At 46.4% G+C, this 53,261-nt stretch overlaps 1 protein-coding gene across 1 annotated transcript; it reads right to left on the reverse strand.

The window, feature by feature from the left end:
* Positions 1–39,376: 39,376 nt before the first annotated feature.
* On the reverse strand, positions 39,377–41,008 carry LOC112902087 (cilia- and flagella-associated protein 91-like). The gene has a single exon (XM_025971002.1). It carries the CDS (start codon positions 40,797–40,799, stop codon positions 39,525–39,527), a length of 1,275 nt encoding a protein of 424 aa, XP_025826787.1. The 5' UTR covers positions 40,800–41,008; the 3' UTR covers positions 39,377–39,524.
* Positions 41,009–53,261: the final 12,253 nt, after the last annotated feature.

Consider the following 53,261-nt stretch of genomic DNA (forward strand, 5'->3'; position numbering starts at 1 on the left):
GGATTCAAATTCAAATAGATTTGAGTTGGTTGGAAAAAGAAAAGGGAAGGAAACAGGAAAGTAGGTCAGTCATTCCTTCTATTCTCAGTCATTCCTTCTATTCTCAATTATTCCTTCTATTCTCAGTCATTCCCTCTATTCTCAGTCATTCCCTCAGCCTGACCCCACCTATCGGTGACCATCTCCTTCCTTTCCTTCTTCTTCTCCGCGCCGGTTCTCTCTGTTCCGCCTCCGCCGTCCCGGCCGCTCCCTCGCTGCCCGTGGCCCCGCTCCGCCCCTAGTGCGCACGCTCGAGGCCCACTGACCAGCCTCGCTAGCGCCCTCACCTTCTAGAAGCCGAGCCCCCAAAGCCGGGATTGCGCAAATCCGTTGCGCGATCCGCTTTCACCGCAGAGTCCGCGACACGCACGACTAGGGCATCCCTGCCGCCTCTTAAGCACCAGGCCGCCTCTCCTGTGACTTCCCTATACCGCGACCGCAACCCTAGCCACGCCCAGCTCGCTCTCACCGTCGAATTTCGCCATGACCGCCATTGCCCGTGAGCTCGGTCTCTACCAAAATTGATCGCCGTCGGTGATCCCCGGACCTCCCTAACCCCCGTAGGATCTTCGCAGGATCTCCGCGAGTCGATCCACGGTGACCCGAAGCACGGAGGCCCCTGCATCGTCTTCCTCCGCAAGCGCCGCCCGTCTTCGAGGCTCGGCTCTCGCCGCCGACCACCCTGCGCTGTTTCACCGGCCAGTCTGAGCCCTCGGTGAGCATCAACACGTTCCCCTCTCCCTCTTACGCTAGCAATCATGGACCGTAGGCCGCACCCGAAGTCGGAACGCCGTCGCCGGCATGCGCCGCCGTGCCGACCCGCCGTCCCCGCGAGCCCAACCAGATCGGACCGTCCGGACCCCCGCCGTGCAGATCGGACCGTCCGAACTAGATCGGGTCCGAACCGTCCGATTTAGATCCAACTGCCCAGATTAGAAGATACCCCTTCAGCTGTGGCAGTTTCGTTAAAAAGCCCCTGAACTTCCTTGGAATCAACCCGCAGTCCGCCTCCATTCAAAGATAATTCCACTTAAGCCCTGTTTTTGCACCGAAGCCCCTGAGCTTTCCAGAAATAGGGTCCGCCATCCCTGGAGCGCAGTTCTACATGTTAGACCCTGTGTCTATAGTCTAATTACGTCTAGGTCCCTAGTTTTTGCCCAGAAACCCCCTGGAAGTTCTGTTTTCTCGCAGAAAAGCCCCTGGACCTTGTTTTAGCTCTAGATTCCGCGTCTTAGCTCCGTTTTAGGTGGTTTTTGCGCTCACGCGATCGATGTAACGTGTAGAACCGTTTCTTCTCTTTTGTTTTTGTTTGCATGAATGTGTATGTGCTGGACCATGTTTGGCGTTGCGATCGTGAGTAGACGCTGAGCCTTTGGACGAGTACCAGGAGCCCCTTTCTGCAGAGTAGTTTGAGCAGCAGCAGGAGAACTTCAAGGAAGGCAAGTATAATATGAATATCCTATCACTTTTAAATACAATTTCATACTGCATTTTAGTTCTATATGCCTATAAGGACTTCCTAGCCACCTTATCCTTTATATATATACCTTGGGTTGCATTTTGGTTAGTTTTGCTAGGTGCTGCGCTCTCACATATTATGGTCTTTTTAATTAAATTTGATTAATGGTATATGCAACTTGATCCTGAGAGTGGCCCTCTGTGCTGTGTGCTTGAGCGGCTCACGTCTCTTAAAATATGTTTTTGTTAGAAACATGGTTTAGGGGGCTAGCACGGTGCTTAATGCTTGGTTGGCTACTCTCCATAAGGACCGGTTCATAGAGCGACAACCTGGGACAACTGCGCAACCACAAGATTGGAATGGGACGGTCTTGACTTACTAATTAGGTCATTTTGGTTCGGGAGTAACTTACCTGCGGGGCAAGAGGGGTGGTAAGCTTCAATGGTCCCTGCTCCTCCGGCTTGGTCTGTGCTGTGTGTCTTGTACCCCCAGAGGTGGGCCCCATTGTCGCTGATCCAGAAAACTTAGCGGTTACGCCTTACCAATGTGATCCTTTGTAACGGTCTCGTAGTGTGCTTGCTAGCCATCTCACCTAAGGAAGTGTGATGAACAACTAGCGCAGCTCACGACTTGTGGGTAAAGATGTGCAACCTCTCGAGAGTGTAAAACTGATATATCATCTGTGCTCACAGTCATGAGCGGCCCAGATCCTCCGTCTGTGTGACAGTTCGTGTACTTGTAATGCTAGGCAAATATTTTGTTAGCGTGAAATATATGTTTGTTTGTAAAGCTTATGTGTGTTTATGTGAAGCTTTTGAAAATTTAAAGTGTAAGTAAAAAGGGTATTTTTGTAATTACATAAAAACCTAGGGTTGTTTTTGCAAAATGTATTTGGATAAGGGGTAATTTCAAAATAAGTGAAGGGTAGTTTTGCAAACATGTTTTTCTTATTTTGTTCCTTGTAAAAAAATATATATTTATCCAAAAGTTTCATTTGAAATGCGTGTGTTGAAGTGTGTAAAAATTTTGGGTAAAATGGTGAAAATAAGGATATTTATGTAATTTTATAAAAGTACAAGTCCTTTTATGCAAATGTTTGATTTACAAAAGTAACTTTCAAATTTACTCAGGACTAAAGTGTAAAAGTGCAAGTCATCATGACATGTCTATCCAATCATTATGACGAGTCTATCCCGTCATTATGACATGTCATAAATGCTTGCATTTAAGTCCTGAATTTTATAAAGTTTCATTCTTTAGGAAAAAAGCAATTCAAATCCGACTTTTGTTCAAAGATTCACGTGTAAAAATATAAGTTTTGAGTTTTTGAACTTGAGTCCTAAAGCAATGTTGTAGAGTTTGAAAAACTCTCCAACTTTCATTTTGGGCATTTCTTCATTCGGGTTTTAAATCAATGGGAAATTTTGTTTTACAGACAGGCCCTTGTAGTTTTCTGTATTTACGCAAAGGTCCTTGGGGAAATATGTTCGTCCTTCTCCTCTAGTTCTTTTCTCCCCTGGCGTCTCTGTCTTATCCGTTCCCACCGGCAGCAGCACTATCAAAGTTCCTTTTTTCCTCCTTTTCTCTCTGTTCATCTCCTATTTGGCCTCCTCCTTCATTTACTGGTGACTGCATCTGTTCTTTCTCTCTCTTCCGTCTACCCTCTCCTCCAATCAGTCAGTACAGGCAGCAGCTTGCTGGTGGCGCTGGCTCGGCCGGGCGGCGTGCGGGTGCCGCAATAGGCGCGCGGAATGGGGCCGGCTCAGGCGCGGTGGCTCCAGGCAGTGGCGCAAGCGGGGGGCCCGAGAGACTGGCGGCACTGGCACGCACAGGCGCGGGCGAACGGCTCTGCGCGGGAGTGGGCGGCGCGTTGGGCGCAAGCGCAGGCGGCGCGCGGCTCGGTCAGCGGGCGGCGGCTGCAGGCGACGCGGAGCGGCGTCAGCGTGAGGCGGGAGACGTGGAGGCACGCGGCAGGGAGCGGCGCTGGGCGCTAGCGCGTGAGCCGGGCGGAGCACAGGAGCGGCAGAGGCACCAGGCGACGGTGCAGGGACCAGCAGGTGCGGTTGGTGGCGGCACAGGAGTGGCCCGAGGCGGCAGCACAGGGCGGGGAAGTGAGCAGCGTGGGCAAGAACAGGCGTTGGAGCGAGCAGTGGCGGCGCTAACGCAAAGGCTAAAGCAGAACGCGCACTGGAAAAAGGAGCAGACGCAGGGCAAGCAGAAGTGGCTGCACAGCGTGGTTCGGCAGCGCGACGACGTGCGCAGGAGTTAGCAGCGCAGGGTGATGGCGTGTGCGATGCAGGCGGTATAAGCGTGCGCAGCGCTGGAACGGGAGCGCGCTGGCTCGGATGCAGAGGCAGGCCTGGCGTGCGGGACGCGCGCGAGGACGGCACAGGTGCTAGAACGGGCCGGCAACGCGGGAGCTACGGCGTGCAAGTTGGGTGAGCCCGGGGCACAACTGTCGGCGGTGTCCGAAGCTCAGGGCCAGCGATGACCAGATCCACCTTTCCCCGAGCAAGCGGCAGTAGAGCAGAGCAGCGCGCAGCTAAGGCACGGCAAGGCCGAAGCGAGCGCGTGACCAACAACGGAAGAAAGAGGAAGAGCTATGCAGGGCAACGATGTGCAGAGCAGCGGCGTGCAGCGCATGACGATGTTTCCGCTGGGCGAGCTCAGGCCGCGACCGAGTTGATGTACAGGAGGGTCACGCGTGATGGACATTAGAGGCCGTCGAGGAAAACGCAGCGGAAGACACGGCCCTAATACAGGTAGACCACAGTCCTCGCGAAGGCGAAGGAGTGAGTATGGCGTGGCGAATCGGAAAGAGAAGCCGCGGAGCGAAGGCAGTGGTCGGGCGTGACGAGCTCGGAGGAAATGTGGTGCAGCCAGGCACGACGAGCTCCCTTCATCCATACGGAAGTCGAGGCGGGAGCAACGCGACACGGGTTTGACGTGCAACGCAAGACCGGCGGCGGCGGTAGGTCAAACCGGAGGGCATCGCAACAAGTGGAGGGGACGGCGAAGTTGCAAGACCCGGAGGTCCGAGCGGAATTGAACTGGCGCGTTCGCGAGTGCAAGCGGAAGTGTTTGCCAGTGGCCGGCACGACTCGATTCAGCAAGCGCGTGCGTGTACAAGACAACAGGCCATCTTCCACCCACGGTAACTCTCCCCGACGAACTTCTTCGTCAACCACGGAATCTTGTCATCGTTGAGCTCATCTTATCGCCGATCCTGTTCATCGCGGGAATTCACTTTCCGCGTGTTCTCCTTCATAACCAAGGTTTGCCCTAATCCACTGAATCTTTCTAATACCGGCGATTTCCTTGCCGGAATATCGTCATTATCTTCCCGTTCTTTGTTTTCCCCGACCAGGGACTTAATTGTTTTGTTTTAGAAAGTTCTAGGGTGTTCTTTGTAAAATTTCCAAAGCTTTTTGTATTTCAAATCGATGAACTTCTACATTTCATAGATTTTCGTAGGAAGTTCATAAAAATGTAAAATCAGTTTTGTTTGAAACCCTAGATCGAAATCTACAAGTTTATGTTGTGATCTTGAATTGGAAATCTTGATTTGTGGTCCAGGTTAAATATTAAGGAATGAATGCTTTGTTTGTACCTTATATTGTATACATGTGTTATAGCTGAAAGATAAATTATAGGGTGTATGTTTTAAGTGGAGAAGTGTGACAGTTAGTTAATCCTATCACCCTAGTGCTCATATCCCTACCATCCAGACATTATCCTCATCTTGATTGCTATTTCTTTAAGTTCCTTGTCGTATAAAGATTCTTGTTAGTTCAGGTGTATTTCCTGCTTAGCTAATACATCTCTGTAGCTATGCTTCAGCAACGGCTATCAGTTCAGCTGCTAAGCATCCGTTTTCCTTGAGTCTATGATGTTTCTGCGTAACAGCTGTCAGTCGATACTTCTACCATCGGCTGATTAGCTGATACGGTTGTTACCTTTCTAGTATCGGCTACTGCCGATACAATCCTTTTGTTCTGTCCTACATCGACTGCACAGAGTCGATGTATCGGAGAAAAACACACGATCTTAGGGTTTTTGCCATCGGCCGACCCAAGCCGATTTTGGTTGCTTTTCCATACCGGTCAAACACGGCCGATCGATCCTTAGTTTCCCCATCCTTATCCACATACTTCTATCAGTCGATTTATCGGCTGAGCAATCGACTATCTACCTATCGGTCACACACCCTTAACCACACTCCAATCGGCTATACGTCACTCAATTGTTGTGTTGACGTAATCGAGCCGATACAACCACACCTAATTACCTAGAATAACACTTAAGCACATCTCAGTTAAGACAACTGCTTTAGGAATCACCCCTCTGCTGAGGTAATCAATGCTTTCATCCATCGTCTAGAAACCAGATGCACTCTTCAATCGGCTAAACCCTCGTTGTGCATCCGTTTTCCTTGAGTCTATGATGTTTCTGCGTAACAGCTGTCAGTCGATACTTCTACCATCGGCTGATTAGCTGATACGGTTGTTACCTTTCTAGTATCGGCTACTGCCGATACAATCCTTTTGTTCTATCCTACATCGACTGCACAGAGTCGATGTATCATTTGAAGCACGTTGGAGCCCTCGGGAGTGGACTCGCATACTTGAGCCGGTATAATTCAGGTTGGTTCTGCCACAGTCTGATTAGTGGGGTTTACCTTTGGTGGTTTGGCTTGGTCTTCAGTAGTCTTATGCTTAATCTTGATTAATTATTATGTAACTTGGGTATGGTAATTCATCCACTTGTAGTAATTAGCTTTAATAAAATTTGCCAAGATTAAAAGCTAATGCAGTTGAGTCAGCTAACCCTAGAGCCTCATAATTCGGGTTATACTTGTTGAGTACAAGTTGTGTACTCACACTTGCCTTCTCTACTCTTCTGTTCTCTCTGGGATATCTTCGACTGCTGCTCAGTACCAGGCGACGTGGAGGACTACATCAACGGACTTGACGATTTCTAGGCGTTGTCTCCCAGTTGACGTCCCTGTGGCGCCCCATTCTTCATGTATTTATTTTGCGCTTCCGCATTCCTTGAACTGATTCTTGATTCAGTTGTAATAAAGACAATCATTTATAATTTATACGCATTTATTTCGAGATACGTGTTGTGATATCTTGATGATTCTGTTGTATATATGCGTGACTTGATCCTAGCGCATATATGATTGCTCGATTTATGTTCTTATAAATCGGGTGTGACATTCTTGCAGCTACAAATGCTATTTGCAGGGTCGGGTAACACGCCCGTGTGGTAGAACCAACCTGAATTATACCGGCTCAAGTACGCGAGTCCACTCCAGAGGGCTCCAACGTGCTTCAAACGGTATAATCCCTTGGCCTGTCGGGTAGCGCCCGGTAAACCACCGATACAGGATCAAATAAGGTTACCTCACACGAAGGTGAGTCCAGAGATACAGTCACCATCATATTTTACATCACAGGAAATTACATTACAAGAGTTTCTAAAAGCAGTACGAAGTTCTAAATTTAGAAAAGACATTACAAACTGTTAAAGCTATGGTTTTTAGCAGCGGAAAATATACGCGATGATTTATAGCACGTCATCAAGGCGGATGTCATGCTAAGCCCTGGCATGACATCACTTGATATCACCAATGTTGGTCGGGGACGGATCCCATTCCACGGACCAACCTTCTGGAAGAGCACAGGGCCAAGGCAAGGGAAGAGTAGGGTCTTCAAGACATTATCTGCAAAACATATAACTAGCAAGGCTGAGTATACTAATACTCATCAAGGCTTACCCGGTCATGGTATACATAGCCATGTAACTAGACTTATGAAGGCTTTTAGCTTTGGGTAGAATTTTTAGCTGAAAAGCAATAAAGAGTAGATCCTTAATGTCATCTTTTAGCTTTTGAGTTCTATGTGATTATTCATTCTAGATGAGCACCTATAGCTATTCAAGCATGGTAGAATCTTTGGTCAAACATCATCTTTGATAACCATATAATTGCTCTTGTTACTCAATGTGGTAAAGAGATCAAGTAGTCTCAACCATCGTGAGAAGCGGACGATTCTGAATCGAATTCAACCTTGCAAGGATAAACCTAACTCACACGCTTGAAACACCAAAGGGTCATTCCGAAGCAACTGTTTACAAACAATAAGCAATCAACTTTAAAGCACATGCTCAGAATCTGAGCAGCCGCACAGAGACACTTGTTGTAACCATAACTCATGTTATAAGTATCCAACAAGGGTAACATGACTTACTCAGGAACAAAAATTAGCTACTGAAATTAACAGGTAGGAAAGCACCTCTTAGTAACACTCAAAAAAGAAAACTATATCTAGGAACCAAATAAATGCAGCAATTTGACATGCAGCAAGGATCTGGTAGCACAGATTAACTTGCATGATAAAACACTGATAAGGAGTGTAAAAACAATTTACCAGCATTTATTGCCAACCTAAAGTATTTATTTTAGCCTCAACAAAACAAACTGAACAAAAATAGATTTACAAACATGCACATAGTTTCTGGGCACAAAATTTTTACAGTGAACTAAACATGCAAAGAGTAAGCTACTGCATAAATTTCATAAATTTTTGACTTCCAGAACTGCAGATATTAAATAAGCAAGCTAAAACAAGCATTACTCATGATTAAATCAAAACCTCATAAAATCATTAAACAAACAGCATATTAAATATTTTTCCTAAGTTCTTCATGCCAAAATAAAACTAAACCAGCTGGTTTTACATTTTTACAATTTTTCTACTATTTACTATGCATTTTCAAAGCTTGCAACCACTTAAAATAACATTTAAACTAGAGCAAAAACTATTTAGAAATTGAAGATCAACCTTTAAGGAAAGTTGTAGATATTAGAACAAAGGATAAAAAAAATTTAGTTTGTATTTTTATGATTTTTTTATGATTTACTACGATTTTTCAAAGTTTCAGCCAAAGATTTCAAAAAGGTCCAGCGCCATACTATTCATCTGAGTCATGGTCTATGCAGATAGGCCCCTGGAATTATTCCTATTGTTGTATGGGGTCCCTGGTCGCGATTTTTGGAACAGAGAAAGCTTAGGGAGCTCGATTCCGGCGATGGGGTGCTTCCCGGAGGCGAGGGAGAGGTGGGGAAGCATGAGGGACACGAGGGCTACCTTGGATGGGCTCGGTTGACGCCGGGGTGGCTGGAGGAGGGCCGACGACGGTGACAGTAACTCGCCAATGGTGGCAGTGGTGCTCCGGCGAGCGGGGTCGATGGGGAACAGGTGGAGGAGCTTCAAAGGGCTGGGGGCAAGCGATTTTGGGGGTCAGCTCGAGGGAAGAGAGGCCGGAGGGGCGAGCTCGGCGTGGGATGGTTGAGCAGCAACAATGGAGGGCGACGGTGGTTTCTGGTAGTGCGACCGTGAGCTAGAACTGGCCTTTTATAGGCCGTAGAGACAGAGGAGAGTGGAAAGGGCGCAATGCCGCGGCCCTAGGTGGCTGCATTGACGCGGTGGGTGGCGAGCAGAAGTGCCGGCGAGACCGGGCAGCGCTGGCAGTGCCACAGGCATCGTGCCACTCGGCGAGGGGGCCAGCAAGAAGAGCTAGGGTGGTAGCTGGGCTAAGGAGCGACGCGTGGAGGAGCTAGGCCGCAGGAAGTGATAAGGTGGTGGCCGGATTCAATGGCGGCAGTGCAGCAGAGGCAGAACAGAGGAACAGGAGAGAGGGGAGAGGTACATGTGGAAGAAGAACAGGGGAGGGGGTTCAGGGGCTTATTTGCAAATCTCAAAAATTCCAAGGACTTCTCGGTAAACTAGAATTTCCCACTGATGTAGAGGTCTACTGAGGAAATGCCCATCATGAAAGTTGGAGAGTTTTTTAAATCCTAAAACTTTGATTTAAGGTTCAAGTTCAAAAACTCAAAGCTTATAGTTTTACATGTTAAGTTTTGAACAAAAGTAGAATTTGAATTACTTTTGTCCTTACCAAGATGGATTTGATGTAATTTTGGGTATGTTTACAAGTTTTCATGTGTTGTCATGATGACTTGCATTCTTACATTTTGGCCCTAAGTAAATTTAAAAGTTAATTTTATATTTCAACTATTTTGCATAAAAGGACCCATGATTTTTGTTTTAATCACATCTAGGTCCCTATTTTCACACAAAGATCTATTTTTCTTAGGATTTAGCATATCTATTGCACTTTCTTCCCTATGGTGATGTAAATTTGACACCTAGTGTTATATTTTTCCTAGGTTTTGATGCTAGCTCCCATTCTTACCCAATTAACAATAAAGGGCCTACACTTTTAAAAAAATTACATAAACACCCTTTTTACCTTTGCACCTCAATTTGAACACACATAACCCAAATCAAGCATGCACACTTAACACTAATATCTAGGGTTTAAAGTTCTAAATACCTGGATGTTACACAATAGGCCCACATGATAAGGAAAAGCACTTCGTAAGTTGTCAAAATAGCCGATGTGAGACCATCGACTATAGAGTTTTTTAAGTAATCAACATAATAGGATCACCGAACAGCCGATGTGTGACCATCAACTTTAGAGTTAAAATATACACGCACAAAGTTTATCTGTTAAAGAAACAGGTTTTCTGAAGGAACTCATCAATGGCAGCAATGGCGTCGAGACGAACACGATCAACTTCAGCGATCACTGCTTCGTCCTCTTCGTCCGCCCCCGGCGTTACCTGTTTGCTCAGAGCACTCAGCTCGGCCAGATCCACCTTCAGTTTAGCAGTCAGGGCTTCTGCCTCCCGTTTAGAGCTTGAAATAATATCTTTTTCCTCTTGGATGTGCTGCTTGGTGGCCCGGACTTTGGCCTCGAGATCCTCTAGATCCTTCTCCAGAAGAAGGAGTCGTTGGGTGGAAACAGATGTGTCAGCCTTGGCATCTAGGGCAGCTTTCTTCTTGTTGACCAACTGACACCGCTCGGCAATATTGGTTCTCAAGGGGGATTGAGAGCGACGGGTCTCAATCCTATGGCGAGCCTCTGCTACTTTTACCCGAAAGGAAGGGAGGTGCTCGGCCAACAAGAGCTTGACTTGGAGACCCACGGGAAGCCGGGAGTTGACCTCATCGAGGATCTGCCGTATTGCGCTGGAATCCTGGACTAGGGCATCAATCGAGCCTGACAAAAGATCCTTCATGCGGAGAAGCTGACTGCCGATGCTAGTTGAGTCAGGTTGAGGATCATCGGCTTCTAGTATGGCCGACCCGATAGATGCAGGATCAAACGCAAGCAACTCTGAGAGGTTCAGGCTCTGAAAGGAGGCATGTGAGTAGAGCAGTACAGAAAGGAACAAAAACAACCTAAGAAATAAAACGTACCTGTCCTGGGAATGAAGTAGCGACAGCCGATGAAGAAGTAATCAGCTCGTGAAGGCGCATCCTTTCTGGAGCAGGAGCATTGACAACAGGAGGAACGAAGGTCGGCTCTTGAGGGATCACCCTGTCGGAAAGAGGAGCAGCAGTCGGCGAAGCGCAGTCGGCTCTAGTAGGCGCGTCTCTTTCGAAGGAGGATTAGTGGTTGCCGAGGCGACAGCTGGCCTCTCCAGAGAGGAACCAATGATCGATGCGGCCACAACCGGCTCCTGCAGATCTTGTGGGGTAACCGGAGCATCAATCAGTGTCGAGGGGCCTTCCAGAGCTGTTGGGTCAGGATCACGGAGGGTAATCAGAGCTCTGATAGGCACTTCCACATCCTCTGGAACCTCTGAAGCTGGGTCCTTCTGGCATGGGGGTTCTTCCTCACTGGAGACGTCCACGACAACGGGCTGCAAGAAAAGAAAGTGTAATTAAGAAGAATGAACAGGAACAGAGGATCGATTATGAAAGAAGGTGATCCAAAGCTGGCTAACAACTGGAGCTTCTTGGCTAGAGGAAGACGGCACAACTTCTTTCCGGATCTTCCTGACAAGGACCTTCCTTATCTTAGCACGAGCCCGGAGGCAACAACCTCAGAAGATCATCTCCGCTTAGGGGTAAGCTTTGCGGTGCTGGGCTGGATCTGCATGATACCTTTCAAAGGAGGAGGCGCATTTTTGCCAAAGAGAACCACAGGGGCAAGTGGCGAGAATCAGAAGACAGATCCATTGTCATTCTTGGGCTCTGGGCCATCTTCCTGCTGCAGAAAGAGAAAATGGGATCAGAAAGATTCAGAGGTCAAAGGGAGAAAACAGTGGGCGAACAGTAATACCTCTCCTTCAGGGATTTCATACTCAGTGTGAATTTGTTGCAGCATTGGCCCCAAAGCTCTCCAGAAAATATGAGTCTTGCACATCAACCACCAGCCCTCGAAGTCAACAGCCGAAGAAATAAAGGCAAGGTCGACAGGAATCAAGATGGAAAGGTCTGAAAACAAATTGTAGCATCTTTGGGTGGTGACAGCGTTAGGAAGGTCCACCCTATTTGATGTTAGAGGATGAAGGAGGAAATGTGGAGGCACTTGCCCAAGACCAAACTGCCGGGCTGCTACGACCGGCTGGTAAAATTCATATACTGGTTTAATAATCCGGTTGGAAGTGCTCATGCCAACTGGAAGGAGGCAGGGACGAATCATGATGGAGTACTGGCGCCTGGTATCGATATCATGGGCAAAATCAGCTAGTCAGAATGTGGCTGGGTTCTCATAGAATTCAGAATCAGTATACGGGAGGAAGATTGGGTTGTCAAGGCCTCTGTAAAAAATCCTGAACCATCGAGAGGCGTCTGAAGGATTCAACTTCCCACTAGGAAGACTATATAAGGCCTGTCCGAAGCCGGTGCATCGGATTTGTCTCCCGCTCTGGTCCGGAAAAGAGTTGTTGGCCAGAGAGGGGAAATTTGGGATGGAATCTTGGAAATAAAGGTGAGCCCATAACTGGATGAACCACCAGGGACCACCAGTCCTAAATTTTTTCTGAGAAAGAAGACTCAAGGACATCAGATGAAGGTATCTGTAGATTTCTCCAAGGAATAATTTGCCAAGGCCAATAGTATGACCTCTGGCCAGTTCATACGCCAGAGGAAGATAGTTCTTGGTTGGAGCAAGTGAAGGGCGATAGAAGAGAAAGTGCTCTGGCCATAAATTCAGGAAGGATGTGTGTTCTTTTTTTGTCAAAGGACCCTTTGTTTTCAGAGGTTGGTTCAAATATGCACTCCAGTTTGTGCACTCTGCTTTGGAAGATAGTTTGAAGGGGACTACAGAAAGCTTATAAGCAGAGGGACAAGATGATGAGATGTCTAAGCCGGTAATCATCATAACATCTAGAAGAGTTGGAGTTATCAGACCATGTCCAAAGAGGAAACAGTTCAAGACATCAGACCAGAAATAGCCGATGGACTTCAGAAGGTTCTCATCCTTTTCAAGAGCGAAAAGAGATAGAGACAGAGCGTCGGCTATCCCGATGGATTCCCATAAAGGCTGGTAGGTGTCCACCACTCTGTTATACCAAACTACCCAGCCCTCTGGAGGATTTGGCCAAACGCGAAGAATATCGGACCAAGATTCTAGATCTATGTCTTGGCTCACGAAGGGGATTCGATTAGCTTCGCAAGAAACTAGATCTATGGGCTTCTCGTAAGAACAAAGCCCAAGATAGAAAGAATTGGGGAAAGAAGGATGCGGTAAGAGGATATTGGAAGCCTGAAAAATACCCAAGAAAGACAAAGTAGTCGAAGAAGCAGTCATTTAATAGCGCAATGAACCTTCTGATTACTGCATTAAATTAACAGAGGTTGGAGTTTAACCTTCAGACCGAAGATATTCGCGGCAGTATTCGAAGACTCCGCTGTGACACCCTAGGTGTCAAAATCGTAAAATATTAGGAAAGGATGTGAAATGTATATATTGAAATGTGTGAATTTGAGTGCATATGTGAAAATAAGGACCTAGGTGTAATTATTTTAAAAATATGAGTCCTTTTGTGTAAAATGGTTGAATTACAAAAGTAACTCTTGAATTTTCACTAGGGATCAAAGTGTAAGAGTGTCAGTCATCATTACATTACCTACACTTGCATTTCAGTCCAAGGTTGCATGAAATTTACCTAACTTAGGACAAAACTTTATTAAGTTTGATTTTGGTTCAAAGTTTTAAAATAAAGCTTTGTACTTTGAGTTTGTGAACTTGAACCCTAAAGCAATGTTGTAGGTTTTGAAAAGTTCTACAACTTTACTTTTGACTATTTTTTCATTTCAACTTTTGTTTAGTGGGAAATTTTAGTTTACAATGAGGTCCCTGGACTGTTCTGTTTTGCAAGCAAGTCCCTCGGACACCCCCCCCCCTCTTCTTCTTCCTCTGGCGCCCCTACTGCTCCTCTGCTTCCCCCTCTGCTCTGCTTCGCGTCTGATGCAGCCGCCTTCCCCGGCCATGTGCGGAGCACCGACCGTCTGCGGCGCTACCTCCAGCTCCTGGCCACTCCACGCGTCGCCCTCCCCCTTCCCCGGTCCTGCTCCCCTCCCCTGCTGTCCTCTTCCGCGAATGCCACGGCCACCCGAGCTCCTGCCGGCCGCCACCCCGCCGCCGCCGTGTCGCGCGCCCGTGCCTGCTCTCCCCCCCCCCTCTTCTGCCCAGCAGCACCAGCAGATAGCACTCGACCCATTTCCTCGCCTTTTGCACTCCACGCACAACCCGAGCTCCCGGAACGCCGCCGCCGCCTTGCCTTCATGCCGGTGAGCCACTGGCCATCGTGGGCAGCTCACCTCAGCCCTCCCCGCACCCCTACAACCCCCTGGGGAGCTTCCCCTCACCCCACTGACACTCCCATACCACTCCTCGCGGCCGGACCCCACCGGAACCACCTCACCGTCGCTACCTCCTAGCCGGTGAGCTTCTGTTCCCGTCGAACCCATCCCTTCACCCCTTCTCCGTCTAATCCAACTACCCCAGCAGCTTTCTCTCCTCCTGCTATAGCTACTGGACCAGAACTTGGCCGCCTTCCTCGCCGGGAGGTCCTCGCCGATGAGCCCCTCCTCGCCGCCGCCTCAGCCGCAGTGGGCATTCTACCTCCGGTCACCCCCTCTTCCTCCCAAGCCCATCCCTGGACGCGCCTTGAGCTCCTGATGCTCGTGGGCCAGTTCCTCTCTACCCCCGACACCACCCCTCACCAGAATTTGGCCGGCGATGTCCCTGCCCTTCTTCCCCGACGAGCCAAGGGCCTATTTGAATCGATTTGAAAAGTTCCAAGGGCATTCCTGCAAGATTCCAGTCCCTCCCCCAAATTCAAATTAGTGAACTTCAAAATGTGTAGAAAATTGTAGAAAATTCAGAAAAATGCCAAACTAGTTTTGTTTGAATCCTTGTGTTAAATACTACAACTTTTGCATTATGATCATGAGATGAATATGGGTATTTTGTGCTATGATTTAATTAGTAGATAAGGGGTACTTTAATTAGATCTTTTGATCCATAGCAGTGCTGAGGCTCAAATTTAAAACATGAAATGTGTATGCCATAAGTAGAGCTGTGTAAAGTTTGAAGGCTCAGCATAGCCCTCTAGCTATGATGTTTAGATAACTTTGCTTTATGTTGATAAAAGTTTCATGATTTAATTCCAGATGCATCTTTTCATGTTTATAGCTGAAAATTTTACCTTAGCTTTATTTCAACATTTATAATCCAAGATAAAAATTTGAGAGTCAGAACCCTAGTGAAGCTTAAATAATGAATTTAAGCTTAGATTGAAAGGAAATCCATGAACAATAGTTTTAGTTCATGAAAAATTATGAAAATAAATTATAGTGATGCCTTTGAGTAGTGTGGCCTATCCACAAAATTTCAACTTATAATCATGTGTTAAACAGCCAGGATAAATAGAACTTGATATAGTAGTGTTATATTTGATTATTTTTTGTAGAACTGTTCCTGTAGAAATAAAAATTAGATAAATTTACAGTAAATGTAATTAGGCTAAAGTAATGCTCAGCTAATTTGGTAGCTTCAATTTTGAAGTACATTGCTCTATAAAATTCACTCAATTTAAACATGTTGTTTAGTGTAGTTAACTAAATTAGTTTACACTCGATAAATGACTGCCCAGTAGAAGAGTGAATGATATGTTTGGTCAGTGAAATGTGTTTCTGTTGGATTGCAACTTTATCATCAAATAAAACTCTTAACTTGAGAACCATCTAAATCAAATCATTGCATATCATGTAGAGTCAACGACACTCGACGACGGAGACTACGAGCTAGTCTCGGAGCAAGAACAAGGGTTTTCTGAAGACCCAGTAAACATCTTCGAGACTCTAACTGAAGCTTTGAACCAAAGTTCCGAAGACCTTGACATCCCTGCCCCCAGCCCCGCTCAAGAAGGCAAGCCCCGGTGCATAACCCAGTATTTCAAATTACTACATTTCTACAGTTCTATATTTATATTATGTATCTTGCATTACGTCTAGGAGTTGAATTAGAACCCTAGACACATGAATCCTAGGAACCAATGTCTTGTACCTGAGTTCTTATCGCATAGATGCTCTGCTAATAGGACCGGCAGAAGTCGGGTGATTTCCTATCATTCGCGCGATATAGGAGTTGAATGTTTACTATTCTGCAATCACTATAAGGATGATGGACGGGGTCATGTGCAGTATCATGACTTGGAGGTTTACCTCATCTGTGTTGATAAAAGTTGATAAGGTCGCAGTGTGTGGTAGTGGTGGCTAAGCGTTTGAAAGTACTAGCCACATGCCGCAAAATATGGTAAAGCAGTAAGCCTAGTAACCAATCGGCCCGAGGAGTGGACATACCTCCCACCACTCGTAATTTGGTTTTTCTCATGCACCAACGTGCGGGAGTATGTTCCACGCAGCGGACAGCAGTACGATCATTAGTCGCGCTACAGACATATGTCCTGCACAATTGGTGTGCGTATGGTCCTACAGTCGCTTGTGGTGGCCCTGTTCCACGAGTCGGAATGAAAGGCAAACGGTTGCTTCGGAACTACCGTTGGATGTTCCAAGCGTGTGAGTTAGGTTTGCCTTGCAAGGTTTGGAAATTCGATTCAGAATCGTCCGTTTCTCGTGGAGATTGAGACTGCTTATTCCTTCTGCCACATAGAGTAAGAACAGTAATTATTGTTGGAATAATCTTGATGAATGCTAATCTCTACCTTGCTTGTCTAGTATAGGTGCTTACCTAGAATGGCTAATGAAGTTAGAATTGGAAAGCTAAAATCTGAAAGTAGATCATACTCTTTGTTGCTTTTCAGCAAAAAGAAAACCAGAGCCTCACAATCCTCATGGTCTAGTTATAGGCTAAGCATACCCGTTTCTGGATAAGTCTTGCTGAGTATTAGTATACTCAGTCTTGCTAGTCTATTTTACAGATATAACCATTGGGAACCCCACGGATAGTCCAGCATGGCCAACCTCTATTCCGTTTGGCTGGTACGTGGAATGAGATCCGTCCCTGGCTGGCAGTGACCCTCCTGAGTGACGCCATGTTTTGGGCTGAGCATGGTGTCAACCTTCGCGACGTGCGTAGTCGCGTGTTAATTTTTCTTCCGCTGTGAACTTGACAAGCATATTTAGCTTGTCATTTGAAACACTGTCTGTATAACATACTTTAAGCTTGAAACAGCTTTGTAATAATGTTTAACTATCCTGTGGATTAAAAGTTTGTGAGCTGTTGTATGTTTGTAAACTCGCCTTCGTGCGAGGTAAACCTGCTTCGATCCTGTTGAACCGTGGTTGTATCGGGTCGACAGACCCATGAGTTGTTCTGTTTGAAGTGCGTTGAGTTAATATCTGCTGTATAGTGATGACTAGCGCACTTGAGCCGGAATAATTCAGACGGTTCTACCACATCCGCCATCAGGAACCCTGATGAAGTCAAGAACTTGGGGAATAGATCTAGGATTGGCGGTGCAAGATTGAACGCGCGTTCTGAGGCTCAGAGGAGGATTCCGTGGCTAGGGTTTATGAGCAAAGGGGTTTTTGGAAGTTAACCCAGATTTTGGGAATCTTCAGAGATCTGCTTTGGAGAAGGATTCTAGTTCAGGCGGAGAATGAAATGAATTGGAAAAACAGTTCGAATCCGGATCAGCATATTCTAAGGCTGATGCGTTGCCATCGGCTCTTAAGCATATCGTTGTGTTCAAAGAACTCACAGACGCAAAAGGGGATTTTATTCACAACAAGGAAGTAAGTACAAAAGGGGAGTCGATTGCTCCTAGAGCCGATCTATCAGCTTAGTGCTATAGCCTACCACCAATACATGCCGGAGGTCTTGCGGCGCTTGGTCGGTGGAGCCGTGCTGATATCACTGTCGTCGCCGCTGCTGTTGCTGCTGTCGTCGCCCCCGCTGCTGTTGCTGGTGAAGCCACCATCATCTTCGGTTTCTTCGTTGCCATCTGTAGCTTCATTTGATGACCCGCTAAAGAGGAAGTTACCTACTACTGAGTCCTCTTTGGTTGAGGAGGAATCGGTTTTTTCTTCCAAGGAGGAGAGCTCTTCTTCCCAGGATACATCATCTTCGTCGTCCTCCTCCAGCTCGGCTCCAAGAAGAAGTGTGAGATCTTCGCCATCAGTTAGGGATTCGTCATCCTCTGACTGGGATTGGAAGTCCCACTCTTCTGCATCCCAATGCAGGGGGGCGAGGATCTCGTAAGCAGCTATTGGATCATATTCTGGAGTGGGCTCTCGGGAGGATTCGGATTCAAAAGAAATAGCAGAAGAGGCAGAGGAAGAAGAAGAAGCCATCGCAAGAAGAAGAGAGGATGGTTTTGATGTGGTTGCCAGTGGCTGTAGAAAGAAGGCAATTAAGGAAGATGCCGGGGGTAAGTTTATAAAGGCAAAAGGGAAGGTGAAGTGAATCGGCACCATAACAGTTCCCAAGGAGTCTGATGCAGAGCGGTCATGTCCCCTGGAAGTTGAAGAGGCACGACTGTACGGATTTCGGAAGTCGAAGAGTCGAGGTGATTAAAAGGGATGTGATTTCGGAATTATCATTGCCAAAACTAGGGGGGCATGTGTTATCGCCATAATTTGGACAGGCCGGAAGTGGGCCGTGGAGCAAGATGGGTTTGGAGGATAACTATAATAGGTTTGCGAATCGGACCCTGTGCAGATGTCTTGGGCCCAGGGAGGCCGTGTATCTAGATAGATATGCTTAAATAGTTTAGATATAGATAGTAAAGATTTGCGTCATGTTTGGTTAGGGTTAGTTAAGAAAGACAAGTCTACGGACTATAAATATGTATCATGGGTAAACAATAAAGACAGAATTATTCATCAACAACTCTCAGCGCATCGCCCCCCCTGTTCTAGGGGTTTCTCGGGTAAGTGCCGTCTGCGTGATCGGGGTAGCATCGCTCTTGCTCGTTTACTTAAAGTGTTTATCGTTCTAAAGCATTGTTGATGACGAGTAGCACTATTTATCTTAACACGCATAGAGTAATGTTAATTTCTTCATGTTTTGATCATGCTTTGCTTGTTACTCATGAGTGTTTGGTAGTCATCGTGTCCGATCCCGGGTGCGATGGTTGCGTCTTGCTTCATTCTTATTAGTAGATCCAATCTGTTATGATTAGTTTCTAATCATCAGAGATTTAGCTTAATATCTGCATGATTAGGCCTTGCAAACGAGTTGAAAGTTCCGGTAGTATGATTAGTATCGGGTAGCAGCTTAAAAGAGATTGTTCCGGGAATCAGCTTTTCAGTTGTTTTTTAGGCCTCTGTTTAGGTTGTTGTTCCGTTACCTCTTGGTATTTGTTAGGCTCAATCACGTGTAGGATGTTCCAATCATGCAGTGAGGGTTTTAGTCGTTGTAGATTGGATTAGCTTAATATTTATGAAGCAGGGTTTATGTTGTTATCGGGTACATATATGCTTTATTCGTAGATCCGATCCGGTGTTGATGCAATCGGCTCTTTACAGCCGATACCGGGAAACATCCGATGAGCCGATCACGGCACGGACTAATGTTTACACGTGTCTGTGCATGCAGGAATCTAATACATCACACCTTCCTGATCAGGTGCAGGGATGCCACTAGCGACTCCAAGTCAGGGTGTGTGCCGGATAAATGGGCCGTTGACCGAGGGACCCGGGCCCACCAGCAGTCCCGGAAGCCTCCCGGCTCCTCATGTTGCCTGTCACTGCTCCCCGGCGGGTTTTGATCGACAACACAATGATAATCATGTAATTAAGTTATTTAGATATAATAATATTTACAAATATACAAATATCACGATTACAAGCTCTAAGCCCTCACGATGTCGATGCAGATGCTACTCTGTTAATAGGACCGTCGTGGTAGAACTTGCCTTTATGATCCAAGATCTCCCTTCATAATGAATCCTATCAGCTGCTTCGACACGGCATCAATCATATCCACATGTAGAACTTCATTCTTTATTTGCATCATCTATCATTTTCAAAAAAATAAAGCTCGATATATTAGTTCATCACGTCAGAATAATTGTAAATGTATTTATGAACGGTTTGTGCGTACTCTTAGGTTCTCCGTCGTACACTTCCCGAAATCGGTTAGGGTGTGCATGAAATCACATACATAGTACCCACACCAATTATTTCCTGCTTCTTGTCTTGAAAACTAGAGGAGGAATAAATTAGGTATACAATATTTGTGTATGCATATACATAACACCAGATGAGATGCAAAATGGTAATGACCCGACATACAGGAAAGTCCATTCTAACAGTCAATTCATCCTTCCATTCACCTTGGCCTCTATACTTTTTCACAAATTTTCTCCACGCCCTGCGCATAAAAATATGTTCAATGTTTAATTGATCTAAAAATAAAAAGGATTTTATTATGCAAATTAAACTTACCTGTTCAATAGGTCTATGATGTGTTGGATGTCCATATGTGGTCTCCTCTTCGAGTCGAACACTATAAGTTTGCTACTCTCCATAGAAATTACGATCAAAATCCAATGAAAGCTACACATCTAGAAAATGGCACATGTAATTTCATGGAACACATTACCAAGAAAAATGTGTGTGTGTGTTATATGTGTGAGTGAGTGTGCGCGCATGTCTTAGAGTGTGCGTGTGTGTGTGCGCGCGCGCAATAATTAAATAGTCTAGAAAATGACACACGTAATTTCCGTAAACAATATTATATATGTACATCTTTCAAATTACACATCTTTATAATACATACACACGAAATTTCATAATTAAAGAACTAAAGAAATACTAAATTTGAATGTAAGCTAAACAAAACTAAATATGAACCTAAACTAAACCTAATTTCATAATTAAAGAACATGTACCTAATCAATGTAATCTATAATCATCATAAACCTAAACAAAACATATAAAAAATATAAATAAACCCTAATAAAAAACAAAAACATAACTAAACCCTAATATAATAATAGAAAAGCCTAATGCGCTATGCCCTTACGTTAGGGTGGCGGGCCGCTGAGCATTTCGTATGTCGTCGGAGGGGTGGACGGGCGGACTGCGGCGGATCGGAGGCTGTGGAGGGGGCAGTGCAGTGCGGAGGCCGAGGCGCGGGCACGGAGATGGCGTGGATGAGGCCGGATCGGAGGAGGCGCCTGGGCAAAGGTAGAGATGGGGGGCGTGCCGGCCTGAGGCGGCACTGGCGGCGGGCGCTGCGCCGGTGAGGACGCGGAGGTGCACACAGGCACGGGAGGAGGAGGCCGCTGCACGGCAGAGGATGAAGGAGACCTGCGGTGGAGGACGAGCGAGGGTAAGGAGCATGGCGGCCGGCATCATCGATCGAGCTGGGCGAAGAAGGAAGGAGGAGGAAGAGAGGGGAGGAAGGGCCGGGGACATTTATACCCCAACCCTTAGGTACCGGGTGAAAATGAGAACCAGTACCTATAGAAGCCTTAGGTACCGGGTGGAAAGTTCACCCAGTACCCCCTAGGCTGAGCCTTAGGTACCGGCTGACCTTTCTACCCGGTACCTAAGGGGGCGCCAACGGGCGGGAACGAATTCCCCTCTTTAGGTACCGGTTCTCATTTTTACAGGGAATTCGTTTCCCGCCGTTTCATTTTTCTTTCTTTTTTGGTTTTGTTTAGATTTTGATTTTCTGTAGAAAGTCTTTTATTTTCCTAAAAATCATATATGAGCGCAAAAGTTCACCAAAAAATTTGTAAATATTGTATTTTATATATCTAATTGCATAAAATTCACCCTAAAAAGAGAGAGTGTGTGTTCGTGAGTGAGTGTGTGAGTGTGTGAGTGTGAGAGAGGGTGTGAGTGTGTATGTGTTGTGTGTGAGAGAGAGAGAGAGATTGTTTGTATGTGTGTGAGTGTGTGTTAGTCAAAATATTACATGATGACTAAAAATTATTCAAAGGCTAAAAATATTACATGATGACTAAAAATATTACATGATGGCCAAAAATTATTCAAGAGACAATTAATCATCAAATAGAATATTAACGATAGTTTTCTTTACAATCATCCCTTCATTATGATCATGGCATATGTACGGAGCGTCCTCCTGGGCTAAAAGGATACTTGTGTCAACATCCACTGCGAACGGAGTCATATCCTCAGCCTTTTTGTATTCTTCTTCATCCGTGACATCGTCGACTCACATAATTTTTCTTTTGCCTGCCAGAACTATACAGCGCTTTGGCTCATCATCTTCTAACTTGTCTTTCGTTGATTTGCTAGACTTGTCCTTCTTCGTTTGTTGGACGTGTCCTTCATGTAGAAAACTTGAGTAACATCTTTGGCTAGGATGTACTGTTTGTCTCGATAGCCAAGCTCTTTGAGGTCTACGGTTGTCATTCTGTATGCGTCAATATCGACGCCTTTTCCAGTGAGCTTCATCCATTGGCAACGAAATAGAGGAATCTCCAAAGGCCCATAGTCGAGTTCCCAGATCTCCTCATTGCAACCAAAATATGAATTTCTTTGGCCATTAGTATCTATGGCTTCTATACGGACACCACTATTTGATTGGTGCTCGTTTTGTCCTAGGATCTTGTGTAAAGTGTGTATCCATTAATTTCATATCCTTGGTATGTCAAGATTGTATTGGATGGTGAAAGGATCTTGGTGATGCTGGGGGGGTGAATAGGCGTACCTGAAAAACCTGAAAAATTCTTCGCAGCAATTAAATGTGTCGGAACTTCCGACACTGAACCGGAACTTCCGACAAAACTAAAGTTCTTATATGAAATTCAAAATTAAACTTGAAACTGCAGAACTTGGCTGAATCAAAAGTTGCACAATGATACTAGGAGACTTCTAAAGATGATCTTTGCAAGCACAACAACTCGAGTACGTAGATCGGCACAAAACAAACTCTAGGTCAATAAGAACTAAATAAATGGAATAAGCACAAGACACAAGAGATTTGTTCCCGAAGTTCACTTCCACTAAGGAAGCTACGTCTCCGTTGAGGAGCTCACAAAGAGCTAGGTCTTCCACTAACCCTTTACCTCACTCAATCAACCACAAAGGAGGATTGAGTCACTTAATATGAAATCTCTAAAGTATAGGGTAATACAAACTTCCGAGGACGCGCACACATGAGAGGATGCTCCACGGGTGACACCAAACTGTCTAGAAGCAAGCTTCAAGAGTAACAAATGTGAATCGAAGGATGAAGATACTTCAAGTGCTCTTGAGATGAATTTGGCTGCTCTTTCACTTAAAAGGTTGAGTCTCACATCTCAATCTTGCTCTCACCCAAGCCCTAGCTGAAATCAACTAAAGGGATTAGCTTAAGGAGAGATTAAGGAGGAGTAGTAAATGCTCTTGGAGGTGTTTTTCTCAGGTTAGGTCAGCAACAAGTGAAGGGGGGTGAGGGGGTATAAATACCCAAGCCCTAAAAAATAGCCGTTAGTGCACTGGTTAGGTGATTGTCAGAACTTCCGTCACAGGGTCGGAACTTCCGACCATTTAAAAACAGCTGACCGAGGACCCCTTGTCAGAAGAATCCAGTTTCTTCCGACAAGTGTTGGAACTTCCGACACAGGGTCAGAACTTCCGACACAAACTGAAACAGTCAGAAAACTAGGTGCACAAGTGTGTGATTTTGTGTGTCTCCTTGATGGTTAGCATCTCAAATAAGCACTTTGACACCTTCATGCTATCCATTCGCATCCAGTACGGTGTTTCCTAAACTCAAATTCAAAATATAAAATAAGTAAAGATCTTCTTTTAAGTTCAACACCATCCTTTAAGCAAATTTGGCGTCTTTTCTTGCTCTTTTTCATTTCATTGAATTTCAACCTATCCATAACTCGATAAATTCATTAGCTCCTTAATTTTGTATGTCATCAACACCAAAACCCACTTAGGAGGCCAAATGCACTTTGAGATGGACCCCTGGCCGACCAAGCAAGTTGTTCATGAATGTCCTCGTTAGCCATAAGTTCTGTGCTTCTATATGGACACCACTATTTTGATTGGTGCTCGTTTTGTCCTAGGATCTTGTGTAAAATGTGTATCCATTAATTTCATATTCTTGGTACGTCAAGATTGTATTGGATGGACCCCTGGCCAACCAGGCAAGTTGTTCATGAATGTCCTTGTTAGCCATAAGTTCCTTGCGCAACCAGGTGGCAAAAAAGGTTCGATGTGATTCTCTGTAATACAGGTTTGAGACTTCCAAGGGTACTTGGTTCGTACAATCTGCTTGTGCTCCTCGATGTACGGAGCCACCAAGGCTGACTGTTGTAGAACCGTGAAATGTGCTTTGCTCAATGAAGCATGATCATTGGCATTTATTGATTTCTTTGCTAGTGTGCCCTTTCCAATCAGCCTCCCCTCATGCCATTATACTGGAACCCCAATCGGCCAAAGTTCATCACATAGTCAACACAAAACTCAATGACCTCCTCTATCACATAACCCTTTGCAATGCTTCCTTCTAGACGAGCATGGTTACGAACGTATTTCTTCAGGACTACAAAGAATCGTTCAAAAGGAAACATGTTATGGAGGAAGATAGGCCCAAGAATATTGATCTCTTTGACAAGGTGAACCAGGAGACACATCATAATATTGAAAAATGATGGAGGAAATATCATGTCAAGACTAACTATACTTTGGACAACATCTTCCTGTAGCTTAAGTAGACTCATCGGATCGATTGCCTTCTGTGAAATTGCCTTGAGGAATTATTGTCGATCAAAACCCACCGGCGAGCAGCGACAGGCAACACGAGGAGCCGGAGGCTCCCAGGACTGCTGGTGGGCCCCGGTCCCTCTGTCAACGGCCCAGTATTTGGCACACGACCTCGCGTTTGGGTTTGCTAGGCGTGCCACCTAACCTATACCCGATCAGTAAGGTGTAAATGTGTTTTCAGTTAGTTTCCGGTGCACACAGACACGTTTAAACGTTGATCCGAGCCGCAATCGGCTCATTGGGTGATCCCCGATATCAGCTATAAAGAGCCGATTGTGTCCCAGTATCAGATCGGATCTAAGCATTTAAACAAAGCACACATATCCGATGGTAATATAAACTTGCTCTATAATCAATAAGCCAATCCAATCTACGACGATTAAGCTCTCACCGCATAACCGAAACATCCTACGCGTAGCTAAGCCTAACAAATATGAAAGATAACAGAATAGGAACCTAAACAGAGGCCTAAAACCAACAAAGAGCCAAGTCCCGGAACAATCCCTCTTTAGATTAATACAAAGCATCGAACGTACTGCTGGATCATTTAACTCGTTTGAAGGGCCTAATTATGCAGATGTTAAGCTAAAGCTTTGATAAACAAAGACTAACCATAACAGATTGGATCTACTAATAAAAAACAGAGCAAGGTGCTGCCCTCACACCCGAGATCGGACACGAGGACAGCTAAACGTTTGCAGGTGATGAACGATGCACGAATACAGTATGAAAAGCCGATGCATCCCTATAAACGTTAATATAACTAGTGCTACTCGCCATCAACAACGCTCCAGCATGAGAAACACAAAGATAACGGGTAGGGATGTTGCTGCCCTGATCACGCGAAGCGTGATCGGGGCTGCATGGCACTTACCTGAGAGAAACCCTAGAACAGGGGTGGCGATGCACCGGGAGTTGTTTGTGAATGGTTATTGTTCCTTCTTCATTCGTAGTCTAGGGTACATATTTATAGTCCGGAGACTTACCTCTTCTAACCAATCCTAACTGACTACGGCTCGAATCCTTGCTATCTCTATCTCAACTAACTTAAACGCACACATCTATCTAGATACATGGCCAATCTGGCTTTAAACTGCCCACGCAGGAGCCGATTCGCAAGCCCATTACAATTTTCCTCTGAGCCCATCTTGCTCGAGGCCCATCTTCTGGCCCAGCCAAATTATGGCGATAACACATGCCCCCTGGTTTCGGCAGTAATTATTCCAAAACCATTCTTCTTTCTTTTCCATCACCGTGCCTCTTCGTCTTCCAAAGTTCGTACACGCATGCCGCTTCCACTTCCACGGGATGTGACTATTTTGCATCCAACTCCTTGGAAACCGTCACGGTGCCGATTCATATTCCATCCTATCTTCATAAGCCTGCCCCTGGTAGTTTTTCTTTTCACTCATCCCCTTCCTTCAGCCATTAGCAACCGCACCAATACGCCCTTCCTTCTCTCGTAATGGCTTCTTCTTCCTTTGCTTCCTCCGTCATTTCCTTCGAGTCTGAGTCCACTCGAGAAGCAACTCCAGAGTATGACCCCATCATCGCCTACAAGGCCTGCGCTCCTCTGCATTGGGATGCATAGGAGTGGGACTTCCAGACTTGGTTAGAGGATGATGAATCCCTGACTGACGGTGAAGATCTCCAGCTTCTCCTCGGCGCGGAGCTGGATGAGGATGACGAGGACAACATATCCTGGGAGGGAGACTTCCTTTCCTCAGAGGAAAGAGTCGATACCTCATCAACCGAGGAGGACTCGATGGCAGGAGGTTTCCTGCTTGGCGGGTCGTCAGAGGACGACGATGACGATGACGATGAGGAAGCCGAAGATAGCAGTAGCTTCAGCAATGATAGCAGTGGAGATGATGGTGGCAGCAACGACAACAGCAGTGACGCCAGTGCGACTCCTCCGATCAAGTGCCGCAAAGTCTCAGACACCTATTGGTGGTAGATCACAGGATCAAGCCGATAGATTCGCTCTAGGAAGAGCCGGAAGGCTTGTTCTTCTATGCCATGCAATGTGTTGGAACGAACCACGGTGGGCGCCAAAACTGTTGGTGGAGGGTACCCTTCGTAGGGAAGAAGCACCACAACAGCCTCGGGACTCACGCCAACACAGACAAGAAACGCAAAGGCACCTTCGGAATGGAAGACAATATCTTAATCAACTGGGATCAACTATCCCATCAACTATAGTTACAGGGGTATTTATAGGAGGCGGTTCACCTACCCCTTCCATTATTACCTTTTTACCCCTCAACCACTACATTCCTTAGGGTACAAGTTTCACTTTTGTTATGTGTTTAGCTATATTTTTTGAATTAATTGAATTTTTTGAATCGTTTTGAAAATCATTTGTAGGGGCGGGTGGGGGCATCAACCACCCCTACAAATCAATTTTCAGGGGCAGGTGACACCCCCCCCCTCCCTAGAAATCAATTTACAAGGACGAGTGATGACCCCACCTGCCCCTAAAAATGGTTTTCAAAATAATTCCAAAAATTGAATTAACTCAAAAAATATAGCAAATCACATTAAAAAAGTGAAATTTTGTACCCTAAGAATATTGTAACCTATAGAACTAGAAAAAATAGCAAATCAAATCAAAAAAGGCGAAATTTGTACCCTAAATCTATTGTGCCCTATATAACTAGAAAAAAACATGCCAAGCATCTTTCAGTGTATATATGATGGTATCTTATTTTAGAGTGTGTATTATAGTGTGTGTGAGTGTGATAAGTACTAATCAAATCTTCTTCTCTCTTCTATGCATCTACGAAATTCATCATTACGTCTCATATATATAATTCATTCAAAATACATGGATGCACGAGACATTAGAGAGATTACATGAAATTGAAAAAAATTACTAGCTACATATTTAAGCGGTAACGATTCTTGATTCTCCGTCCTTGAGTGCCGATGGTTTGTCGTCTTTTCTTATGCTTGCTTCTATAATTCTCATCTTCTATGGTAGGTCAATGAAGAGGTTCATTTCATCATATTGATTATATTCTTCCACATTGTCGATACCATCAACTCCTATGATCTCTTGTTTTCTAGGGATGACAACGTGCTTTGACTTCTTTGCGGGATCAGCTACGTACAGTACATGTGCGACCTGTGAAGCAAGTATCCATGGGTCGTCTTTGTAACCAACATTGTTGAGGTCAACAATTGTGAGCCCATACCCTCCACCTCAACACCTCTTGGGTGTTTGACCTAACGACACTGAAAGATTGGAATTTGTATATTGGAACCATAGTGCACTTCCCATATATCATCTATGATGCCATAGTATGTGTTGCTTTGGCATGTTCTCTCTTCTAAGGCCCAATGCTCACCACTGTTCTGAGACACGGTCTTCTTTTTCTTAACGATAGTATAAAATAGATATCCATTAATATCATACCCTTGCCATGATGTGACCTAGCTAGATGGGCCAACTGCCAATCTTTTGATCATTTGTTCTTCCACGGTCTCCCCATCTGGTAGATCCAGGTCCTTCAACCATGCATTCAATCGACGCTTGTGCTCTCTCATGATCCAATCATCCAAGCGGCCATTACTTTCTGCACGAATCATGCTCAAGTGTTCATTGACTAAAGGTGTCATTATTGTGAGATGTTGCAAGATGCTATAATGTGTTTGTTGCACACCTTTGAAATCCTTGTCGATGAAGGTTTTCCTCCCAACTGTGTCAACCCCTTCCAACCTTCCAAAAAAGCATGGAACGGGCAAACCCAATGCCTACTTTATCCTTTAGGTATCCTAGGCAACACTCGATGATTTGCTCAGTATTGTATCCCTCTATCATGAAACCCTTAGGGTATGCATGATTCAGAACATACTGGTATAGAATGGACATAAAACGCTCAAATGTCCACATTTTGTATAGGTAAAGTGGACCAAGTGCACGTATTTGGTCGACCATATGAATCATTAGGTGCTTCATTATATCAAAAAATCCCGGAGGGAAGCACATCTCGAGTTGCGCCATAGTCTCTCCAATAATTAATTAGGGATCCTTCAATTCATCTTCGTCGATCACCTTTTAAGAAATCTTATTGAAGAAGTAACACAACCGAGTGATTATCATATTCACATATACTAGCTTGATCGCTCTGATTGCAATAGAGAGTAACACCGTCAGCAACACATGACAATCGTGACAGTTATAGGCACATAGCAAGAGGTCTTTCATCGAGACTAGTTTCCTTATGTTGGATGAGAAACAACATGGGACTCTGATCCCCCGTAAGCTCTAGCACATTTCCTTCTTCTCATCATGTGTCAAGTTGTAGATAGCTGGGGAAAGTTCATATCCTACATTCACTTTATCCACAGGGCGAAGATCTTCTCTTATCTTCATAGCTACCGGGTCTTGACGTGACTTCAAGGTATCCTTTGTCTTTGTTGATGTCTCCAAAAGGAGCCCAATTGTGTTACCAAACACATTCTTCATCAGGTGCATACCATCGATTGCATGGCGGACCTTAAGATCCGCCCAATACGGCAAGTACTTGTAGAAGATGGAATGTTTCTTGAATGGTACACCTTTGATAGGTGTCTTATCTCTATTTCTCTTCTTCTCATCTTTCATCATCTTCCCATAGGTGACCTAGATGGTCCTGACCATTTTAGAAACATAGTATCCATCTCGTTTTACTAGAGCAGAATGTAAATCAGGCTTGCCATCAAAAAATTTGTAGAACTTCTTACTTCGATTCCGATGTCCTTCCACCAAGAAGCGCCTGTACCCAAGGTAAAGTACCTTTCTAGAACCTTCCAGGAAACACGATACAGTGTCATCCACACAGACCGTGCATCCCATCCTACCTTTGATCTGTCCCGAAAGGACAAACAAAGTCTGGTAGTCATGGATGGTGACAAAGATAATGGCTCTTAGATTAAAGGTCTGCCGTGTAAAACCATCAAAGATATCGATACCCTCCTTCCATAGAGTTTCCATCCCTTGCATCAGAGGCTCAAAGAAAACATCAATATTGATGTCAAGATGCTTGGGTCCTTATATAAGGATGGATAGTAGAAGATATTTTCTCTTTTGGCACAACCATGTAGGCAGGTTGTACATCGTCAAGATCATTGGCCATGTGCTACGAGTGCTAGTCCTTTTACCAAACAGATTCATTTCATCCGTACTCAACACAAACTGAACATTCCTTGGATACTTTCCAAATTCTAGATAATACCTGTTGATGGTCCTTAAGTCTAAAATCAATTATCAACTCCTGCATCTTTTAGTATCAATTTAATCACCAAACTTAGCCATAGGGTTTTATTCTGATTGGTTCCACAAGTTTTGGTGAATTATGATTTGCAGGCACCCAGAAGAGAAATGTGAGAGAAAACATAAGTGAACACAGAAGAAATGCATAGAAGATCTCGTCCTACATCTCACTTACAAGGGCCCACTTAACAGATCAAACTGACGTTACAAGGCGGCAAACACCCAAGGGATAAGATCAAGGCCCACCTACCAACCTGTGGAGCAAAGGTAGTGCAGAGTGGGGCCACCAGGGGGTCGGCCAACCCCTAAAGTGGGCCGAACCTAGCCTGGCTCCCGTCCAGATGCAGCTTGGCGGGAGATTCGTTCTTATCCTCCTGAAGTCAGTGCCAGTGTTTCCTTGTATGCCACAGCCCCAAACCGACCTATCCAGCTATAAAAAGGAGGAGAGGAGACCCCCCCCCCCCCAAGCACCACACATTTGGAGAAGAAGAGAAGAGGGATTCCACCTTACTTTGTAGCATTAGGATAGGGAGTGTGTGAGGAGAAGGATGGACCAGAGCCGGACTTGTTGGTGTCTCTCTTCTACCTTGTACCTAGACAGGTACAAATATTTGAGTAAGTACCTAAGTTTATCTAAGCGGTAAAGTTCTTGGTTAAGTTATTCTCTTGTTGTTATTCGTTTATGGGTTCATCACCCGTTCTTGTAGCGGATACTCTAGTAGAGGGCCCTTGATAAAGACGGGTAAACCCTGCACAATGCTAGAGTAGTAGTTGATGGCATAAATATGGTGTTTAGGCCTTAGATTACCTTCGTTTGCTGCGAGCCCCCACGGTGTTGCAGGATAGGCAGCAGGTGGTGACTGCCCTGTCCGTCCTTCGAAATCCCTCACATTCGGGGTCGGAGTAGAGCTAATAGCCGGAGGGTCCTTGTAGACTAGGGTCAGACCGGTGCCTGAAGTAAACGAGTAGTAGCTGAGTCTATCTTTCCTTGATCCTTTCCCTTAGATAAAATACACTACCCAGACCATTCTATCTCTTGTTTTTCAAGGTAAACTAGCTAGAAGACCGTTACACCTCTGTTCCCTAAGAAAATATGATACCCTAAATACTCTCCGGGTGAAGTGCTATAGCGGTATTTCCCTGCGCTTACGGATTTATTCATAATCGTTAAGAAATACCAACAATACCGCTCATCGAACTTCTTCCACTGGCGAGCATCAGCTGGATGTCGAAGCTTTCCGTCACCCTTCTTGCGCTTATCTGAATCCCATCGACACCATCACCATAGCTTCCACCAATATCTTCATCATCGCCGCCAGCATCATCAAATCATCATAAGCATGAAACAATCTATTAAACTCGGCGTTTTGTATGATTTCATTGAGTGGATTCTTCGTCAGAGGTGGTGCTTTCTCACCATAATATGTCCAGATCATGTAGTTATCTACAAAACCACCCACCAACACATGCGATCTGATTGTACTTGCGTCGCTCAATACTCTCATATTCTTTGCAGGTTTTGCATGGGTAACGTATCCTCTATGTCTTCTTAGTTCTTGCGTGCTTTTCCGCAGATTGAATGAATTTATTAAGTTCTCCAAGGAAATAGACCTCCGTCCTTCGTGCTTCGTACATCCATGACCTATCCATATCTGAACAGCAACAAATAATTTAAATGAATCAAAACAATCTCTTCAATAATTTGATAAATAAATGTAAATAAATATATACTTCTATATATGTGTAGATATTGGAAAAAATCAATTTAACATGTACTAACTGAAAAAATTTAAAATCCGACCTATTATTGCACCACTAAATTTTGGGGGGAAAAACTATCATGCATATGTGTAAATATATAAAAAAATCAAATCTTCTTCTGTCTCCTCCATGGATTAAGTAATTTGTTTATCAAGGAATAAGGCTAAAACATAAATATTGGCCCAGATGATTACATAATCTCGTTCTCCTACTAAAATAATATAAATTCATCCAGAAGTTTGAGACAAATGGAGCACCAAATGGAAAATCCACACCATATAGATCTAGATCTAGCTAGAGGTAAGAGAGCTTCATTTCAGCCTTCAAACTATCTAAAAAACTTAGAAAACATATGGAATTAGCATCAATTTACTACCTAGATCCGCCAACTCGAAGAAAATCAAGTTTAAAACCTTCCCTCCCTTTTACTTCTTTTGGATTTTCAGACAGCACCTCCCTCGAGCAAGCAATGGACTGTTAGGAGGAGGGAGAAGGTTTGCGCCTAGATTTTTATGGGTATTTTCAGGGGCAGGTGATGACGCCATCTGACCCTAAAAATACATTTCCAGGGGTGGGTGGTGCCATCACCTGCCCTTGAAAATACCCACAAATTTATATGGGCGGGTGATGCCGCCACCCGCTCCTGGAAATTCCATCTCTATGGGTTGTAACGCCATCACCCGTGCTTGAAAATAGGGCTCATTTGCATGGACGGGTGATGACGTCACCAGCCCCTAAAGATCTATTTTCAGAGGCTGGTTGATCAACTGCTATAGTAACCCTACTTTTTTTTGGAATGGGTTACATTTTGACCTGCTCCTGAGAAAAAAGAAAAAACATGACATTGCTGCAAATTATTTTTTTAGCAGTGTTCCATTCAGAAACCTGTGTTAGGAAGCGTGCAAATATAATATGGTTGGGGACGGGAATAGTTGTCATCCAAGAAATATGCCGAGAATTTCAGTAACTAACCACCAATATTTAATGCTTTCAATATTTTCCACTCAAGTCCTCGCAAGAAGAAGAAAATGTAGGAGATCTCTTCAAAAAAATTATAACTTTGATAATCTAATCGTTTGATAGCACCACTGTTAAATCGACATTTGACATCCATGAAATCCCATTGGGAAACAAGCAGGGAATATCTCTCAGGCAAACAACGCACAAACTGCTAAACCTCCTTACTAGTTGCGGATATCAAGAGCTCAAAAAGCCTCAAAAGCAGACATGAATGAATTTCAAAGAATTCCATTAGGCTATTCACAATAGGAGTTTTATGGGGTGTTTCATAGCATTAATTAGCCTGCCACATCAGCAATTTGGATGACATGGCACATCATTTAAGAAGTTAGAGTTTCATGGAGTTTCATGAGGATGAAACTATGTTAATCCATTTCCAAGAACTTGAAAACCGTGTGAAACTTTCATTGAGAGTGTTTTGTTTCATCTTTACACAATTGAGTAAATTCTATTGGTTATTTATTTGCAGTATTTAAGTAGTATGTTGGCATATGAAGTAGTGAGATGAAACTCTCTGTTGAGAGAGTGTATCATCCTTCTACAAAGTTGATGTGGTATTCTTGGAAATATGGACATGAAACCTCCATTGTGATTAGCCTTAGAAACTAGCTAAACGAAACAATATCTTAGAGAGTCTTGGAATGGAAAAAGGTCCGAACTAAAAACAAACCCTAACTGCAAAACTAATTAAATCCTTTTCTTAATGGCGGAACTTAGACCTTAATCGCTGCAGAACTTGGTGTTGTTGCTTCCCCGGCCTCTCCGCTCGGCTTCTCTGCCCGACGCCCGGCGTCGGCGTCCTCCATCCGCCGCACGGTGCGCTCCAGCGCGTCCACGCGCTCCGCGAGCGCGGCGATCACCGCGCACTGCTGCGCGTTCAGCTCGCACAGCAACGCCACCATCTCCATCACGTTCCCCGAGTCCACGACGCCGGCGGCGCCGGAATCGGCAGCCCTCGCGAACTCCAGGCCCGCCGGTTCTTGGCGCGGCGCTGCCTCGTTGGGGGACGTGGCTGCCGCTGGCTCTGCCTCTGCAGGTTCCTCCGCCACAATCTCCCACTCGACATCGGAACAATCAGGCTTGCCGTCCTCAAGATTCTCAGCGTCCAACGCCGGTTCGGCCTCCTCCTTCGCTCCTGGCTCGCCGTCCGCGCTGCCTCCGTCCGCCTCCAACTCGGCGGCCGCCTTCAGCTCAATCACGCCGGTGTCTTCCGCGGCGTCGGCGTCAGAACGCTCAGTCCGTTCCCCGGTATTATCCGCGATCTTGACGACGGTTGCCTCAGCCTCCGCGGCCTGCGCCTCCACTGCCACCACTTCCGGCTCCGTGGCTTTGGTCTCGATGGCGTCGACGGTATCCTGCAGCGTGAGCACCGTGGCAGCGCCGGCCGCCGGCTCAGCCTGTGCCTCCTCCTCCGTCTCCTCCGGCGCAGGCGCCGCCTTGGGCGGCTGCTCGAGTGCGTCGACGGCGTCCTGCAGCAAGAGCACCCGCCTGGTGACCCTCCTCCGGTACTCCCTCACACCGCGCACCGCGTCGAGCCGCAGCAGCATCTTCATCAGCACCTCCGCCGCGGCGGCCCTCGCCCTGTCGCTCCCGCGCAGAGCCTCCTCCTTCTCGCCCACGATCCTCCCCACGTCCTCCGCCTCCCGCTCCACCTGGCGCACCGCCCGCACCCACCTCCTCGCCAGGAACCCGCGCGCCATCGCCTGCAACCTCACGGCCGCCACCTCCGCCGACGGGGCCCCCCGCTTCCCGGAAGCCCGCGCCGGTGCCGGCGCCGCCTCCGTCCTCGCCACCGGCTCGGCTTGCGGCTTCCGCTCCCGCTTCGGCGCCGCGTCGGGGCCATCGACGCGGATCGGGATCCAGACCGGCCTCTCCGCGGGCTCGCTGCTCGCTGGCGCCCGCGGCCTCAGCTCCACGATGGGTGGCTCGGCGTCCCATGCGAACGGGAAGAGGTCGTCGATATAGCGAGATCGAATGGATCTACCTCCGGCGGCGGACTGGTGCTGCTGCTGGTAGTAAGGGCGGCGGTCGCCGTAGAGGTGGCTGTACTGCGGGGCGATGAAGTAGTCGAAGGGGTCGAAGGACTTGAAAGTGTCTTAGGAGAAGAACCCGCGGGACGCCATCGCCGCTGCTGGGTTCGTCTAGGGCCGGTTTGCGATTCGAGATGGGGTTGCGGTGGGGAAGGGAACGGAAGGATCAAGGGTGCCTTGGCGGTGGGTTTATATGGAGGACGAGAAGGGTCGTCGGGGGAGGAGTCAAAAGTGGATGACGCGTGGGCCCCTAGGTAATTGACGAGGTGGGTTTCGAGAGGAGCGCCTTGGGGGCGTGCAACTGAGAAACGACGGCTGCGAGAGAGAAACCTCCGTCGGCCGGCCCAGGCGTGATCGGACTCGGAGTGCTTTGATGTTATTTGATTGCAAACTGAGGATAAATTGGTGAAGTTGGTTGCAACTGCACTAGATATTGCACTTTTATCTTTTTTATCAGTTCTTCGAAGAAGATTTGGTTGGGACACGTGAGACGTGCACGTATTCAAATTATAATTCATTTTAGCTTTTTTAATATATCATTTTTAATTATGGATTTTGATATAGTAAACATCTACATGCATAGCAAAATATATGTATCACTAGATCCATGTTCGTGCATTGCTGGTCAACAGATTTAGAATATATGGATTGACAAGCACTTAGCATTGGTAATATGCTATTGCTACGGTCAACAAATTTAGAATATGAATTGACAAGCACTTAGCATTGGTAATATGCTAGCATTTAACTACAACTTAGATGATTATATACAATGCTATTTATTCAAACTAAAAGGATCACCAGAAATATCCGAGCAAGATGATTAATGTTAGAAAAGAGAAACCAGTCCAAGGGGTGATATAATCGTTTTGGCTCCTCCCCTTCTTAGTTTACTTGGTCACTCGCCTTTAAATTTGCTACCTACCTCCTCCCTCAATGTTTTCATCCATAATTTTGTAGGAAAATTAATAGCTTTTACATCCTTTCCTACGGTTCCTGCACCACTATTATGTTCAATCACGGGAATCAAGGAAAGCAAGATAAAAAAAGGTAAAGGTATTACAGCAGTCCAATCTGTTTCAATTCCTTAATCATAACCAAATAAACATACTATCGATAAAGATAGACGTTCTTTTTAAGTTCCAAGACCTAAAACATCCTTGACTCTCAGTGTCTTCTATTCGTAATTACATACTATTTCTAAATCTCAATCCCACATGCAGCCTAAGATCGTCTCAAATAGACTAGTCCCCTTGAACTAACGGTTCTAATCTTCCTACAAAACAAGGTTCAAAAGTGCAGGTCTCGTCTCAAGAACAGGATCACCATCTGTAGGTCTTGTACTAATCTAGGTCTCGTACTAATCTGTTGGAAGCCTGCACCAATGAATTCCACCCCTTACTGAGCTTAGCATGCACCCACAATGCAAACACCAAGTTAAGATAGAAAAAAACCAGAATTAGAATGGGTCTCATAAATATGGCTCCTTCAATATTAACAAATAAATTTTCTCTTCATGTTAAAACATGGAAAAGGAACCATGTTATGAAACATAACTGTCCTAGCTTCTGGTTCTATTTCTCAAATCTTATAGCAAAAGAATATCATATTACACTGCCAAAAGCGTGTCTAGCCAAGATGCTTAGTTTGACAGTCAGTGGGCTACTACATTGAGGTAGCAACAGAAGATGAAAACTCTTTGTTGAAGGTTGGCCCTTCATCTATGATATCAAAAGTTGCAAATGCAATTCGCCATTCGAGCCTCCTAATCCATGGCCCCAGTAACCAGGATCGTCTCGTTGATGGTCTATTTGCAGAACCTGATAGAGCAATTATAGATGGTGATAGTGTCACACCAACTCATGACATAGCTATTAAGTTATCCATGTTTATAGACAACAGTAATTGAAAAGGCAGACCCACTTGTTGGTGGCTGTAGCATTAGGGTACTACCGAACTTTACCGAGTGCAAGAAGCTGTCAAAGTGCAAGTGCTTTATGAGTGAACCAGAGGCTGCCTGACTAATGCATCCACAATTCCACGTGGAAGAACTAATGAGCTACTCGTGTTGATCCATTATGGTTTTCTTCTAGAGGTGTCAGCCTAATTTAATGTCATGTTCATTAATAGACAATTCCATTTGCAACAATCAACTTTGGACTGAATTACGTATTGTTGAACCCTCAAAGCAGAAGTTACTGCAATAGTAAGCTCAACTTTCAGGCACAAGAATAACTTAAAAAAGAGCATTGTTTGCTGGCACTTATCGGGGTCAAGGAATAAATGCCATAACAAATGTAAAAAGAAAAATTCATGCTTGTTGCTTGGTGAATGAGACAAACCTTCAAGAAGTCACCATCCTGAGTCATGAAAGCTTTGATTACTCTATGGAACTGATAGCCCTTATAACCCTGTGGTAAATATTTTTTCTACAATCAATGTCAAAACTAAGCATTAGAAATCATACAGCAGACTGTTATCTGCAAAAAAATCATGTAATTACTAGAATACTTTGTGCCTGCATCCTCATAAAGTAACTAATCAAACAACAACCACCAGCAGCTAATAAAAGCAGGAAAAAAAATTTCCTAGATCAATTTACGCTCCTGTGTCATAGTCACAAACTCACGATATCCACCTGTATCCCCCTCATTAGCAGCAAATAGAGACTCAGAATGCAAACTTATATAAGTAGGCTAAATGGTTTAATATGAATATAGAGCTAGATTAGCAGAATTAGCCTCGGGATAAGCACACGACCAGGATAACCAATCGCTGGTCTACTAACCATTTCTAATAGTGCAAACATCCCAACCAACGCCCCTAGCCTTCCAGCTCTTGCTCATCTCCATCTTTCTTTTCCCTGAACAACCCAAAATCCAGATCACGCCATACCAATACCAATTTAGCTCCATGAATCCCGGTATGCATTATTGAAACATTAAGAAAATCACTTGCTGAGTGGCAAATTAGCCAAACAATCGAAAGGAAGCATACATATTACAGACCAAAACCGTCAGTCCTCCAAGGCATATTATTGAATAGAAGGCATGCAAGCCGAAATCACAAATCAAGGCGCTCAAAATCACAAATCAAGAACTCACCAAAATCACAAATAAAGACGTTACTAATTCACCAGCCAATTCCAATCAACAGTAAGAAAAATGAATCCGATCCGCAGGCGACGGCAGGGCGCGAAGGCCGATTGATCGAGGCGGCAATGATGGGGTGGAGGGCTGGAGGAGTGCGGGGGCGGAGGTGGTAGAAGCGCTGGCAGTGGTGGTGGAGCGCGGGGTGGAGGCGGCCAGAGTGCTGGCGGTGGCGGAGGTAAGGGGCCGAGATTAGCGGTCGCAAGCGGAGGAAGGGGCCCGAGATTAACAGTTTTTGAAATGAGGAGCGGGCGACGTACAATAGGGGTGGGGGACGGACGATGTAGGAAGGAAAAAAAATGTAGGACGGACGTACATGAGTATTAGTAGTAGAGAAGAAAAATCAAAATAAATTGTAGTTTGGAATGGAGGTAGTAATATCTAGCGCCAGCTATGTCTTACATTAAAGAGGACTCCGGCCATGCAAATAAGTTTGTCCACGATCGTGAAAAAAAAAAGTCGACCAAATTTCACATAATACATAGAGCAATGATAAGATGGATTTCAAAACACAACAACTATGGCGTGTTTAGGTTGCCATGTTGTTGTGTTGATGTCTAAACTTCTTACAATTGCTATTAGAGAGATTTTTTTATGAACACAGTACAAACGTAAACGCTCATGTACACGTGCACACTCATCCAAGAATATACATACGCAACCTAATTCCTATAAATATCTTCGAGAGACGGAACCGGCAGATCTTCAATATTGACGAAATCACCACAGACTGACAGATTATTGACCGACATGACACCTACCATTGAAAAAGTAACGCCAATTGAACCCTGAAATAAATCCAGAAAAATATGAGCATACGTCCCGAGTTGAGAATTCGAACCCGGATAAGCAGCGTAAGGAATCTTACCAGCAGAGTATTTATTTATGATGGGTGTGCTTTTCATTACCCCTTTATTGCATATCATATCTGTGTTTTCAAATAGGTCGTGAACCCTAGACTTCGATGCTAATTCAGCATATGGATTGCACATTGTTGGATCATCAAGGGCAATAGCGCCCTGTCGTTGCGTGTATTTGTTGTAGATTGTTTTCTCCGCTTTTGTGTTTTGTAATTTTGCGCCTCTTCGGTACGTAGGTCACTTTGTATATCAAACTCTTCTTCTGCTTGTCCGGTCAAGTTCTCGGAAGAAAAGAAAGAGATGGTGGATAGGTTAGGACAACCATAATCAACAAAATACAAAAAATTATACTTTATGTTTTTTATTATCCTTCACGTTCCTCAACTTAATGATGTCCAAACTTGCACCATTTCCACTCAAAATTTGTGAGAAGCTTGAGATATCATATATCCTACATTATCAGTGTTTTCTTTTTCTGAGTTTTTGGTGACTATCTGAATGTGGTTGAAGGCTATATAACCCCTCCTGGGCTGAATGTGGTTGAAGGCTACATAACCCCTCCTGGGCTGATGATATTTAACGGGAACTGATGCAAGAATGTTACTAAAATCTTCAGCTTTCATAATTGACAATGACAATTTACCAAACCAATTTCAGTCATCCGAGGAATAGCAAGTGCGCAAATGTGGTACGAGCCGGGAACAGTTGTGCAACCAAAATTTCAATCCTCAATTATTGCAGATATATATCAGTACAAGAAACAAATCGAATGGAACAATCAAGCCACTGTGTTTGGGCATGGAAAATGCTCATGAACAGCGCTGGATTACTACATAATTGTTAAATCCTCGCTAATCGCTGCGCTTGATCCTCAATCGGAGTAGCACTTGCTGCGGTTGCTCCCTTTGCCCTCCTTCCGGAGCTTCTTGGCCCGCCGGCGGCGGCGCTCGGCGTCCTCCACCCGCCGCACGGCGCGCTCCAGCGCGTCCACGCGCTCCGCCAGCGCCCCGATCACCGCGCACTGCTGCGCGCTCCGCTCGCACAGCGCCGCCACCATCTCCATCAGCCTCGTCGCGTCCGGGTCGCCGCTGGCCACGCCGGTCTCCGCCACCGTCCGGGTCTCCTTCCCCGCCGCCGCTTCTTGTTGCGCCGGCGCTTCGTGCGTCGCCGCCGCCCCCGCGGCCGGCGCCGGCTCCTCCTTCACCATCTCCCATCCGCCGCCCTCCGCGTCCGAACCATCATCTGGCTTGTCGTCGACATCAAGAAGATTGGCGTCGCGCGGAGCCGGTTCCGCCTCCACTCTGTTCTTTTCCGGCTCGCCGGCGGCGGTTTCTCCATCCACCTCCATCTCGTCGGTCGTCTCAGCCGCCGCCTTCGCGTCGTCCTCAACGCTGTGGTCCGCGGCGTCCAGCAGCCTCGGGACCACGGCGCTCTCCTCCGCAATTTCAACGGCCACGGTGTCGGCCTCGGCCTCGGTCATCTCCTCCGCCACCGCGTCGGGCGCCGTCGCCGTCGCCGTCGCCGTCTTGAGCTCGAGTACGTCGACGGCGTCCTGCAGCGCGAGCACCCGCCTGGTGACCCTCCTCCGGTACTCCCGCGCGCCGCGCACCGCGTCGAGCCGGAGCAGCAGCCTCATCAGCGCCTCCCCGACGGCGATCCGCGCCCTCGCGTCCCCGCGCAGCGCCTCCGCCTCGCGCGCGATCTTCACCCCGACCTCCTCCGCCTCCCGCTCCACCTCGCGCACCGCCCGCACAGACCTCCGCGCCATGAACCCGCGCGCCGCCGCCTGCACCCGCACCGCGGCCTCCTCCGCCGACGGCGCCCGCTTCACATTCACAGGCACGACAGCCGGAGCGGCCGCCATCCTGGCCACCGGCTCCGCGCGCAGCCCCGCCGCCTTCCTCTCCGGCTCCGGGTTGGACCCGACGAAATGGACAGGGATCGAGACCGACCTCGCCCTCGGCGCAGGGTCCACGGCTGCCCTCCTCACCGCCGCGGGCTCGGCGTCCGCGGCGACCGGGAAGAAGCCGCTGGTCCTGCGGGCGGGTGTGGCCTGCTGCTGATGGTAGTACGGGTAGGGGTAGTGGTACGGGGTGGTGTAGTAGTAGTCGTAGGGGTCGTAGGTGAAGAACCGGCGGGACGCCATGGCCGTTGCTGTCTCAAGCTTTTCTTGAAGTCGGTGTTGTTTTGTTTGCTCGTTTACGAATTCGAGTTGTGTTAGCGATGGAAATGGAGGAGTTCGTGGTGCGGCATATATTGGGGACGAGGGGGAAGGTTCGAGAAGGAGCGCGGTGTCTTCGGAAGGTTCTGGAGCGGCGGATTGCTTGGGGACGGGGTGGGGGAGAGGGGTTCGGGAAGGGTCTGGAAGGGTGGGAAAGGACGAGGGGAACAGTCAGCGGTGGATGACGCGTGGGCCCAGATGCGGTCTGGTGGTCACGTGTGACGCGGTGGTGGGGTCAGCCATAAGGTGAATGGGGTTTTATCGGATGGTTTCAGTCCAGGGATGGGGCTAGGACAGGGAGCCCCACTCGTCTCCTTACCTGTTTTTGATTTGTGCAAAGGGCTTCTCCGCGTTATTACAGAAGGCAGAGGAGGAGGGCTGACTACAGGGCGTAAAGGTCTGTCACGGTGCTCCGAGTGTGTCGTATTTGCTGTTTGCCGATGACTCGCTCATTTTGTTTCGCGCAAACGGGGGCGATGCACAGCAGCTACAGAGTATACTTAACATCTAGGAGGAGTGCTCAGGGCAGATGATTAATAAAGAAAAGTCTGTCACGACCCAAACTTAAATCACGTAGAAAAATTTAAACAACAGCATCATGGGCATCATCAAAGCATAATCAAGCATCATGCATCATGAGCATATGTTGGAGTGGTGAAATTAATTTTTCTTGCCTTGTTTGAGTAGAGGTTGTGAAGCAAGTTCCAAGTTTGTTATGTAACTGTGCCCCCAAAGATTTTATTCAAATACTAGATTTCAAATTGCGAATTGTAGACATTTTTCCTCAATTTTTAGATGTCTTTCCCAAGCCATAAAATTCTTGGAAATTTAGAAAACTGCAGTTTTGGATGAATTATTGTGAGCAATATTTAATAGCTCTTTGAGTGTTTGTTGTTGCATCGTGTTCTTGGTAGTGTGATCTTGCTCCAGTAAATATTTGGTGAATTTTGGAGCCCCGGCAGTAGCGGTTTTTGAATTTAGAAACTTGAACATTCTTTTTCGGGTATTTTTCCCTTGTCGGCCCCACCTGTCAGCCGCGCCGGCCCCTCCCCGCACGCTCGGGCCCACGTGTCAGCCGCCCCCTCTGTCTTCCTCGCACGTCCGCACCCACCCGTTGGCCGGCCACGCGGCGGGTTCGCGCCCGCCGGTTGGCCAACGCGGCCCGGGGCGGGAGTTACCCCACGCGCCACCGCTCTCCCTTCTCTCCCCCCGTTCAAACGCGCCGTTTCCTCTCCTCCCCAAACCCTAGCCTCGCCCGAGCGCCGCTTCCCCTTCCGCTCGCCCGCAGGCCGCCACATCCCGTCGCCGTCGGTGAGCCCCCATCCAATCCCTCGCGCCCACACCACCTCCTCCTCCTTCTCGCTCGGTTCTGACCGACCGACCGCCGCCGCTTCCTCCGCCCGCAGCCCCTCCCCGACGCACGACTCCCTTCGTCGCCGCCGTGCTCCGCCGCGCCGCCGCTCCCCGCCCCGCCCCGCTCGCCCGTGCTGCGGGCGAGCACCCTTGCCATGCCGCGCTGCTGGTGCGCGTGCGTCCCCACCCCCTTTCGCGCTCCCGCTGCGTCACCGCCCGTGGGTCGCCGCGCGCGGGCCACACCGCGGGCGTGCGCTTGCCACGCCCGTGGCGGGTCAAGGCCACGGCTGGCCTTGACTCCGCCTGCAGCGTGCGCTGGCCGCTTGGGCCCGCCTGTCGGCGCCCAGGGGCGCTAGATCCGGGTGGATCTAGCGCTTGCCGCCCGGTTTCTTTATTTTTTTGTGCCGTACATTTGTAAATTGCATAGGAAATGTTCTAGGTCTCCAAAAATTGTGAAACTAGGTTTGTTTGACTCCTCTGTGATAGATCTATTTAGAGAAATTAAGTTTGGGCATGATAAAGTTCTGTACACTTAGTTAAAATTTATCCTTTCTAAAACTAGTTAAATGCTTAACTTATTTTGTGATGCTCCAAAAATGTTAAATCAAACTTTGTTAGAATCCTCACTAAAAATACTAGTTGATGATGCAGATTGTGCAAGTGTTTGCATGCTGTTTGCTAGAGTTTTAATGTGTTTACCTAAATTCTGCCTGCAAGTTTGTTTAATATGTAACTTTTGATTGAAAATGATAAAATGATAAAACCACTTCTGTTACCTTTGCTATCATGTCTTTTGTCTTAAGAATTTATGAAAATGCTTTGAGTGCCTTTTAAGATTTAACTTGATTCTAGCAGCTGAAAATTGTAAATAACATAAGTAGCTCCACAAAAATAATTTTGATGCAAATTCAACTCTCATGAGTTCCTTTTGAGATCCTCTGTGTGTGTACTTTAAATCATAATTTATGCTTGTTAAGTAACTTGTTGAACAAATGTTGATTTTTGGCTCTAGAATTAAAATTAGTAGTCGAGCTTGTTGTGCCATGGTCGTTTTGCTTCCGTGTTGGAGTGACATTTTTCTTCTATTGCCATGTCATTGCATGTTATCTCATTTTCATATCATTGGCATCATCCTAATGCACACATCTCGTTCGTGCATTATAGTGACAGAGACGCCGGAGGACGCACCCGTTGAGCCCACCAAGACTGTTGAGACCAAGCCGGGAGCCGAGTTTGTTGTGGAACAAGAAGAAAACCAAGGCAAGCAGCTAAGCATGATCCCTTGACCCTTTTTAACTTGATTAGTCTTAGTTATCACAATGGGTATTTATGTATATTCTATATGTTTAATTATTGCATCGTCGATCCTATTTACTTGTCATGACCTTCCTTGTTTTCGCTCTCATATCCTTGTCACGTGTAGTAACAACTAAATGATCTAGCAAAGGCTTAGTCATGCTTAGAGTTGGCTTTTAAACTTGCAAGAAACATTGGAATAGGGTTAACTTGTTCACTACACTACTTTTAGTATGTTCGTGCTTATTCTTTGTGTGTCGGAAGATTGGAAAAGGGGATTAGTGGGATGGTTATGTCATGATTCGAGCGGAAGGTAGGGCCTAGGGGAAGGAGTCTCGGAGGCTTAGTCCGCTCGAATTAGTTAAGGACCATCCGTGGATGATCTTGGAAATTGAGCATTTATCGTACTACCACATATCCATTCATGGGGTGGATAAACCAATTACCCTCTAGTTCTAATCGTTGACGCACGGTCCTAGATGCGTGGCCATAGGGCTTTGTAGAGAGGCTTAGGGGTGTCCTCGGTGGATCTAGGTAACTCTCCGTGCAAGTTAGGTGTGATGTTCAACGATTACAACTTGTCGGAAAAGGTTGATACGAGTACCCCCTTGCTCAACGTGATCGATTGAGTGAGTCGCATGGTCTTTGTGTCGTGTGGGTAAAGATGTACACCCTTGCAAGGTTATTGAATCAATTCGAATTGCCGCGCTCTCGATTATGAGCAAGCTCTTTATCCTACGGATTCTTCGTAGAAGTTTTGGTCTTGTTGGTTGGATACATGTTACCTCTTGATGATGCATAGTGATTGATTAAATTAATTAACTAAAACTTGAGGTGGGTTGGGCAAGTAAATTCAAATGCTAGGAGGCTAGATGGTGGAATTAGAGAGCTCATGCTTATCTAATAATACTTAACCCTAAATTCTCTTTGTGAGCCTTCATATGCATACTTCTTGGTTAATAAATATTTGCGTAAGTCTTGCGAGTACCTTTGTACTCATGATACTTTATTATACTAAGTTGCAGTGAGCTGGAAGTGGTGTTTGGCCATTTCTACCCCGCCGATTCCGGCACGGGTGAGGAGTAGGCCGATGTGGTTAATGGTGTCCTTGAGCAAGATGCCATTTTTTCTATCACGTTATGTTTTCCGCTGCGTTATCATACTTGGGATTATCATGATGAACATTAAACTCTATGGTTTTATCCCTTTCTAATGCTATTTGTGAGCCCGAGGATTGTATCCCTTATCTGAACCTTTAAGTTTCAGATTTGGAACCTTCCCTTATATTAATGTTGTAATGGTTAGTTGTTTAACTTTATAGTAAAACTTGCTTTTTGTGGATCATCGGTGATGTATGGGCTTGTGACGGTACGTGCGTGTGCATGATCTTGGACATACAATGGAGCACGTACTGGGACTACCGGATTTGATATTATTTTCGGCGAATGATGATTTGGTCCTTTAGAGCGTAGATGTGGGTTAACCCGTGGCGTGCCATTAGCGTGAGCGCGTGTTAGCTCTCATCTTCATGATAATAAGGACCGACGGTTTCGCTTAAAATGATGTTAAATTAGGCGGTTCTCACAAAGTCGGCCATAATGTTCAGTACGAACACAAGTGTTGCCGACAGGCAGCAGGTGTGCCAAATCCTACGGGTGCCCACGGAGACGATGAATGAACGATACCTGGGCTTGCCAGTGAATTTTTTATCAAGGCGGTGGCGCAGGACATCCCCACTTTTGCTATGGGTTGTTTTGACATAACAAAGGAGATGTGTGATCAGATCAGCCGGCTGATTTGCAAGTATTGCTGGACTAACCAAGATCAGGAGAACAAAATGCACTGGCGAGTTGGGGAAAATTAGCATTGCCAAAGAGTAAAGGTGGATTGGGGTTCGGAGATATGCATACCTTCAATCTAGCGATGCTGTCCAAGCAAGCATGGCGGTTAGTACAGAATCCCACATCGTTATGTGCACAGGTCCTGAAGGCGAGATACTACCCAAATTGTGATGTGCTCAAGGCGCGGAGTCGCCATGGTATGTCGTATACACGGCGTAGCATATTACAAGGTATAAAGGTTTTGAACAATGGCATTATATGGAGGGTTGGTAATGGAAGAAGCATAAGCATTTCGTCAGACCCATGGCTGCCCAGGGAGTGGTCACGCGGACCAATTTCGCCAAGGAGAGGAAGTCTGCTTATGAGGGTCGATGAGCTAATTGATCCAGTGTCAGAGCAGTGGGATGAAGACCTGGTGAAATACAGTTTCTTTGAGGAAGATGCAAAAGTAATACTCTCCATCCCGATTCACCCAGAGTTAGATGATGTGGTCGCGTGGCACTATGATCCGAAGGGAATATTCACAGTCAGGTTGGCTCATAATAGTATTGCAGTCCGGATGGAGCTACAAGGAAGAGGAATGGAGCTAGACACCAAGTGTGTGGTGTGCAATAGACTGAATGAAGATGGAGGCCACCTGTTCTTTAAATGCAAGTATGCTGTTAAGGTGTGGAAGCTACTGAACCTGGATGGATGTAGAGCAGTGTTGGCAAACAAGCAGTCGGCAAAAGTAGTAGTGTGCCACATAATCTTACTGAAGGCAGAAGAACAGATGAGGGTGATTGTTCTCCTGTGGCAATGGTGGCAGGAACGAAATAAAATCAGAGAAGGCGACCGTAGAAGAACTGCAGAGGACTTGGCATACATTGTCCATAAGCAGGCGTATGAATTTCTGAAGGAGGATACAGGAATAGCTGCAGCGACACAAAGGCCAAAGGAACGGTGGAACAAACCGAGAGCAGGAGTTCTGAAGATTAATACAGATGGGTCTTTCGATCCCAATACTGGCAATGGCGGATGGGGCTTTGTCATTCGCGATGAGAACACGATGATTACCCACGCGGGAGCTGGCAGTTGTCAGTACTGTAACACCCTGTAAAAAAACAGAAAGAAAGAAAACTCTCCCGGCCCACCCCTCCTTTCTCTCCCTCTCTCTCCTCTTTCCAGCCCAACCCAGCTCTCTCGTCTCATCTCCTTTTTTTTCTTTTCTTGCGCTCGGCCCAACTTCTGCTCGGCCCAGTTTCCTCCCCGGCCTGATCGCTCCCACTCTCCTCTCTCCCTATCGCTGACAGGCGGGTCCCACCCGACAGACCCTCCTTCCACCTCCCGCTGGTACGCCTTCCCCTCCACCTCGCGCGAGTCTTGCCGGCCTGCCGGCCGTAACGGCTGGTCGCCTTCACTCCCCCTTGGCACCCACCCCCTTCCATGCTCGTGATGAGCCCCACCTTCACTCCCCACTCGCGCCTCCTCTCCTTCCGCTGGAAACCGCCGCCGCCATGATTGCCATCATGGTCAGCCATCACCAACGCCGCCCCTTCCCTTGCTGCCCGCTCTGCTCCCTCCCTCGGCCTATAAAAGCAGAGCCTGACCGTGCTTCCACACCTCCCCCCTCTTACTCTCTCGCTCTCCCTCTCCCTCACGCTCGCCCGTGTCATCATAGTTCCGGAGCGCCACCGCCGCCGTCGTTCTTCTTCACCGCCGCTCTTACTCGATGACAAGCCGCCGCCGGAGCTTCACATGGTGGTTGGCGTCATCGCCGTCCCTTCCTTGCGCTCTCTCTTGCCATCACGCCGCGGCAATAGCTCGCTGGAGCAACCGAGCCGTGCTTCGCCGTGGTGCGCACCTCTCCGGCCACTGCACTGCCGTCCCGAGCCCTCCATCGAGTTCGTCGTCATCTCCTCTCGCTCCCAAGCAAAATCCTGTGAAAAATCGAGGTCCGGAACACCGGATTCGGTGAACTCCGGCGCCTCTGCCGCCGCCCGTCGCCAAAAGCCTCGCCGTTGGCTGCACAGAGCCGCCGCGAGCCTCGCCCCCCCCAACCCTCTGTCGTCGTCGGATCCGGATCCAATGTTCCAGATCCAGTCCAACTCGGGTCAATCGAAGCCCTGGTGTTTTTGCAAAAGAGGCCCCGTAGTTTTCAAAAATCAAGCTGTAGTCCACCCTAGTTCAAAAGTATTTACAAAATAGTCCTTTCTTTTCTGTTATAGCCCCTATCTTTTCTAGTTTTTGTACCCGCCATCCTAACCCCTCTGTTTTTCTAGTCTAGCCCTAGTGTGTTAAGTTTTATTAGGTTTTAGCCCCTGGTTTCTTCAGACCTAGCCCCTGTAAGTTTAATTTTCTCGCAAATAAGTCCCTAGAATCTTGTTTTAGCCATATCTTCTTCGTTTCAACTCCATTTTCAGTAATTATTGCGCTCACACAATCCTTGTAGCATGCTCTATATCTTAGTCACCTTATCTCTCAATGTTTGTGCTATTTGTTGCTCTGTCTCTTATTTTGTGTATGTTTTTGCTTGTGTGAACGTGTAGACGACGTGACGTTTGAGGAAGGTCAACAGCAAGAGTACGAGGAAGAGAACCAGCAGTTTGACGAGGAAGGCAAGTGGATTCCTCACGCCCTACATATTTTGTTTTTATCCCAATAATAGCATGATAATGCACTTTGCTTTATTTGTCAAATTGCATAAACTTGATAGGATACCTATTAAGGATTGACCTAGTCTTTTCACCCAAGCCTTGAACACCTGGTTTTAGTTATCTTTTTGGGTAGAAATGCTTAGTTGCTTAACTTTGGGAATGGTGTTATCATAAACTTTTGAGAATGATACTCATAACTTTATTTGTTGTTATACCTGGATAATTGTAAGATGATTTTGTTCAATTGGAACATGGAGAACCACACAAGAAAACCATACAACCACAATTGTCACATGGCTCTGACCTTAGCTGATTAATTAGGCATGTAGTTAACTGGTAGCCTTACAAAAAGGGCAAGGAGGGGGTCAGTGATTAGGGTATATCCTGGTCTCTTGGGGTAGCAGCCTTTGCTAAGGTGCTGACCATTAGGGAGGGTTATGGTTCACGCCGCTTCCGAAACTCTAGCGGGCTATCTAGTTTTCTATATGACTTTGTAAAGGCTTCATAATGAACCCCTCACCACTCACCTCTAAAGTGTTTAAGGGCTTTGCAAACCTGGACGACTCAGGGGAATATGATTTGTGGTGAAAGTGTACAATCTCTGCAGAGTGAAAACTGATATATTAGCTGTGCTCACGGTCAAGAGCGGCTTGGACCCTCACATGGTAATTAAACTTAAAGACTAATTAATTTATGGTTCCTTGGTTTTGCTATGATGTTGTTACCATTATGCTTAAGTGGGTTGGTATGAACTTACATCTAGTTAATAGGTGCTTGCTAATAAAATTTGACCAACTAAAATCGCTAACCGATATAAGCCTTTAGCCTTTCCTTGATGGCCTTGCATTCTCCCCCCACTTGTTGAGTACCAACCATAAGAGTACTCACCCTTGCCTAACTGCTGTTCAGAAGAAAACGTGGAAGTGGAACACTACAGCGACTTCGAGGAGTTCTAGGCGTGCGTTCACCAGTCAATCGCCTGTGGAAGAAGCTTTGTTGCAGACTCGTTTGGAATATCGGTGAAACGCTTAAGACCTTTGTGTCTATTTTATTTGGAGTGTAATAATGTTATTTACTCTATCTTGCTTACTTGTCAATATTGTCTTTGATATATTTCACTTATAACGTCTATCATGTGTGTGTGAATTCTGAACCTGCATCCGTTTTATTTGATTCTGGAGCATCATATTCATTTATTACTGATCAATTCGTGGTAAAGCATAATCTGCCTATGTGCCCTACGAAGCAAAGTCTTCTAGTTAGTTCCCCGGGTAAAGAGTTGAAAGCTAGTCACTTATGCCCGCGGGTCAATATGAACATCGTGGGGGTAGAATTCCTAGCCAATCTAGTAGTCCTAAAGTCCAGTGGCATTGATGTGATCCTTGGAATGGATTGGTTAGCTGGATGTGACAGAATTATTCAATGTCGCAAGAGGTCCGTGCTCTTAACCAGCCCGCAAGGGGCCAAGGTAGAATTTGTGGCTGCTGCTTTACCCAAGGGAGTGGGAATAGTGAATCAAATGAAGGGAATGCTTTTAGAAGATATCAAGGTTGTATGTGAGTACCCCGAAATAGAAGAGAGTCTTCCCGGAGGATTTACCAGGTATGCCATCTAACCGTGAAATCGAGTTCAGTATTAATCTTTTACCTGGCACCGCACATATTTCTAAAAGACCCTATAGAATGGATGTTAAGGATCTGAGTGAATTGAAGAAACAAATAGAAGAATTGTTAGCTAAGGGATTCATCCGTCCTAGCTTGTCACCTTGGGGAGCGCCCGTTATCTTTGTCGATAAGAAGGATGGCACCAGAAGAATGTGCATGGATTATAGGTTACTTAATGTCGTAACAATCAAGAATAAATATCCACTGCCTAGAATCGAAGATCTGTTTGACCAGATGAGAGGTGCTAAAGTATTCTCCAAAATTGATTTGAGATCTAGCTATCATCAGTTAAGAATCCGATTGGAAGAAATTCCCAAAACCTCATTCACAACCAGATATGGCCTGTATGAGTTCATAGTAATGTCGTTTGGGTTGACAAACGCACCAACATACTTCATGTACTTGATGCACAAAATGTTTATGGAATAGTTTGTGGTGGTGTTCATAGATGATATCTTGGTATTTTCCCGTAATGAAGAAGAACACAAAGAGCACCTGAGAATAGTGTTGCAGAAGCTTAGAGAAAATCAGTTGTACGCCAAGTTGAGTAAGTGTGATTTTTGGTTGAAACAAGTTTCCTTCCTTGGACATGTTATCAGTGATGGAGGAATTGCAGTAGACCCGAGTAAAGTTTGAGATGTTCTGAATTGGAATCTGCCCAAGAATGTGTTAGAAATCAGAAGTTTCCTTGGACTTGCAGGCTACTACTGCAGATTTATTGAAGGATTCTCAAAGATCGTAAAACCCCTCACTTCTTTATTGGAAAATGGAAAAGAGTTCAAATGGGATGCCGCATGCCAGACCTGTTTTGAAGAGCTGAAAACACGGCTAACTACAGCCCAGTGCTAATAATGCCCGATATCCACAAAGGGTTTGACGTTTATTGTGATGCGTCACGTCTGGGTCTCGGATGTGTGCTAATGCAAGAAGGAAAAGTGGTAGCTTATGCCTCGAGACAATTGAGGAAGCATGAGCAAACTATCCTACTCATGATTTGGAATTAGCTGCCGTTGTAAACGCATTGAAGATTTGGAGACACTATATGTGTAACATTCAGGTAATTGAAACATAGACACTAGGTTTTAGTGTGAAATATGTATGCTTGCTATGGTATATGTGAGTAGTACAAAAGACTAGAGGTATAATTGTAATTTCTATAAAATGTAGGTCCTTGAGTGTTAATTGGGTGAAATGGGAGATAGCATTAAAACCTAGGATAAATATAATACTAGGTGTCAAAATTATATTACCATACGAAAGAAGTGTAAAAGATAGGTTAAATCCTAAGGAAAATAAGCCTTTAAGTAAAAACAGGGACCTATGTGTGATTAAAAAAATCATAGGGCCTTTTATGTAAAATAGTTGAAGTGTAAAAGTAACTTTCATGTTTACTTAAGGGCTAACATGTAAGAATACAAGTCATCATGACATCCCATGAAAACTTGTAAACATATCCAAAATTTCATCAAATCCACTTTGGTAAGGACAAAAGAATTCAAATTCTACCTTTGCTCAAAAATTTAATATGTAAAGCTGTAAACTTTGGCTTTTTGAATTTGAACCAATATTGTAGAGTTTGAAAAACTCTACAACTTTTATTTTGGGCATTTCCTCATTAGATCTTTACATCAGTGGGAAATTTTAGTTTACCGAGAGATCCCTGAAATTCTTTGAATTCACCAACAGGTCCCTCGGACCCCCTTCCCTCTCTTCTTCTTCCCCGAGCACGTGCCCTGCTCTGTTTCCTCTCCTGCCGCCGGCAGTGCTTCGCCTTGGCCACCGCTCTGCCGCCGCCGCCGTGCCACCTCCTGCTGGGGTGAACCCCACACGTCGTCTTCCCCCTGCCCCAGCCCTGTTTCCCCTTCCCTGCTTGTCAGACCCGGGGCCACCGGGCTGGGCACGTTACGAAGTTTAAGAGATTAAGCCCGTCTTATCTCTTATTCATTCTGTTTATCTCTTGTTTATCCCGTTTAAATAGGAGATAGAGCTAACCAACACGGAGAGGATCTACTCGAGATGTGTTATGGCGTGATCCCTCGACGGGAGTTGGTTAGCATCTTTGTAACTCTGACCTCTCGGATATATAAGGGAGGTCAGGGACCCCTCTCAAAAGAGAAGATCATTAGGTCATTCTACATCAAAGGCAATACAAACCAAACAGAACGTAGGGTGTTACGCTCCGTGCGGCCCGAACCTGTCTAAGTCTTGTGTTCCTTGCACCTTCGAGTTCCTGATCTCGGCGTCTCCTCACCCAAAACTTACCACCTTGGGCATATCCCTCGGTGGGCAGCCGGTTAAACACCGACAGCTGGCGCGCCAGGTAGGGGAGCGCGTCGAAGATCCACCGGCGAGCTCGATGGTATTTTTCAATTTCGCCAGGTCAGTTCCCTCTCAGGGCACGACATTCGTTTTTGGTTCATGGGTCTGCGTCGCAGATGGCGCGGGCAGTTTCCGGCGATTCCTCGTCGACATGAAGCCAAAGACCTCCGTTGCGGATCTCCGCAGCGACCTCGGCAAGTTCGTTGACGGGCTCGACAACTTGCCGCTCCACACTTCCGCAGCACAGATCGAGATGGGGTCCGCTCCAGCCCCGACTTCTTCTGGTGTTGCGGCAATTCCCCCTGGTTTGGACTCGTTCCAATCTAGGGATCTGCATAACCGATCTCAACTCGGCTTGTGTGAATCGGCCACTGATCTTCAGGAGGCCAACGCCTTTGGGTCCCTCTCCATGTTAGAGAAGGACCTGGACTTGCTACTCCAGGTCGGGAAGCCTGAAGCCACCGCGTGTCGGGGGGCTTCGGGTTGTTCCGGTACCGGTGATCTGGTGGTCACCTCTCTGTCGGAGGGGCACGTGGTGCACTGGAGGGGCATGACGCTCCCCAATCTACTCGAGGCAGAGGGTCGACTCGTGGCCCACCTTGAGCCCTTGCCTTTTCAAGAGGGCAGGCCTTTGGCCACCGTGGCGGAGGGGTCGACTGAACTAGTCGACGAAAGTTCTCATGAGCTTTCCTCCCGCCAGGTGCTGATGGCCGAAGAAGGTGAGGGCGATGAGGACCTCCTCATCGTCAACTTTGAAGCGATCTCTGAGGATGAGATCACAGCCGACGCCGCTGACGAGAACGATGCCGATCGCGAAGCACGGAGGGCCAGGAATAGGGCCCGCGCGATCCGGCGGAGAAGGGCCAACGAGCGAAGGCGATCTATGCATCGCGAGCTCGACCCTGAGTTTGCCGCCGTAAGTGAGCGGGGTTTCCGGACTCCGGTGGCCAACATCGCCAGGGTAACGGCCATCCTCGAGCGCAGCCATGATCCGGAAGTGCGTCAAGCACTCCTTTATGCACAGAGAGCCTGGATCCAGTTGGATCAGCACAACCCGGCACCCACCATCAGGGAGGAGCGCGTGGGTGAGAGCCGGAGCCAGGCTTACAGCCGAACGGCTGGCGGCCGTCCTCGACACCAGCCCAGCATCGACAACGCTCGCGGGAGCCAGACCCCTAGCGGGAGGCAGCAGCCACCGCAAGGGGGTCAGCCACGACAAGCCAATCATCGACTTCCTCCGGAGGATCTGCGCCAGCACATCAATGAAGGCCGCGATGC

Source organism: Panicum hallii, chromosome 8 (genome assembly GCF_002211085.1).
Source record: "Panicum hallii strain FIL2 chromosome 8, PHallii_v3.1, whole genome shotgun sequence".
NCBI lineage: Eukaryota > Viridiplantae > Streptophyta > Magnoliopsida > Poales > Poaceae > Panicum > Panicum hallii.

Bases quoted from the DNA above. Each gene is read 5' to 3' on its own strand.
- LOC112902087 (XM_025971002.1), bottom strand. From the start codon at position 40,799: ATGGCGTCCCGCCGGTTCTTCACCTACGACCCCTACGACTACTACTAC.